This window comes from Ooceraea biroi, chromosome 14 (genome assembly GCF_003672135.1).
Source record: "Ooceraea biroi isolate clonal line C1 chromosome 14, Obir_v5.4, whole genome shotgun sequence".
Classification (NCBI taxonomy): domain Eukaryota; kingdom Metazoa; phylum Arthropoda; class Insecta; order Hymenoptera; family Formicidae; genus Ooceraea; species Ooceraea biroi.
This window is the reverse complement of record NC_039519.1, coordinates 1,797,354-1,869,442: the sequence shown is the minus strand read 5'-3', so window position 1 is coordinate 1,869,442 and position 72,089 is coordinate 1,797,354. Positions and strand designations below refer to the sequence as shown.

The 72,089-nt window shown below is 42.4% G+C and overlaps 7 protein-coding genes and 2 pseudogenes across 8 annotated transcripts; 2 read left to right on the top strand and 7 right to left on the bottom strand.

Annotated features, from left to right (window-relative positions):
• Positions 1-9,530: 9,530 nt before the first annotated feature.
• LOC113563333 lies at positions 9,531-12,905 on the bottom strand (annotated as a pseudogene).
• A 7,253-nt stretch (positions 12,906-20,158) lies between these two features.
• On the bottom strand, positions 20,159-21,082 carry LOC113563404. The gene is made up of 2 exons (XM_026975031.1): positions 20,671-21,082; positions 20,159-20,575 (listed from the first exon to the last, which is right to left on the bottom strand). Exons 1-2 carry the CDS (start codon positions 20,867-20,869, stop codon positions 20,439-20,441), a joined length of 336 nt encoding a protein of 111 aa, XP_026830832.1. The 5' UTR covers positions 20,870-21,082; the 3' UTR covers positions 20,159-20,438.
• Positions 21,083-23,328: 2,246 nt separating this feature from the next.
• On the bottom strand, positions 23,329-24,171 carry LOC113563446. Its single transcript, XM_026975111.1, has one exon. The coding sequence runs from the start codon at positions 24,169-24,171 to the stop codon at positions 23,329-23,331; it is 843 nt and encodes a 280-aa protein (XP_026830912.1).
• Positions 24,172-31,671: 7,500 nt separating this feature from the next.
• Positions 31,672-33,669, bottom strand: LOC113563445 (annotated as a pseudogene).
• A 13,435-nt stretch (positions 33,670-47,104) lies between these two features.
• Positions 47,105-48,948, top strand: LOC113563381. The gene is made up of 2 exons (XM_026974910.1): positions 47,105-48,677; positions 48,759-48,948. The coding sequence occupies exon 1, from the start codon at positions 47,837-47,839 to the stop codon at positions 48,401-48,403; it is 567 nt and encodes a 188-aa protein (XP_026830711.1). The 5' UTR covers positions 47,105-47,836; the 3' UTR covers positions 48,404-48,677; positions 48,759-48,948.
• Positions 48,949-52,595: 3,647 nt separating this feature from the next.
• Positions 52,596-53,393, bottom strand: LOC113563444. Its single transcript, XM_026975110.1, has one exon. The coding sequence runs from the start codon at positions 53,391-53,393 to the stop codon at positions 52,596-52,598; it is 798 nt and encodes a 265-aa protein (XP_026830911.1).
• A 3,812-nt stretch (positions 53,394-57,205) lies between these two features.
• LOC105283521 lies at positions 57,206-58,708 on the bottom strand. Its single transcript, XM_011346341.2, has one exon. It carries the CDS (start codon positions 58,706-58,708, stop codon positions 57,206-57,208), a length of 1,503 nt encoding a protein of 500 aa, XP_011344643.2.
• A 4,159-nt stretch (positions 58,709-62,867) lies between these two features.
• On the top strand, positions 62,868-63,443 carry LOC113563443. The gene has a single exon (XM_026975101.1). The coding sequence runs from the start codon at positions 62,868-62,870 to the stop codon at positions 63,441-63,443; it is 576 nt and encodes a 191-aa protein (XP_026830902.1).
• A 6,267-nt stretch (positions 63,444-69,710) lies between these two features.
• Positions 69,711-71,772, bottom strand: LOC113563378. Of its 2 annotated transcripts, none has more exons than XM_026974906.1 (2): positions 71,736-71,772; positions 69,711-71,355 (listed from the first exon to the last, which is right to left on the bottom strand). In XM_026974906.1, the coding sequence occupies exon 2, from the start codon at positions 71,023-71,025 to the stop codon at positions 70,393-70,395; it is 633 nt and encodes a 210-aa protein (XP_026830707.1). In that variant the 5' UTR covers positions 71,026-71,355; positions 71,736-71,772; the 3' UTR covers positions 69,711-70,392. The 2 variants fall into 2 exon arrangements, with proteins under 2 accessions (XP_026830707.1, XP_026830706.1); XM_026974905.1 differs by having other exon boundaries at positions 69,711-71,358; positions 71,736-71,768.
• Between the last annotated feature and the right edge of the window lie 317 nt (positions 71,773-72,089).

Genomic DNA, 72,089 nt, shown 5'->3' with positions numbered 1-72,089 from the left:
ACTCAAAACTAAATATGAAATCAATAATTAACTAGCCAAGTGTCTAGAAGCAGTTTGAGTATTTTACCCAGACGTTTTCCATACATACTCTCTTATTACATGACGACATTGAAGTACTTGGCGTGCCCGAATCACATTAAAACGTACTGTCCTACCTATAAGAGACACAAAATCATTTGCGAATCATTATTAAAAATCATCAAGATACAAGATACAGTACAAATCAAGATACTATACAAATTTACAAGTATACATGACCACTGCGATCCGAGCACGCCAAGTACTTCAATGTCGTCATGTAATAAGAGAGTATGCATGGAAAACGTTTGGGTAAAATACTGCTTCTAGATACTTGGCTAGTTAATTATTGATTTCATATTTAGTTTTGAGTTTTGACAAGTTGAGAGGTTTTATGTACTTGGCGTACATATTTTATCTTTTTTTAAAAAGGTTTTTGAGGGATATAGTATATATAGTATTTATTGCAAATATATAACAAACGTTCGTGTTGGTACAAACTGACGTGTCACTTCTTTTGGTGTTTGTGGATGTGCTAATCCGTGCCGCGATACTTCGCGTCCAGAACATACTTTGAGAATTTTTTTCAGAAAGGGAGTAAAATAAATTAAAAAATCAATAATTCCGTGTTGTTCCTCGATATTTATTTTATATAAATTAAATTATATAAATAAGTTTTTTTATTTATTTGTATTATATATAGGCCCCGTAATTTACAGCCGCGTAAACCCTTGCATGAAAATCCGGGCTCCATGGACAGCATCCTAACTTCCTGTAAAAACACAATATTGTAAAAATTCCACTACTGTCTTGTAAAGTGATGTAGCTAAGGTCCATCGGACCAAATTTTTAAATTTTTGAAAAATAAGAAAATGAGACCATGTTGAAAAAAATGTTCATTTTTCGTCTAAAATTTACACCTTTAAACGTATTGCAACAATATTAAAAATTAAAAGTAAAAAAAATGGCTCGATAGACGATAGACAATGTAATTCTGCATAGATGAACGCAAATTTTATCCAAAAATATTGAAAATTGTTCAAGTTATCATGCTGCCCGTGTTGCAAAATGTGGTTTCGAGAAAAACGCGTTTAAAGTTTCAAGAAGGAAGAAATACTAATTTTTCAACTTACACTTAATTTGCCATTCATGCAGCTGCTGCAGTGCAGCATACTGTGGATCTTCCTGCGCCTTAAGTTGCTCATTTGTAACAGTTTGATGTAATTTACGAGCAATGCGAACCTCTTTTGTTGTTTGTATCGCTGCAATCCTCGCATGGCGCAAACGATTGGCGTTTTTTCGACCGTGCGTGCGCTCACATTTTTGCTCATATCTTCGTTAATAATTGCAATCGTTAAAAAATCTTTTTGCTCCTAATTCTACACACTCTAAAGATTTAATTTCCGTCAAAAAATCGATTTTTTTAAAGTTGAGAACGTATGTAACCCCTTAAGATCTCACTCATACACAGCTGCCAAAGTAACTGTCATCATCAGCATTCAGTTCTCATTTAGGTTGAGTGAACAGATTAGAAAGCAAATATATTATTTAAAAACACTACTATATATTGTAATTACTTTCTCAGCACTAGTATGTGTTTTGTAGATACAAAACTGACTTATTACTTGTAAAGGATAAACGTAAGATATCATCACTAAAAATAAAAGATTGATGACTATATAAAATAATTAGGCCCTTGCCTATGTTATGTACATATACATTCTTGTATTATGAACAACAAATTATGAAAATACAACAAAAATGCATTCGAGTATAAAAAAGACGGGAAAGCGATAGCGTCCCCTCTTCGACGCGCTCTCTTGCTTTAATAAGCAAACATACATTAAATGTAAAATTCTAATGCGGCTATCACATTAGCACAGAGTATGCAGAATATTGTGCTTTTTGAATGGACTCGATACCTCTACTGGTTGCCGAGATTTAAGCAACCTGATTACTATCATTACTTTTTATCTTTTTCTTCCAATTATATCTTTATTTTATCTGTAAAACGGAATATTCATGGTTAAAAGGTTCTGTTTTTGCTGGGATCAGGAGCGTATACTTTATTATAAGCTATTAAAACTAAATGAAACTGTCATCGTTATAAACAACAATTATACAAAGAAAATAATCGGAAGCTGTCAAATCTGGCAAACGTGGTGGCCAATTAATTAATTTCCGATTCACATGAAAGTAATCTGCTATTGAATATTTGAAAAGTATTCTTTGAAGAAGCTCTATTGTGTTACTCTTGCAGGATGGACAGTTGCCTTATACTGCTTGAAACCATATGCCATGTTGCTAGGCGCGCGGGGAGTTGTTTATCACAAGTGGCAGTTTCTAGGAAGGAGCAGCGCGCCTACCAAACTCGATCGCTAGACGATCGCATCTCGCCGCGCGCTTGCATTCGGCGATCAGCAGGACTAAAACAGCGATTTTTAATAATTAATAACTCGTTAACTATTGCGAAAATTGCAAAATGATACAGGACTTTTCGACTCAGTTTAATCCGCTCTATCTGCACATGAGCATTGTCTCAAACATTCTGAGACACCCTGTATGTGTGTGTGTGTGTGTGTGTGTGTGTGTGTGTGTGTGTAAATATTATAATAAAGTTTGAGCAATATGCATTTTTTGTGTTATTATTATAAACATTAATACGTTTGCTGCTAATGTTCAGATTATACGAAGTACGTCTGTTCTTTCTCTAATGCCCGAAGCAGAGCCGAGTTCAGCCGAGCCGCCGCCGAGCGGAGCGCACACGGACACGAGTTCGCGCTTGTGTGCGTGAGCACCGTGGTGCCAGGGGTACAAAGTGTGCATCACTGACCAGGACTCTCCTCATTCTCTCGGGAATGTTAAGTGCGAGCAATTCGAAAGTTTTACATGTCGAAATTTTTTCTAGTTTTCTTAACTCCAGTTCAAATCATTTCGGCATCTATTTCGAATTTAATTTTTATTGTTTATTTCAACTTTAATTTTTATTGTTCTAATATCCAGTATCTTTTAATATCAATTAGTTGAATTAAGTTATTTTAAGCACTATTTATAATACTAATCATTGCAGTGATCGCGCTATTATATACTTTATAATCAAATCTCATTCGTAATTATTTGCAAAACTCTGCGATCCTCTCAGTAGTCTGTAGTGCGCGGATAAACTATCGTACAGTGAAATAAACGACTTTTTCTGAGTCAGCCGCACCAGCAGAACACACACAAAGCACGTACGGAGAAGCGAGGTTAAAGCGGTAATGGTAAGTGATTTGGCGTATTAACTCTGCTCATGTACTTTTTTCACCTTTGTAAGGTTTTTTTAGTGGGATTTGTTCATTTGAACAATTTGATGTCGCGCCACGTGATCACGAGTGAATGATTTTGTATAATATTGTATAATTCGACGTTATTTCATTGAAGGATATTTTCTTTATTTAAATAATTATTCTTTCTTTTAAAATAAATCTATAAATAATAAATTGTTTTGTACTCACCCCTATAGTACAAAATATTGCTGGAACATTTCAGGAATCTTATTTCGTAAATTGAAATATTTCATTATATATTGCTGCAAGGTTCCTATGTTCGCTTTTATACAATATTTTGCAGTATTTCTGTAATTATCTTAAAACATTTAAAAAATATTTCTGAAATCTTAATAGAATATTATAAAAACGGATTTTTTATATTTATATTATTTATTTATATTTAGCGTATTTTATCAACTAAGTGATAAGCTAACTTACAGTTGAAATATATATGTTTTTGTTTCTATTTTAAAATAAGTAAAAAACATTTTAACTATATAAACACCCGCCCATAGCAATAATAATTTTTTATAATTGTTAGATAGTCAACTTGTCTAAATAGCTATTACAATTTGTATATAGTAAGACTATATATTTTGCAAAATTCGCAATATTATTAAGTAATTATTAAGTAATAAGCAAAAATGTCTTAACGAGTGAGCGAAGGAGAACCGGTAGACCGGACGCATCGAGTGGCGAGCGGCACACGACATGACACCGGGCCGAAAAGAAATGAGATAGTTTATGTGATAGTGGCTAGCAGGGTTGGGTACTTCGAAACAACGCATTTAACGTAGCAGATACTTCGAAACAATGTATTTAAGTATAAGATGCAAGATACTTTTTTGGCATATATTTAAATATATTTAAATACTATTTAAATACTGTGGCTTTGATATTTATTTAAATATTAATTGTATTTAAATACATTTGTAAATACTTTTAAATACAATTATTCTTTAAATTTACGTTCATTTTTTAAATAGATAGTAGATGATCTTATTGTAATTACTTTAATATTAAGTGTATAGACTGAAAATAGAATCGTATGTATTGACAATAAGATCAAAAGTAAGGTGAAAGCAGCATTTTGAAAGATTAATTTATTTAGTTTAACTCATAAACTTAGCAAGATAAAAAGAATTATAAAATATAACAGGCAGCATATATTATATAGTGATTTAGTGATATAGTATACAGCGTATATTCTATTTATTTATTATTGCTTTGGTAATTGTTATTACCTTTTAAAGATACCAATGTTTCAAACATTTTATCAGATAGAAGGCCACGAGTAGGCGAATGCATAAATCCCGCAAATGAAAAGAGCCTCTCTATAGGAGCAGAAGAACACAGACTAGTATTAAATTTTATAAACGCCTATTTCACACGTGGGTATTTATTTAATATATCAAGCATTTTCTGTTTATCATTCAAAAAAGAAATCAGTTTCGTATCTGTATTCGATTGCTGCAGAAATTAGATCCATTGAAGATAATGAGTACTGGCCATATAGTGTGATGCTAATTTTATATCGTCGCTTAACGGTCTCAATGCGAAAGCTCACGCGTCCTTTTTTTATACACGCCTTTTTTAGAATAGGATTACGAAAATGTGTCTCGTCTACAAGAACCATTACATAAAGTCATAATGTTCATCTTGAGGATAAAGATTGATGTGCTGCTGAATTATTTTCTGAATACATCTGCTGTCGTTTAATTAAATTATTAAATGTCGTTGTCTCTTATCTTATGCGCATTCCTCTGCACATTGTTGCTTGAGCAAATCATACTGAGGCAGCTGTTATTATCTGCTTGTCAGTGCATCGTGTCTCATACCAAGGGTACGAGTTCTGAAATAAAATAGAGAAAAATTATTGATATTGCCTATTTTATAACTTTGCATTTTGCGCTTTTTGTGAAGGATCAATGAATATAAAAAATAATTTATTATAAGTATTGACCTATTACATAATTATTAAATTATTAAATGTTAAAAAATATTCGACGACAAGGACTTTAAAAAAGAGGACAAATAATGTACAATGTGTGCACATGCTGTAAAGTAGTTACACTGAAGATGTAACACAAGAAGCAAAAACCCATTTTACATTTTATTGCTCTTTATAAAGAGAAAATTATTATTATAAAATTAAATTTATTATTATAAATGAAATGTTTCAGTTTAAAGGAGATTTTTATAAGAGAGGACCAATGTTAAAATACTAAAAATGATAGAAATATATTATTAAACAAGAAAATTAACAAGTACTCATATACAGGGTGGGGCAATAACTATTACCACCTTAAATATCTTCTAATTTATAAGGTCCAGAGGAAAATTTATGTAATCAAAATTATACGGTACGAAGGGGGCTAACATATGGCGATAATAATTTTTGTCCTGGTGGAGGCGCTTCGAAGATATCAAGGTCACCTTCATTTTTTTAATGGGTTCGGTATGTTTTTTTTCCATAATTTTATAGAGGAGCTTAAAACAAGTACGGAACTCATGACACAAAATTATTGAACAAGATTAAATGTAAATGAAAACGATAAAAAATACATTTTTATATTAAATGAAATTTACGTTTAAAAGATGTACGAAATGACGCTTCATTTGTATGTTTTGTCGGAATGTTTTGATTTTGACATTCCTCATAAATGAGGATCAACTTGTTCTTCAAACGGATACATCGATGAAAATAAATAGTGACGTAAACTTATTTCAATGAAAACAAAGACCCTTTGAAGGCCATCTTAATAAGTTCACAGGATAAGATAAACATAAAAAGTAGTATCGATAGATAAGTCAATCGTGCAAGATGTATTCATTTGAAGAACAAGTCGACATGATGGAGAATGATCTCATTTATGGAGAATGTCAAAAAAATTCAGTGAGAGCGCAAAATTTATACGCTGAACGATATCCTAATCGCACTCAGCCTTCGCGTCGAACATTTAAAAATGTGTGTGATAAACTTAGACAAACCGGTAGCTTAAATACACGTAAAAGTGAGCGTGAAAAGCGAAAAACTAATGAAGGGAATGAAATTAGAGTTCTCACAATGGTGGCTCAAAATCCGCACATTAGTTCGCGACAAATTGAATGAGAATCTGGTATTAATCGGAGGAGTGTACTTCGCATCTTGCATCATTAACAAATTCCATCCATATCACCTCAGCCTTCACCAAGCATTACATGGAATGGACTTTGTAAATCGTGTTGAATTTTGCCAATGGGCTCAACAATAGATTCGAATCAATGACTCATTTTTTGATACAGTGTTATTTACTGATGAGGCAACATTTACTAATCACGGGAATGTTAATTTACATAATATGCATTTCTGGGCAGTGGAAAATCCTCATTGGCTGCGGCAGATTGAACACCAGAAACAATGGTCTTTGAATGTATGGTGTGGTATCATAGATAACAAAATTATTGGTCCTTATTTTATCGACGGACATCTAAATGGCAACAGCTACGCCAATTTTCTAGAGCATAACTTACGTCACGTAATAAAATAACATAGTTTCATTTAAAAAAATGTATTTTTTATCGTTTTCATTTACATTTAATCTTGTTCAATAATTTTGTGCCATGAGTTCCGTACTTGTTTTAAGCTCCTCTATAAAATTATGGAAAAAAAACATACCGAACCCATTAAAAAAAACGAAGGTGACCTTGATATCTTCGAAGCGCCTCCACCAGGACAAAAATTATTATCGCCATATGTTAGCCCCCTCGTACCGTATAATTTTGATTACATAAATTTTCCTCTGGACCTTATAAATTAGAAGATATTTAAGGTGGTAATAGTTATTGCCCCACCCTGTATTTTGTTATGCTATGCATTGTGATGCAGTTGACAAGTTGCTTCCCCATTGTCGAAGTGACAGGTAACTGTTAAGTATTCAATTAATTATTTTTATTAAGTGTCATTATTCTTATCATTTTTTTGAAGAATATCGGGTTTTGTAATTTTTTTCAAACTTTAATAATTCTTCTTCAATTTGAAGATGAATTGCAAAATCCTCTTCGTTATTTTCTTTGTTTCTTTCGTTTTCTTGATTTTTAAATTTATTTATTCGATCTCCTAGATTTTGTGTTCTTCTTAATAAGGTTATCATACTTTTGACAATAAATGTTTTAAAACTTTCTAATGACAGTTGATGTATCTAGTGCTTCCACCAATTTCTTCTGTGTTCGTTACGAAATATCTAAAGAAAGAAAAATTTGATTTGAGTTCTCTTATTGCTTATACAACTCATTACGATAAATAATCAATATACTTTATTGTGTGACTGAAAAGGTGTAAAAATTCTTTTTAAAAATATTATGCCATCATGAAAATTATATTTTCATAAAACATTTAAACTTATCTGCCGAGCGAAAGATTCTGTTGATTTTACAAACATGTAGCAGTCCCTGCAGAAACTATTGCGTTTGTAAGTAATTGGTCTAAGGTATATTGAGATATGGCTTGGCTAATTATTTTCATTATATTGCTCATTAATTCAACAAGACGGAACTATTTGTAATCCGTCAGAAAACTCAACAACACTAAACTTCTTTTGTATTTTATACATAATTTTATGTATTAAAATAAAATAAGAAAATAATCGCATACGATACCACACAAATACGTAGTCTTTATATCGCAATAATGCATGATAAATCGCATCGTATATAGAAGTATCGTCTTCATGCAGTATGGTAGCCATAATAAAGAAGTGATTGAAGATTAGATTTCGAATCAACGAACTTCGGTCTTGGCTTTAGTTCAACTGGTTCTAATCTTCAATCCGCAATAAGTAGTACGATTTCATTTAACGCTCGCAGCGATTGCATATTCTATTATCCAGTAAGAAACAAAGACATAATGACGCTGCGATTGTTGTAGGCGTAACGTTAAGTGGAATTCGGCCTTGGTGATCGCGTCATGTTCGGTACGAAACATAATCTATGTGCATGCACAAGCTCTGTGAAGTTGGCACCCCGAAATGAGAATTTTAAAACACTTGATATTGGCATTCGATTGTCCACCATTTGTCCACATTTGTCCGTACGTAATCGTGTTTTGTTTAGCTTGCAAAAAAGTAAGAATAAAAAAAGAATTGAAGAAATTTTATAACGCCTAAACATAGCTCTCATTTTTAATGTTGATTTTTTCAGGAATATCACTTAAAAATATTCTGTACGGATATTTAATTTTCTTTACCTCAAGAAAAATTTCGGTCAATCGAAAAACCGACATGGCACTGTTTTTCTCGTGATTTGTACTTTCGACCGGCAATTTTTACACGTCACTGTCTCTGCTAAAAAATTGTAAAATAAAATTAAGTAAACCTTGCTTGCAGTCTTCAGTCAGTCCTGTGTCATTTAAAACTAATACAAATCATTTTCTTAATTTTATCTCACATTACATTTTCTTACTTCTTCCACACTTATGTTAGTAAATCTGCCATCAGTTTAGTTATTAACCAATTAGGATTAGTTGTGCAATCAACAATGTTATTATAGGTTTCGAAAATTTTACATAAAATAGCAGCTCGTTCTTGATAAAGTAAACTGTTAATACCTTAATGATTTCCCTTTGGAGTTTTGGACTTTTTGCTTGCAAGTGCACGTGATAAAATTTCTTCAATTCTTTTTTTATTCTTACTTGTTTTTGCAAGGTGAAAATACGATTATGTATGGACAAATGTGGACAAATGATGGACAATGACATCGAATGCCGTATCAAGTGTTTTAAAATTCTCATTTCGGGGTGCCAACTGCACAGAGCTGCATACCCAGATAGCACAAGGATATCCGTAAGACATCCAAAGGACATCCAGGACATACATGTAGGATATCTTGAGGACATTCTATTATAATCCTTGGATATCCTTTGGATGTCCTCAGGAAGAGCAAATGATAGCCGAGTAGGATTCTCCAGTAGCCTCTGGAGAATCCAGGGAGATCCTGTGGAATATCCTTAGGACGTCTATAGGCTATGTTAGGGATCCTGTGAAACATCCTAAGGACTTTCATAGGATATATTTGGGATATTGTTCGTACATTTCAAGGAGGAAATTCTGAAATATAGATATGCTTTTTTCAGCTGAACTGGCTGCACTAATTCAGAATTTATCTTTTTTCTCCACATTGAAAGGAAAGAGATAGACTCTGAACTAGTGCAGCCATGCAGTTCAGCTGAAATTAAAATATTTTACTATGTATCACTTTTTAAAATATTTTATTCCAAAATAAAATAAAAAAAAAAACATTTCGTATTATGTTACATCTAGAGATGTATAGAAATAGATTGCGCGTTCCTATGTCAGCGTAGGCCAAGAAGGACAGAGATAATGTTGGGGTATACCTTTCTCTCTCACATGCTCCGTACTGTGGGGAGAACATCATCAAACGTCACATCACTCAACATGCGCGTTGCGCATGTGTGAGTCCGTTCAGTATGTTGAGTGATGTGACGTTTGATGATGTTCTCTCTACTCTGCGCAGCATGTGAGAAAGAAAGGTATACCTCAACACTATCTCTGTCCTTCAATCTTGGCCTATCATACGCTGTCACATAGGAACGCGCAGTCTATTTCTATCTTCCTACTCAATTATTTGTGAAACTATTTACTTGGCGTGCCCGGGTCACATTGGATATGTATTCTTGTAAATTTGTACTGTCTTAATGATTTTCAATAATGACTTGCAAATCTGTTTATTCGAAGTATTAAAACAAACACATTTACAGTTTTGTAGACTGATATACTGTAGACTGACACTATCGTGCCTCTTGATACATCTATAGTTACATCTGACCTTCTTTCGTTTTACATTTTTATAAATGTAATTATAAATTACATTATATAATAATTTTTTAATTAAGATAATCAACATTAATTGCAAATATTTGTAATGTACAAAACACAAAATTTTATCTTTTGCAAGAAACTTTTAGTAGTAGCAGACAACGTGTACTTATATCAAGTTATAAACTTTAAAGTAAAGTTATTTGCATGACAGAAAAAATTTTATTTTGTACAAATAAATTTATGCAAACAAAAAAATTAATTAAACTTTGAATTAAAATTAAAAGAAATAAAAACTTTTCTATTAAAGTACAGCATAACTGACATAAAATATATGAACATTTTCAACATTTGTACTTAATAATGAACGCTATCGCGACATAATATATAGTAAAATAAAATTATACTGAACTCTCGTCAGAGAATAAACAGACTAGTAATTGCAAACAAATTAAGATTGCTTTTTAGATAATGACATAAACCGACATAAAAGTATCATTTCTACTTTTGTATGATACACATACAATCAGCAACAAAGGTAAAATGACTTTTGTATCGATTTTTGTCGCTGGAAAGCAATCAAAATAAACTTGTAACTGTACATATAAAGACCTTTGTGCAAATTTGTTTGCATTTAAAATAAAAAATAAGTACTTTTTTGTTTTATAAAACTAAACTTATATAAATAAACGCACATTAAAACAAGTTTGTAGGAACATTTGTAGCTATCTTGCTACATAATGCAAATAATAGTTACATTTATTTGCATGCACTTGAGTCATCCTGTGAATATACATTTCTATCATCTCGTGAATTTCCATTTTCTGTCCTGAAATACAAATTATGACATATAAACATTCTAACATATATTTAATAATCATTTAATAACTACATATTCGATAAAGACTATGTATTATTTAAAAAATTTGTAAAAACTTACTTGTTTTTCTTTAAATACCGTTCATTCGCATGTCGCAACCAAGATTTTAATGGTTCAGAAATACAATGCTTGATTGCATCCGCAAATCGAATTCGAACAACACCTAAAAAATTAAAAAATTAAACAAATTACATTTATAAATAAATATTATTTATATGATATTTAAATATTTAAGTATTTACACACTACATATAATTTTTCGTAATTGTAAGTCTTAAACGTAAAATATTCGTTTTTTTTGCCTCCAACATAACTACATTTGGAAGCTAACTTATCCGACATTAATATTCGTAATAGATTAAAAGTTATTCCTTTGACACTATTTCCCCCAATATTTGATAGCTGTTTAATCTGTAAAAGTGAAAATATGTAAGAAAGACCTCAATAAATAAAATATTTACAGCCCGGCAGATTGACAAAAGTTCAGTCAGAACTATTGTTGGCAACATTTTCGGTGCCATCTGTATGCAGATTTGAGATTGGTGAGAGATCTTGCTTAGTTTCTGTCATCAATCTGCCATATGTTGTTAGATCTCGATAAAATTACCTTTTTAAAAAAAAAAGTAAAAAAAGGCGCCAAGTATGCGCGTGGTATGTGCTCGAAAAAACCAATGTGGTAGTTTCTTTAACTTTCAAAAAAGAACTCTACAAAACTAATGATATTAACAAATTGCGCCAACTACAATGGGTATTTATGCAAACCAGAAAATCTATTACTTTTTATTATTACTCTTTGGCCGATATTAATTGTTGATTCTTATTTAAAACCATGTTAACTGCAAAAAATTCTTTCAAAAAAGAACTCTACAAAACTAATGCTAATGCGGCTCTGTGATTGGTTTTAACATCTTATGATTGTTTTTAAGACGGTCTTAAAGATTTTATTTGAAAAAAATAAACGATATAATAATATTAAGCAGATATTTTTATACGAATAAATCTTTTAATACATATAAATATGTCAATACAAATAAGTGTTTTTGAAAATACTTGGCGCTGCTAAACCGAATAAAAAATTGTTTTAGACCGAATCAATATGTTAATTATCTTATTCTCTTTCTTTCTCTCTTGTGAATGTGTGTGTGTGTGTGTGTGTGTGTGTTCTGCACACGTGTGTGTATTGTGTGTATGTGTGTAACATTAGAATTAAGTATAGAATAAGTTTAATTAACTATATTTGTACATTTAAATATTAAGAGAATTTTTATTGGGCTGTGCCCCTTCCCCCCGCCCTCCCGCGAAGCGGGCTGAAAATAAGCACTCAACTGTCGCCTAATAACATTAACGAGCGTATGTGTCCGGGGCTTTATTCATTAAACTGTTTTGTTAATAACTTTTTAACAAACAACGAGCGACGGTTAAAACCTAGTGCAGGTTTTTCGGGGAGGTGATCTTTGTAATATATGTCAATATCATGGTCTTGCTTCGCGTGGACAGCTGACAATTTGTGCAAAATCATTAAACTTCTTTTGTTTACAACTTTTTAATAAACAACGAGCGACGGCTAAAACCTTTTAAAGGTCACTCAGGAGGGTACTCTTGACAACATATGTCAAGGTCAAGGTCATCGGAGCTGACACCCCTATAATGCATAATTACCCAACTTTTTAACATTAAATTATATAATACTTGTTTATGTAACTTACTTGCAGTACCTAATATCCTTTTTATGTTATATACAGGTCAATTATCTTCAGGTGAAAGTTTCTTTTGCACAGCTTTTATAAATCTCGCATGTGAAGTACATTGCGGCCAAAAAGCAACATTCTTATCTTTTATTATCCAAGAGGTAGGAATCATTTGCAGCCCATCCTCGAACTCGACAATAGAATATATATACAGGGTGTTTCCTAAGTAAGTAGACAAACTTAAGGAGGATATTCCTTGGCTTATTTTAAGAAGAAAAGGTCATATAAACATATGTCCTAAACTGCTTTGTTTTCCAAAAAAAGTACATCACTGTTTTCGTTCACTTTTCGGATAGCGTGCTTTTGCAGTACGAGTCAACAAATTTCAACAGATCTCAGAAATCGCATAATAGATGGATGTGAAAGAATACGTAACACTCCAGGTATTTTTGAGCGTGTACGTTAATCAATGGAAAGGAGAGTTGAGGCGTGTATCATGACTGCAGGTGGACATTTTCAGCAGTTACTGTGATGTTATTATTTTTCTTTTTAGTTACTATTTTCTTTTTCGTTATAATTTTTCTTTTTGGTTACTATTGTTTTTCATTTGTTTCATTTGCAATAACACAAACTGTTCTATAATAAACGAAAAGTGAACGAAAACAGTGATGTACTTTTTTTGGAAAACAAAGCAGTTTAGGACATATGTTTATATGACCTTTTCTTCTTAAAATAAGCCAAGGAATATCCTCCTTAAGTTTGTCTACTTACTTAGGAAACACCCTGTACATACTTCTTCCATGATGAAATTCGGAATTTACTGTATCTATATCTCAAACATATTTAAAATCACACTAGTTTATAGCCAGAAATTATTTTAAAGTAGAGAAGGTGTTTCTTATAGATTTTTTAATGCTGAAAACGATACCGCAAACCAAAATTTTTACCAGTATACCGAGTTTCCGAAATCGCATAATGCCTGATTTGAGAAGTAATTCCCAGCTTTAATTTTTCGCAACATGGCTAAAAAGAAAGATATTGAAATTAAAAAATGCATTTTATAGGGGATGAAAATACATTCATGACATCTGATTAGAATTTTTCAGATAACTAAGTTTTTTGCAAAAAAATCTCAAATATTGCAAAAAAACCATTTTCTGCATATTAAACTTCAATTATTTTGGAAACTCGGTGTGCTGGTAAAAATTGGTTTGTGGTATCGTTGTCAGCATTCAAAAGTCTATAAGAAACACCGTCTCTAGTTTAAAATAATGAAAAAAATATTTTTTTGTAAACTATTTTAGTATTATTGATGTATCAATGGGAAGACTGCAAACTTATTATCTTTAAATGGTAGTTTAACATATTTTGTTTTAACATCTTCTACTGGCCATATTTTTAATTCTGATAACTTCTCCACAATAAATATTCCTATAAGAGACAACGGACAAGGAATATCATACAAATCTTTTTTATTGTAGAATTCATTGCCTATAATAACATTTGTATTGAGTTCTTTGCAATAAGCAATATTTTTAACTTCAATAATGTTTCCATTCCTCAATTCACAACAATTATCTGCTAATGTATTGATACGTATTGTTGAATTGGAGCATTTCATAGTTCGATATTGAGGATTGTAGCAACTTTCTATTAAAGGACCTTTTGTGTGAATAGATTTGAGATTTACTAAAACATGAGAACATGTTATTTCAGATTTTTCTACGTTATTGATCTTATTTTGTTCATATTCAATACATCTGCGAACAATTTGTTCTAATGATTTATCATATTTTTAAAATAATTTTTTGAATGTTTGCAAGTAATTTTCATATTTAAAAGAACTGAAATTATCTAATGTACCGAACTTTTTTACATCTTGTACTATATGAATTAGTCCATGTATGTTATGTGAGACATTATGTACACCATACAATACTTTGAATGATTCTACGAAATGTAAAAGAAGATCATGAACATAATCAATAAAGTCTTGTAACTTTGAGGAACATAATATTCTAATTGCCACATGTAGCACTACAAAATTATCATATAAATCTTTTTTAAGAAAAAACTTTAAAGCTATAGGGTCAGTGTATAGTAAAAAATTTCTAAATTCTGTAGCCTTCCATAATTTCACGAAAGTAAGTGACCTTGGTTTACGTGCAAATTCACAAGGCATATATAATTTTAACACATTTTCTAGCTGCCATGAGATTGCTTCAACTTTTCTGTGTCGTAGGCGAACTTTAAATTCTCCAAATAACCATATGTATAATAATTTTCGCACAACTCCTAAACAAATAAGGTGCATATAATCTAAAGGTACATTTTGCACAAGATCCAAATTAGGAATTTCTGAGAGAATTGAATATCCAAAGTGATGATTTATGTGATTTTCATCTTTTCTTAAACGAAAATCTGCGTCTGTTCGTAATTGCGCATTCATTTCAGGAAAACACATTTTGTTATTAATATAATTACCTTCGGTAATGCATTTTGTGCAACTCGAATAACCGTTATGTCCTTTTATTTTTAGTATAATGGCTTTTGCTGGCGCATCACATATAATTGAATCTATCGAACATGGAATTCTTTTATTATTAATAATGATTCCTTCTTCACATAATATTTTTGCATCATCTACAAATCTCCTGAGAAATTCGTTTGAATCAGATGGCTTCTGTGTGCCATAATAAATACCAATAACAATAATTTCGTTGAAATCAGGTATAGATCCTAAAAATTGGCCAAAATTGTTGTAGTGATGATTTAAATAATGGTAATCCATCGATATTTATGGATATTTTAATAGTAGTAATACTTCTTGTAAGTGATGTGGCATTTAATATTGCTTTTGATAAACCAAAGTGGTAATTACCATCACCACAAACATCTGTATAAGTATTGCGAGGAGTATGTAAAAGACTTCTTGGATCAGATGGAATACCAAAACTACAATTTTGACATGTATATTGTTTGATACCATTTAATAACAAGCACAATGATGATTGCGAAATGTGTTGCGCAACTGCCCAATTAGCTAAAAATGTTTTAAAGTTAATATTTTGATCTGATCCACTCTTCGAATCTACACTACTACACGAATCACTACTTTCTATAATAATATTGTTTGTACAATCTTGCAAGATTCTGTTATGGTCAAACAACTCATTGTCAGATTTACTTAATATTGTATCATTATTAGATATACAGGGTGGCCCATTTTAATTTATACAGTCGATTTTTTAAAAAACTAAAAGAGATACGAAAAAATGTTTCAGACAGACATGTCACGATTTCGAGGGGGACATAAGATGATACCATTGATTTGACCTTGAATAGTCGTTTGAAGGTCACGCGAAGATCACCTTCAATTTCTTAAACTGAAACCCCAACTTTTTATTGCAGATTCTTATTCTCCATCGAAAAGTAAGTAACTTTTGTCTGAAACATTTTTCCGAAAAATGTCATCTTATGTCCTTAAAATGTCCTCAAAACTCATCTTGAAGATCATTTTAAGGACATAAGATGACATTTTTCGGAAAAATGTTTCAGACAAAAGTTACTTACTTTTCGATGAAGAATAAGAATCTGCAATAAAAAGTTGGGGTTTCAATTTAAGAAATTGAAGGTGATCTTCGCGTGACCTTCAAACGACTATTCAAGGTCAAACCAATGGTATCATCTTATGTCCCCCTCGAAATCGTGACATGTTTCTCTGAAACATTTTTTTGTATCTCTTTTAGTGTTTTAAAAAATCGACTGTATAAATTAAAATGGGCCACCCTGTACAATTTTCGTTTGGTAATTCATTTTCATTATGTAATTCATTTTCGTTTGGTAATTCATTTCCAGTTTGTAATTTATTTTCATTTTGTAACTTATTTTTATAAAACAATGTCGAATTGGATGTTGATGGTTTATCAAAAGATTCCATTATAAATTCTGTTTCTAATTTCATCATTTTACTTCTATGCGAAGAACTATTTGTACGTTTATATAAAGATTTTTCCCGTGACATGTTCAATATTTCTATAAATGATTTAATATTTTTGTAAATTTTAAAATAATAAATTTAAAAAAGTGTATAGTTAAAAGAAATTACCATAAATCACTTTTTTTAGAACTCTAAGTGTATACATCTTTAACATATATTTTTTCTCATTAATAGAATATATAATACAATCTTTATAAATAAAGATAATATTTAGAATATCTTACCACTGTCAATTATAATTCTGGTTGAGCCTGTATGATCTCCCTTCATTATAGCTACGCTGCCACTGTTGTACCAATCTGAATATTCCGTATTGCTTTCAACTGCCGTAGTATTTCTTTCAGCATCCTACAAGAAAACTTTCCTTATTTAAAGTTAGCCTTTCACAGATGTGATGATTTTTGTTTAATGAGGTGCTTTCTAGGAAGAAACAAGTTAATTTCGGCACATGTTAATTTCTAAGATAATTTTTTTTCATAACCTCATATTTTATAGTGATAATCAGTCTAATTTTACAATGCTACATAGATTTATAATTACAAAAATAAACAAATTTTGATTCTAATTCGTAATTATATAAATTTATTAAGACTGCATCACTATTAAAGACAATCTTGAATAAAATTGCGCTATTGCGATGCCTTACGTTTTTGTGCTGGAAAGCACTCATTCACTGTATCAATGCGTCATATCTGTAATCTGACTCACTCCTTATGCATAGAAATGAATTAGTTTACAGCTTGTTTTATTACTTACCAAACCTTTTTTTAATATATACGTATTTCGATGAAATTGTTTGACACGTGCACTGTACAGTTCACCATTCGCCTGCTAAAGCTTCGAGCCCGATGCTCGCCATATATATTATATATGACTTCCCGATATTTCCCGCGCAAATATATTTTTTCCGCATGCGCGTTTATTACATGCATATGCACGCGATATTTAAGAAGCTTGTTATTCCTTATTGTGACTCACTTCTTAAAGATTTCATGACAGAAGACACATTACATGATATAATAATTACATCTAATAGTAGTAAATATATGCGGGTTCTAACCCAGGGGCTCCGGGGGGGGGGGGAGGGGCGGGGGTATCTCCGGGGCGCGAGGGTATAGCGTCACGCGGGGGGGGGTCGCCGGAGTGCGAGGTATAGCGTTACGGGGGGGGGGGGGGCTTTCAAGTGTCCTCCGCGGTCGAGGGTGTTTATGTAAACATATATCTAGGAACGAACCATGGTATGCGGTATGTTTATATCTTATATTTTCGAGCGCCGATACCCGGCTGCTGTCAATGAGCAATTGAGAAGAGGCGATATACGGATCTAGGAATGGGACTGTTTAGAGAAGTTTATTTCTCAAGGGTGATACGGTCGGAAAGAGAGGCGTGACGTTTGGAAATAAGCGGTCACTTGTATTAGAGAAGTTTATTTCTCAAGGGCTGATACTAGGCTGCAGGGTGGAAAGAGACGGAGATATGGTACCGATATTATATAATCAAACGGAAAAAAAGTTTAGCATCACAGTTGGTTGCGAGTGCTCCAGAAAAGAGTTTCCCGAAAGTTTTCAGTGAGAAAAGTTCTGTGCGCGCAAAACAAATTTATGTGTGCAAAACATGGAAATCGATTCCGAATCTGATGATGATTTCAACTTTGACGATGACGTCGATATGGAGAACCGTGCCGCCCGCGAGCGCCTCTTAATGGATAGTGACGAAGAAAGTATATTATCAGACGAGAGTGCGTATCTTAGCAGTGCAGAAGCAGTCGAAGAAGAAACTCATAGAATAACATCCGATTCCGAACGAATGGCCCTTTCTCCACTCACCAGTGTCTGTGCCATATACTGTTATTATTCAACGGGTGGACCTACAGATTTGTGCATGTCATGTACAATCAGCACAGCGAATGTAGACCTTGGACCTGTAGTGTACATTATACGAAGACACGAAGTAGACACCTGGGATGGAATACGCGGTCGCTGGTGTACAAATTGCCGCTCCACATTATATGTGATATTCCCGTGCAACATGTGCCCGATATGTACGCAGTGAACAATTAAAAAACATTGAACAGTGAAAGTGACAATACGCGAGCATGGCGGAAGAAAGACCCGAGTTCGCGGGTATGCAACGCGTATCGATGGTACAGTTTCTGTGCGACCGAGAACGCGGTATACGCGGAGCGAATGAACGCTTCGTCGGACAAGGAGTTTTCAAACGTTATCCACGCAGTGAAGGGTTGCTGTACATTATGGGTCCTGCGGGTGTCAGGAGGTGGTTTGAACTGTTAGTGAAGCACGAACCTTATAGCATATGCGATAGCCGTTTCTGTCGTTACAGTCGCCGATATACGGACGTTGATTTTTCCGATGATTTGTGGGACTTTAAAAAATACAATATTCCCTGGATGCATTTGGATTTTCAGTATATGCATTATGACCTTCTATGTATACTACGTGAATGTAGAAAGTGCGGAGAAAAGATGTGCAAGTACTCCGAAATATAAAAAAACTTAAACAATCGGTGCGTTGCGGACAAGTATCACGTGATTTGAAATATAACGAACTATCAAACACTGGTGAGAAGAAGTGTTTCGCGGGACAACGCAAGTACTCGTCAGCCACGAATACAACCACATTGCGGACAAACGACGTGCAAGTGTCCGGAACGCAGGTAAAAAGGTATGTAATAGTTAATAAAGAAAATGTATATTACGGAAAAGCCGATCATGTAATTCTCAATTTTAAATATTTATGTTCCAGAAGGGGCCAGCCGCTTGCACGTAGACCGCGCTCACGAGGGTCCTCTGCGGTCGAGGTGGAGGGGGTCAGCGCAAGCTGCATGGAGCCGGAGGATGGGGAAGAGTAGGAGGCGGAAGAGAGGGAGGAAGAAGAAGGAGTTCGTTTGGAGCGGTGATCCCTCCTGCTATAACGCCACGTAAGTTTAAAAATTTTAAAAATAAAAGAAAAAAGATCTACTTCCAATATACTACACTAACTAATAAATATATATTTGTTTTTATGTTTAGTGACAATGGCGGGTGGAGTGAAGGAGTGGAAGGAGGAAGAAAATAAAAGAAGAGAAAGTTTATATAATAAGAATATTTAATATACGTAAAAGATAAGAATACATAATATAAAATAATTATATAATATAGTAATAAGAAATAGTAAAAAGAAATAGAAATAGAAATAATAATAGTAATAATAATAAAGAGATATAATAATAGTAGTAATAATAGTATTTGTAATAATAATAAAATAAAAGTTATATAAACTAATATTAATAACTAATATTAAATTCGTTCCCCTATTCCTCCTTTCCTGCCGCTACGAATACAATTTCTAAAAAATAATAAAAAAGTCATTAATAATAATCGATCGTAATGGAGCGAAGTTGAAAAAAGAAAAAAACAAAAAATACTCACGTATGTCATCCTCTTCCTCCTCTTCCTCGTCTTCCGTCTCTTCTTCTGTCTCCTCTTCCTCCTCGCTTTCCTCGTCTTCGTCCTCGTCCCGCTCTACTTCCTCCGCGAACCTTATTCGTTTGCAGAGGAATACTGAAACAATTTACAAAAATTTATTAGTTTAAAATAAAAAATTAAGTATATAAACGAAAAAGTAAATAAACAAATACGTACCGACATCATCGTTGTCCTCCTGCGCGCGATTTTTATCAAAAATAATTTCTGTAATGGCAAAAGACGATTAGTACACTTATTCGTAATAAAAATTAAAAAATAAAAAGTAAAAAAATTAAAAAAAACTCACCAATATCACTGCCCTCCTCGATCCGCATCCTTTTGTTGAGGCTCTCCGACATCTCTTTCTCCTCCTCACTCGCCTTCCTCTTGCTCGCAACTGTAGGTTCTGTAACAATATTATTAATCCCGATTATTATTTTACTATTCGAACGCAGTTATATAATACTATGTAAAAAAGGAAAAATAAAATAAATTACTCACCGATATCTTCCCATTCGTCCCAATTTTCGGGAGCCCACTCATCTTCTCCGTATAAATTCCTCAAATGGAAAATATCATCGTCCTCAATGTCCGGGCGCATCCACAATTCGTCGATACACTCGTTCTCCACCCTCCTCCCCTGTCGCTCCCAGCACGTCCACTTCATTTCGCTAATATTGATGAATCCTTTATACTCCATTCTGTCACTTTGCACGAGAACTTTTCAGAGAACTATTGAGATGCACAATCGAAGACTGAAAACTGACTGACTGAACGGGAAAAAATCTTTCGCGTGTAGCCCGTAGAAAAGAAGAAGAGTAGGGATTGCAATATGCAATGGTTAACATTAAGATAAGTGTTGAGGTAGTAAAACTCTAAAATTCAAGAGCTCCAGAGCTGGCGTAACGTGACGCTTTCGATTTAGCTAGATGTGCAATGGTTAACGTTAAGTGTTGAGGTAATAAAACTGCTAAAAAGTCTAGAGCTGGCGTAACGTGACGCTTTTCGGTTACACAGCACGCACATATACACGTATTTCATCCCCATACAACTAGACAGTATCTACGAAACTAGAAGATGCAGCCTTTTCGATAACGATCTAGAGAAAAAAATATTTACGTTTCGATGCGACAAGTTAAGGGTGAAGCGCCTCGTTGAGGATACTCGAGTGCGTGAGGGAAATGAGCGTGAGGAAAAGAATAGTACGCTTTATGTCTGGAACAGTATTTCTTTATTGTATCTGTTTTTTACAATGGTTTACTAAAAACCAGAGCCAACAGCTCACAATCTATAATGTTATTGGCGCTGAAGCAATCGCTTGCTGATATTACGTTTGTTACATCTTTAATCTCGGCGGACGCGATATTTGAAAACTGCGCAATCTTTGCGTCGACCTTTTCGACGAGACGATCCAACTGAGCGTACGTCAGCTCGATGCAGCGGTCCAGGTTAATCATGGCGAAGAACGTCGATTCGGTCATCATCAATCGTACGTTGGACGAATCCAGACACACGAGTTTGGTATCACACACTGGACTCTCACTGAATCGCACCGTTAACGGTCCAACGGTGAGAGGACGGTCGCGAACATCCTTGCAGAGATGGTTCTGGATGTTCCATTGTTGTTCGTAGAGTTCCTTCCACGTTTCGAGAGACACGATCAGCTCGTTCCCGCGATGATCGCCTATCGTAATCTCGACGTAACTCGGTGGACCGACGTTGATGCCGATGTCCAGGTACTTATATCCCGTAGCCGTCAGTGCGTATCGGCTGTTCAGTATACGAACTGCACGACGTGCGGGTAAAACGCTGTGAGAAAAAAAATCATGAATAAAAAAATACTTAAAAATCAAAAGACAAAGGAGAAGATTCTTAAACGTACCTGATACATTTCTTCGGTGGAGTTTCGGCGTCCTGATGCGGAACGTAATAGTTCATGCTGCTTTCCTCAATGAAGTTCATTGCTGCTGCTGCTGCTGGTTAGGTTTTGTACGCACTGAGGTTGACGCAATACTGAACGAGCATGAACATGTTCGATTCTTCAACCAATTATAAGGAGAGGGGATTATCTAAACATTTTTAAGCGCCGATGTCAGCGCTGCTTACGTATGGAATTTGAGTTGATGCAATACTGAACGTGCACGAACGTGTTCGATTCTTCAGCCAATTATAAGGAGGGGAGGGGAAATAAGAAGAATTGTGTTTCATAAAAACATATTTTATTTCGTATGGTAAGACCATCAATTAAACAGTTTAAATACATTTTGCAAAGCACACTTGGTTACATGTTTGTTACAACGCAAAGTATGCGTAACGTCCAGCTTATTCAAAGATGGTACGTCTTCGTAGTGAGCGTCGATAGTCTCGATGTAGATATCGTCGTCATCCAGGAGCAGATTCTGCAGCCATTCGCGTTTCTCGCGTCCCTTGACGTATACGATGGTATATAATGCTTCGTCCGTCACCGCTTTTGTAATCAGATCTTTAGCCCATCGATACGGAATCGTTCCATCGTCCCATTGTAATCCGTGATGATTCGCCATCAGCCAGAATACACGGCGTCTCTCCACCTTGTTGAGACTGTACCATGGCATGCAGGGTCCAAAGATATAGTGAGAGAGAATATTTCCATTTCTCAGCACGGCAACCTCCTTCACGACAAAGTTTCCGCCGATGATAAAGCCTTGCAGATCCACGAACGTCGGTACGGACATGACTGGTTGTGATATCAACGCGTCGACTACAATCGTTCTCGATGCGGCTGTTTTTTTATATAATAGAGATCGCGATGTTGCCACGTTTAGGTTACTCTGCGTACAACGTTAGTCAACGGGCTGTATTCGACCACGCGATCGTGTATGATGAGACAGTAGGCCGTTGTATTTGGCGGTACATTCTCCTTGCACTCAAATTCCAATCGCACATCCACGGTGGCACTCTTGACAGACTCGTTCTGTCGCGAACAATCGATAACCACGAAAGGTCCGCGAAGAAGAAAGTTGGGAGGAGTCAAGTATGCCTCGGCACAATTGCAGTTATAATAAGCCCTACGGAAACGTGAATACATGTCGTAAAGGATGGCGGTTTTGTTCTTCTCGAAATCCACATTCAAGTCATCGTATGGATAAAATTCTGAATTGAGATGCAGTTTCACGTTGGTTAGTTGCAGTCGTCGAATATGGTAACGTCCTCGGACATGACGTTCTTCCGACCTGTCTGCAAAGCAAAGATGACGTATCGCGGCTTCTCAAGCTGAGTCGCGGTCTTAATCGCCCACGAATGCTTGGTCGTGCTCTGTAACAGCGGATACTCGTACAGGTCCCACGATCGGAAACCCATGGTGAGGTATCGTCCACTCTCCAAGGTGCGCAGCATCGATAGCTTAGTGACTTCATCCAACAGCACGTGCGGCATTCGCCATTGTATCTTGAATATGTCGATCACAGGCGCCAGCGCAGGATTTCCCAGCAGAATATTGTTATCGTTGCACGATCGTAACAGAATCCGTTCATGAGGAGCGTTGATCACCACGCGTTTGTAATCTTCGCAAAATCCCAGTAACATGGAGAGCGGTACACAAAAATTAAAGTATCCATTTGCATTATCACTATAATACGTATCCCAACCGGAATTACCCAGGGTTATGCCTCTGTCAAGTGTTAACAGTGTATTGTTTTTGAGAGTGCTGGTTATGCCAACGTTTCTGTTGCGATCAATCTCCACGCCGTCAAGTCCGTAGCGAATCTCATCGAACATGAACGCCACGCAGTTATTTCCCATCACCATACGAGGTCCAATAAGATCTCCGTTGAGCGTTAGTTTTCCCTCGATGTACAGAAAACTTTCATGCGGCAGTGTGTACAGATCCTGTTGTATAGGTATTCTTATCTCGTCGCTGTGCCCGAACGTCGTGTTGGCGAACGGATTGTACGTGTGAGTCTCGATCTTGACGATGCGATCGTCAAAGATCGGTTCGTTCCCGATGTTGAGGATCTCTGTCATTTTTTTTCGCGATTAAATATTTCGTACCGCGAAACCCAAAGATCTCAAAAATTCAATGTTCGATGTGGTGAGCCTTTTCTTCTTGGTGGTATCAGATGACTGACTATTACCGAACGTTGGCCTCGTAAAGATTGCGTTATCTGTCGCTTGCTTCGATCCGCTCAATACGAGCATCTCACGTTATCGCCGTCGCACGTGCAATCTGATCGTGATCTCTTCTTCACGAAAGTCGAGCAATCGCCCGGTTTGGTCGGCAACGCGTATCGTTAGATCCGTAATGCACCGTACGATGATTGGCAAGTAAATGATCTGTCTCGGTCTTTCCGATATCTTATATCCCGATGGCACGCTCGGCGAAAATTCACGCGTTCGCCGTTGCTGTACGCACCCGCGGTCACGTTACACTCTACGCGGATAACGTTCACGTTGATGATGTTGATCGATGTGTCCGATTCGTACCGTTGTTGCGGTTGCAATATACGCTTCGACGAGAATCCCAGCAGCGATCTAATGTTGTTTGGTTTTCCAAAATTTATTCTGTAGGAGCATTTAATCTCACTCCTCATCGTATTGTGATTAACGCGGAGCACTATCGGGTATTCGTCACTGGGATCAATCATATGCCGTTTCTGCGAAATTGATATTGCACGTTTCAAAAACTCGTTTATATCTCGCAGTTCGTACGATCCCCCGGGAATTGTAATCTCCGCGTCGTCTTCGCCAAAATAAAATTTATTGTTCGAAGCGTTCGGTATCGTGTGATAAGTCTCAAAGTCCATTAGACCGAGCTCGTAATCACCGTCGCTCAAATCTATGGATGGAAAGTAGTTTACCGCGAGAATACGACTCCTCTCGGTCAGCGTGAGTGTCAGCTACATGATGGAGAAACCGCCCAACGAATACTGAATATTCATAGCACCTCGTTAGGCTTTAAATTCATACTGATCGTCGACCGTTTGGAGAAACCTTAGACACAATTGTCCGCAGATGCTCCGATCGTAAGTTTGATAGGACGTTCGATTGTACTGAATCTTCACCGTATGTCTGAAATATTGCACCAGTTCCCTTGGCGGTTGGAGATCACCAAAACTGTCAAAATATATCACGTGGCCTCCCCTCTTTGCGTATGCTATCCAATGAGTACCGGGACCCGTTGCATCGTCCAGATTCACGATACCGCTCTCGTTTCGACGTACACCGCTCATCGGTAACGAGTTACGCATGAAAACACCTCTAAAGTATGGTACGCGCATACGTCTTGCCAGTTGATCCAATTCTACATTGGTGGTTACACCCGTAGGCATCTTTATCGCCTTTTTGACGTTTTTTTTTCTTCGTTACTGCGCCCTGTCCTCGTTTGTACGGGGCGAGAAACGATTAGCCAGAGGTGATCCGGGTATAAATCCGTTGGACGCAGCGTGCCTCGAGCACGACATAGCGTATTCTCGGAGTAAGGATCTCACCGAGAGACACGCGGCGGACAGGATACTCGCCAAGAGAGCGCGAGAACGCATTTTCGCGAGGGATTCGACTCTGGGAGAGAGAGCCGCCTCCACGGCTGTCTGAACAGCGATGAAGGCCAAGACGAAGCTCGGTATGGGTCTGAAGACGAAGAAGAAGAAGACGACGAAGAAAAGAACAACGAAGAAACGGATCCTTTCGGTAGCGAAACGCGGTGGTATATTACCAATTCTACCGATGCTGGGTGCGCTCGGATCGTTGGCCGCCGGGGCAGCGGGAGTCGCGAAAGCGGTGAATGACAGCAAAGCCGTGCAGCGTCAACTGCAAGAAATGCAGCGTCACCATCGTGCAATGGAAGGTCGCGGACTATATTTCGCTCAGTACGTCGACTGTTTCTATGTCTGTCAGACGTACGGGAGAATACCGAAACATCTTATACGCGACAACGCGAACCTGCTGATCCTGTTCAAACAGGATGGTACCAACCTGAAACACGTGTACAACGATCACGTGAATACCGATATGACGTACGGTGATTTCTGTGCGTTGTGTCGCAGTTGTTGGCAACACAAGTACGGTTTCGTAGTGATAGACAAGGACAGCCCGCTCGCTAACGGTCGATACAGAAACGGATTTAACGTGTTTGCGATACCGCGGAGCGGTTAGTCGTTGATCGACAACATGGCTGGGAGCAATGATATTCGTGAGCTTGAAAAGATCGCGAGGACGATTGAGAAAACGAGCGAATCGATCCGCAAGAAACATCGTGCTCTGAAGACCGATATAATCGATGATGATATCGTGGTGAGGAGACATTTTGGGCCAATCATTGAACCGCTGCAAAAGATCGTTGACAACTCGAACACACGCGCGGTGAAAGACGAGTCGGACGTAGGAATTGAAGTACCCCCGAAGTGCGAGCCGTACGTAGAGCTCGCAGTACCACGCGCCCCGAAGTGCGAGAAGAAGAATGTGATAAGGAGTAGGGTATAGAGGAAACGAACGGACGGCTCGCCGGATCGCGAATCATACGAATCGAAACGACATCGAATCGGATCGAGCGATGACGCAGGGATTGAAGTACCACGCACCCTGAAGACAAAGAGGAAACGAACGGACGACTCGCCGGATCGCGAATCATACACATTAAAACGGCGTCGAATCGGAGCCGTACAACCGTCTCTTCCAACCGAGAACGTTTTCGAAACGATGGACGATTCATTGCGGACTCAATTGGGCCCGTTGGGTCAACGGTACGTCGGGGCTGTTATAAGCCGTGACGATGAGATAGATCGTGTGTTCGGCGTTTATATCGATCAGGATGGGCTGATGTTCGGTAATAAACGATTCGCGATAGACCATGAAGATAGCATACTTATCGATGATGTGCGACACAAAGGTACACCTAGTCTTTACGAGCTGATTTTCAAGAAACATCCCGACGAGGGTGTGTACACGGCAAATTATATGCAAACGTACAAGAGCATGCTGTTGGTGACGAACGCGTATAGACGCGATCACAGCGCGCGAGGTCGGGTAAAGAGTAACAGGGGATACAAGTACAAATACATAATCGCACCGTTACTACCGGTTGAACCTAAGAAGAAATCCGGAAGAGGATTACCTCGTGTCATGACACTGAACGACAATGCGATCGATTACGTGCACTGGGACGATCCCAACGAGCTGGTGGATCGCCTACGATTGCTCGACGCTTCGCGTCAAGCCGGACACAACTCTCACGACAACGAGATGCTGTCGATCATGGAGGAACTTCGAGAAGCTGGTCTCATTATAAATTGACTTGTGTATCGTCAAAACGAACTAGTCGATCAACGTCACTCGCATCGTACGAATGCCTCTCAACAAGTTTGGACTATTCGAACGGGGAAACGACGCAGTCGGCAACAATTCCCGTCATTGGGACGAATTAGTGAGAAGTTACGTGCGCCGTAACGCTCTGTGTCGCATCGGTACGGACTTTGACGCAAAGTCGTGCAAGATTCACCGCGTAGCGGAGCCCGAGGCTGATACTGACGCCGTCAATAACCTGTACGTGGAGCGGTACGTTGAAGTGCTGAGGAATCAACAGAAAGAATTTAACGAAAAGCTGATTGCGTTCGAGAGGGACATGAAGAGGTGCCAGGCCGCGTACGACGATCTTCGACGTTTAAAGTTGGAAAGCGAGGGTTACAAACAACTAACCAACAACTATGACGAAGACAACAAACGGCAAAAGAGCGGTTTTCGAATACCCACTGAACGGATAGCCGACGTCTCAGGAACGACTCAAGAACGGCTTTCGAACGTTGGTGAACGGCTCAGGAACGTTAGCGAACGCCTATTGAAAGGTAACAAATCGGATGATCGCGAACCGCTAATAATGGACTGATAAACGGCTCAGAAACAGCTAACGCACGTTTTAAAAACGTGGAACGAACGTGTTTGAACGTGGAACGAACGTAGAACGAACGTAGAACGAACGTGTTTGAACGTGGAACGAACGTGTTTGAACGTGGAACGAACGTGGAACGAACGTGGAAAGAACGTGTTTGAACGTGGAACGAATGTGGAACGAACGTGTTTGAACGTGGAACGAACGTGTTTGAATGTGGAACAAACGTGGAACGAACGTGGAACGAACGTGGAAAGAACGTGGAAAGAACGTGTTTGAACGTGGAACGAACGAGGCTGGTATCATTATAAATTGATACGCGTATCGTCAAAACGAACCAATCGTTTAACGTCATTCGCATCGAACGAATATCTCTCACCAAATTTGAACATGAAGGATTACCGAGGTGCGCTTAACGATCTTCGAAAGGGGCTCACAGATTTCCAAAGAGTGGTCAACGAATACAACAACCCTCCCTCACTCCCCCGCGGGGCACGCTAGACGGTTTTCAACAGGCACTCACGGATCTCCAAAGATTGGGCATCAACAACAACTCCAGCGCTCCCCCACTTCCCCCGCGGAGCTCCAGCTTCAGCGCTTCCCCACTTCCCCCGCGGGGCTCAAGCTTCAACGCTCCCCCACTTCCCCCGCGGAGCTCTAGCCTCAGATAATCATCCGGGAATAACTACAGAAGGGGTACGAACAAGTAACGGACGACCGCGAACAGGTACGAACGGCTCAGGAACAGTTTTGAGACATAATGTAACTATCTTCACACATATCGTGCCGACCAGTCGATGATTTGCACCCGTCAAAACATGAGCTCCGAAGGACGTAAGAAAGGTGCCGTCAGTTCCGAGAAGCGGCGACTCGTCGAGGAACTGCATGACCCGGCGAGACGAAATTTTCCACGAAGACGAGTCATAGTTCGGGGATACGATGACCTGTGGCAGGCAGACTTAGTCGAGATGCGCCCGTACTCACGTTTCAACAGAGGCTACCACTACATACTCACCGTCATCGATGTGTTGAGTAAGTACGCATGGGCCGTGCCGCTCAAGAACAAAGGCGGAAGCAAGACAGCTGCGGCTATCGCCCAGATAATTCGAGAGAGCAAGAGATGCCCGAAAAACTTGCAAACCTATATGGGGAAGGAATTTTACAACACCGACGTGCAACGACTTATGAGAAAACACAACATCAATCATTATTCCACGTATTCGGTATTGAAGGCATCGGTGGTCGAGCGATTCAATCGTACGCTGAAGAACGCCATGTGGCAGATGTTTACCCTCAATGGGACTTACAAGTGGGTCGACGCGCTATCCCAACTCGTCAAGGAGTATAACACCCGAAAGCATCGAATAATTGGCATGCGACCCGTTGACGTAACCCCCGCTGTTGCTAAGAGACTCCTGACTACTGTATACAGCGCGATAAAAATAGCGGCTCCAGCAAGGTTCAAAGTAGGCGATTCGGTACGCGTTAGCAAATACAAGACGATCTTCGAGAAGGGTTACATGCCAAACTGGACCACTGAGGTTTTTCGCATAGCTAAAGTGCAGCGTACCAACCCCGTGACCTATCTACTCGATGACTATCGCGACAAACCAGTCTCCGGAGCGTTCTACGAACACGAGTTGCATCGCGCGAGGTATCCGGACGTGTATCTCGTGGAGAAAGTACTGCGCAGGAGAGGTGACGAGGTCTACGTGAAGTGGCTGGGATTCGATGGATCGCACAATTCATGGATACACAAAGCAATGTCGTTTAATACTTTTATTTTTCACAAACATATATAAATGTATAACTATATGACAATATATGAAAATACAATGATATATATGAAATACAACTCTTTATTGATATCCTTATCCTAAATATTTTACAATGGTACGCGGTAATGTCCCCACGGTAGCGTGTTTGGAATCGGGTACGATGTAACGCCTATCGTCGTACGGACTCAGAGCGATTTTCGTCTCGCGAACAGTGTACACTTTGTGCAGCTGCGATGTTATACGGGACTGATCTCGAGTTATTTCAATCTTTTCCCTCAAACACTGCACGTAATCATCAAAAATTATTTTTCGTGCGACTACGTTACTCTTAACTCCTTTCGCCTTTTTGGTATCCTTTTTACCGTCTACTTTCAAAGCGTACATTTTCGCTCTGAGCCCCACGAATTCCGTCATTATCGCGCCGTTGTTCTCATCTTTCATTAAACCTGGTACCTTTTTATTCATAAGCGAAATACTATAAATGTTATCGGACGCGTAATCGCTTGTATCAAATCGCGCAATGTCGCGTTTCATTTGTTCGTACATGTTCTCGCACTCAATATGATAAATTAAACTATCGGTATCCGTGTATATGATCTTGCATTTGTCGTGATATAACGGTAACATGTACTCGTGGTGAAACTCGTACAAACAGACCTTGGATATGTCGAGGATGCACATACCTACGTAGATCGGTTTGTTGAATTTCACCTCGAGCTTACGCATCTCGATCGCGACCAGGTTTGATGAAAAGACGCTACGACTATGAAAATTGGGTTTCGCGATCATTGCCTCCGCGCCGAATCGTCCGTCCCATTTCGTTAAAAGTTTAACATCTACGTGATTGCGCACGTTCTCCATAGTTTTTCCAAATACTGCGTTGTTCATTAATTTGTATAAATTTTTCTCGAAATCGTTGGTAGCAGCCGTTCTAAATCGTGTATTTAGTTCAATATAATCGTGGAGCCATGGAGATTGCACGAATTCTAATACGCGATGGATTTTTGTGACGCGAAGACCGTGACGCGTACACTGTTGCAAGTTGCAGTAATGGATGACGTACCGCTTCTTGTCGTATAAAGTTGCGAGCAACTTATCCTGCCGTTTGCCTGGCGGTTTATCACGCGTCGGACAGAACGGCAGGTCAGCGTGCGCATCATGGAGATGCCGCGGATACTCGAGATCGACTTCGAGTACGTACCCTTTTGGCGAATCCGGAGCGATCACGTTTACGTTGAAATTGGAAATGTCGCTGACCCATCGAAAATCGGCATAGGGCAGTGGTTGATACATTGCCCAGCCGTACAAGTTATTAACATCAAAGTACATTAGGTAAGATGAAGGTTTCGATGGATCTTACGACTGCATGTACTTGTTATTGGCTTGCGCGTACCTGTGCGAACACTGATTTAGGCCGCCGCGTATACCGCGTTCTATGAACATGACTATGTCGATATCAGTTAACAATTCAAAATTTATACGCGTATGCTTGAGCATCGCGTCCCACGTAAAACCAGGCAAAGTGTAATAGTATGCGGGATCAAGATCGTAACTCTTTATGCAGCTATCGCGGAAATTTTCAAATACGTCAGCCAACAACAAGACATCCGTTTTTAGATATAGGTCGCTGTACTCGCCTAACGTTCGAATGGCGAACCGTTGCCACACGTTGACAGCGTGCGCGTAATCGCTCTCGGATACCGTGACACCCGTTAAGGAACTATAAAACGATTTGCGCGACGGTAGGCGAGTATCCTCCAATTTTTCGGCGCAGTCCACGTACTCGTAAGGAAAAACACCCTTTCGCGTTAATAAATCAAAGTCGTTGGTAGAGAGGTGCGCAAATTCGGATCGTAACGTTTTAAGTTTATCTTTACTGAGAAATGATGACAATTTATCCAGGCTACTGCTCAAGAATTTAAAGGAATCAATAAATCGTAATTTTATATTTCTATCTTTCCAGTTTGCTATTTTTTCACCGATTTCCCCAACATTTTTTTGTAAAGGAAATATATTTTTCTTTAGTTATGGACAATACATCGACATTGCCCGCGAACGCGGTGGCTATTTCCGTAATGATAAAATGCGCGTCGTAGCCGGATAAATTATGGAACACTATTGAAATGGTATGCGAATCTTTGTAATTTAAGTTACAATTAGAATGCGCGGGACCTCTGTACTGACCGGTGAGATAGCAATGATCGCGAACCCGCGTGTCATCTGACGTGAACGGTTTCTCGCAGATATGACACTGCGTTGCGTTGTTAAATTTTTCGCGCTCATCTCGCGTTAATTCTATCATGGGGACATTTCTCGACAAAATCGCTTTCACGCGATACGCTAACTCTTTTAGTTGTTCAACGAACCATGACACGCACTCCTTATTGCGACGGGATCGGTACCCGGATAACGCTTCGTCGTAGGAGCATCGCACGTAATACGCTATGCTGTGTACCTGATGATGCTGGTACAGTTTCGGATCGTCCTCCTCCGTCTTCTGCAATACACATTCAAGGTCTGCATATACTACAAACGGCATCCGCTCCTTCCTGTTGTAATTGCTGAAACTCAACCACTTGTCCTCTTCGTTTGGTAGAACGATTGCGCAGTCGTTCAGATGTTGGCAATCCACGGTGTGGGCCTCTAACTTCTCCTTAGTGTAGAAGTAGTGCAGGCATCTGCAAGAATAAAAGAAAGAACCTGTTATTTTCTAGTAATGCTAATTTCTAGCGATAAGTATTTATTATAACGCTACTTACCGATCACAAATGTATTTTTGCCCGTTCTGCTTATTTATCTGGGAGCTCACCAAGCGGGATAGATCTTGATCCATGTGAAATGTCCCACGTTGTTGTTCTGCGCATCTTGCACGTACAGCAGATTCGCGTGCTTAGCCTTCTTCTCATCGGTGAGTCGTAGCGGCAACACATTTATCTTCTTATTCTGTTCCTCAGTACCGAACACGTTTATGGAAATGTCGTTCAGACGTTCAAACTTCGCAATGTTTTTCATTGACATTGGAAACTCTATGCCCTGGAGATTCAGCACCGTCGTGTAGTGCGAGTACGAAGATTCGCGTTCCGTGTGTCTTTCCGCCGGATACAGAGCGGCGACCACCGACCACGCGAAACATGCATTGTCCATCGATTGCACGTTCACCACAGCCTTCTTCGTCTTGATCTCCTTCGGTAATGTGATGTAACATCCCGCGTGCAAGGGATTGTGCTTGTTGATGTTGATAACCAAGTTCAATATACGCGACAATGCCCACCCGCTATCACGCTCCTGGAACTCCTCGAGAGACGCCAGAGTGGGCTCGATCACGTATTGCTCGTACCATTCTTGCAGATCAGACGTAGAGAAGAGGCCACGATTTTTCATGTTTATACTCTTATTGGCGGTCTTCTCACCCGCCACGAACTCTCCGTTGAACATGGTGTTCACTTTTACGCTGTTGTATCTGTCAATAGCGTTCCGCACATGCTCCAGCACTACATCACGAGCAGCTTCCAAGAATTGTCGCGGGTCGACGTAGTCTTCATTAATCACCGCGTCGGTTAGTACACGGTTTTCAAACGCAGTCTCAGTCTCTCGCCAAGAGAGTTTCGCGCTGGAAGGCTGTTCGGCGTAATCACCACCGAAATGTATAAAGCGTCTTTCCAAACGCTTCTTCACTCCCTCGAGCCGCGCGATTCGAGCCACTAACGATTGTCTATTTCCGATAGATAGCCGCGGACGCTTAGCACGACTTTGTCCTTCCGATTGTTCAATATACTCGTCACACCGTTGCACCCACGCGAAATATTCGCCCAAGGTGGTGACATTGTTGGCTTCCTCCAACAGGTCGCGTTCATTTTGCTCCATGTTGTTGCACAGAACTTTTCACACTGAAGATTTTCAGGAAACTCTTTTCTGGAGCACTCGCAACCAACTGTGATGCTAAACCTTTTTTCCGTTTGATTATATGATATTGGTACCATATCTTCGTCTCTTTCCACCCTGCAGCCGAATATCAGCCCTTTAGAAATAAACTTCTCTAAGCAGTCCAATTCCTAGATCTGTATATCACCTCTTCTCAATTGCTCATTGACAGCAGCCGGGTATCGGCGCTCGAAAATAAATTTTTATCTATAAAACAATTCCACGGTTCCTAGATATATATTTACATAAACATCTCATTGATAGCAGCCGGGTATCGACACTCGAAAATAAATTTTTATCTATAAAACAATCCCACGGTTCCTATAGAAATATGTTTAAATAAACATCTCATTGATAGCAGCCGGGTATCGGCGCTAGAAAATATAAGATATAAACATACCGCATACCATGGTTCGTTCCTAGATATATGTTTACATAAACACCCTCGACCGCGGAGGACACTGAAAGCCCCCCCCCCCCCCGTAACGCTATACCTCGCACTCCGGCGACCCCCCCCCCCCGCGTGACGCTATACCCTCGCGCCCCGGAGATACTCTAGCCCCTCACCTCCCCCCCCCCCCTCGGAGCCCCTGGGTTAGAACCCGCATATATTTACTACTTATATTATAGACTTTCAAATCGGATATCCCATTTTAATTATTGATACAGATCTAAAATATCTCGAAAAATACTACTGTTACGGGATGTAACGTTAATATTTTAGTTTTTGGAGTCAATTCATTTAAGCAATTTACCCCAGGGACTCAAGTCGTGTGCGTTTTGCGATTTAAGGATAATTTAAATGGTCGGAAAAGGAATGTGAGAGTCGGAGATTCAATTACTAATTGGATAGTTAATTACTAAGATATTGGATTTTTTCGAGTTGATTAATCGACAATGTTGAATGAATTTAGAGTGAGGGAGAAGTAAATGAACCTTGAGTTGTGATCGCGTTAACGCCGTTTTGGAGATCTCGTTGCTGTACTTCTTTCTAACCGCGATATAAGTGAAGAGGGCCGGTCGAGAACCAGGAAGAGAAGAGAAGAGAAGAGAAGAGAGCCAGGAACCTTGGTTGGTTCCTTTTATACCAAAATCGTGAGCAACAGAATTTTCCTTTAGCCAATAGGAGATCTCGAAAACTGCTGCAACAGGCATAGACAGAGAGGGAGGATCCCGCGCAAATCCCCGCTCTTGGCCTACAGAATCTTCGCGAAAGTTCTAACGATTCTTATACGTATATATACTTATGGTATTTTATATATGATTTTATCTTGTTTTTAAACAACGGGAATACAAATATTGGTATCGTTAATCTGTGCGTTAACATTATGCAATAGACATATTGTTTTAAACCGAGCCTTGGAGAGTGACTATATCGATATATGAGAAAACAATTCAAGAGATATGGTCACGCTTCGCCTCCAGGACGCGCGACCTGCTTAATATTTACTTATAATTAAAATGCTATAAAAATATATCTCGTGTGTAAGTCTAAGTAAGTGTAAGTTAGGCGTTATGTCGGGGAAGATGACTAAGCGTGCAACCTTGGTCCTTTGAGAGGTTGTTAGGAAAGGAATTTTGGGATGGATCATAAAAGAGAAAGTTTGTCTGAAGGCAGTGACATCGGCATATGACGGTTAAATGAAAAAAAAGGAATCCGGAAGAAAAAGGAGACTTGTCGGGACGTAACACCTCCCCCTTTAAGTCATACGTGATGCACTGAAGGTGCGCCACGTATGATTCCATAAGAATACAATAATACAAGTAATACATTGAGATTATAAACGTGGATACATAGGAATGGCGAAACTTATTTCTTGAGGTGGGCTGGATGGTTCTGATGAGCTGGATTTTCCTTGTGGTGCTGACACAGGTTGCTCTGCTTCTTGTTCGGGTGCTTCGGTTTGCGTGTGGGGTTTGTTGGCGATGTGGATCATCAAATTCGTGACTGAGTCCCATAGAGCTCCGAGCAAGTGTACTGACCATCCATATATGGTATGCAAGGCGTATCCGTGTATGACTGTGTCCATAATTAATTTCAGTGTTCTAATGCAGAAATAGATTCCTATTAATCCTGCACTTGTGTTACCAAAGAATATGAATTTTCCCCAGATTTTGTTCCAGGTGTTTTCGGTGATCTTCTGGATTGAATTGTCATCCAAAAGATGTGCAAGGGATATTCCTTGGGAGACTATCGATTCTCCCGTTGCGCCTCGTGCCATGGTGTTGAGTATGCTCGTTTTTTCAGCTGGAAACATTATATGGTCTCATAAGTGTTCAAGATCTTCGTTACTACATATACCACTATCTGCTAAAGATCCTGGGTTAGTATAATGCCACGTCGGTTTTGTCAGTGGTTTGATGATTGTAGGAGGTAGTGTGCGTTCCGGTGTCGGTAGCATACGATACCAACCATCATGGAGAAAGTACACCGGTGGTATAAACCGACTGCATGTGATTTGAGTGCCCGTTTTGATTAAGATATGCGTTCTGGGCGACAGAAAATATGTGTTGTTATTCCATTGCACCGGCAGTTGGGAATAACATTCCTCGACGTGTTGGATTTTGACGTCTACTGGAGTGCATTTGATAATATGCACTACCTCTCCAGATATGAGTCATATAGCCAGGTCCCTTCATAATTTGGTAGGCGAATTCGTCTGGTGAATTTATGGCGAGACTGAGGGTTCCCTTCAACAGCTGTTGCTCCAGGTCGCAGCGCTGTTTAAGGATATCCCGATACAGGAAATTCATTTGGGTACGGATGTGTTTTTCGACGTATACAAATTTGGAATTGACGTAAGTAAGTCTATATTTTCAGCAGATATCCGGCGGCGAGTTGTGAAGGATTCCCCTTTTTTAGTCTCAAGGATCAGCAATTTGGGGTGCTCTGTTTTGATGAGTGTGTAGCCGCACAAGTGTTCTTCATCCATCATGGTGAGGGCGAAGGTTATCTCCTGGGTGGATAAGGAGTAGATGACTTGCGGTTGCTCGAGAAAGGTGTCAAGCATCCTGCTGGCGTAGCCCTCGTAAAGAACATCATACTGGTTAAATTTACAATGGTCCTGTTATATCGATTCCCAGAAGGTATGCCCTCCGTCGATGTCCATGCAGGAAGAATCAGTATAGGTGCAAGTCGTGCCTGACCTGAGGTGAACGTGATTTGTTTCCAAGTTGATGGCGGTATAATAAGAGGTAATTGTTTTTGTTCCTTGGACAATGACATTGTTCCACTTGCCATAGGGATCCGAGTATTGAGCGCCTGAGCATTGGCCATCCGAAGTGACGGAACCTGCCCATGTGACGGGTCGAGTTGTAGTTTGATTCACTTTTAGGCCGTAAAGAAAATTGCTCGCGCTGATAGAATAGATGCCGGTCTGATGCATCTACCTGCACTGGCTCGAGGTTGTGTCCAGGATATAATCCGCCTGAGCGTTTTGTACCGTCGAGATGTGAGAGTGCATCCCGCAGTAGTACATGAATCGGTTGATGGATACCTTGCATTGTTTAATTTCGATGGATTCGAATTTTGAGAGTTGGAGCAATTGAATGTAGGTTTTCGGTACTTGAGGTTCAGTCATAGGAATGTTGCAGTCTTCGACGTTTAAGAGAGATAGGGTCGTATTTAGATTTGCTGATCCACAGTCGTATCCCACGATTCCGTTGGTTCCATGAATGTAAAAATTCCAAAGAGTGAAGAGTAATAAGATCCGCATCTAAAATACAAGTTTAAAAAAAACAGACATAATACTACGTTACGTTATTACATGATAAGGGTTATATAATATAATGTTGTTTGTTGTTGGCGTTCATACATTATCGCACGCGCTTAACTATATATATATATCTATATATATATATATATATATATATATATGTCTACATTATCTATTTCATATCACTTACAACGTTCTTGTATTGTTCTATTACAATTCAATTTTTCCACCTATTTCATCTTTTCCGTAGATTTTAAATTAAAGTTATAGAAATAGCTGCGATCTATGATGTCTTAAGATATTAATATCATTTCTACCTAAAACAATAAGTAATAAATAAGTGCAACATGTAATGTATACATCTATCCGTCTATTGTTATTAATGAAGGAAGCATCTAAAATTAGTCTGTCTCGCCGCATAGTAATCTGTTACACGACGTATTCAACTTGACTTTTGACATATTAAAGTTTTCTTTTGTTCGTTACAAAATATGTTTTACCAGTTATGATGTAGTCATCTGTTATTAAGAGAAGATGCAGACAAAATGTGTTGCGTAAAGAAATCGGTCACATGGACGGGCACAAATAGCGTATATACGAAAGCGTTTGTAATTAATTCTCGAAAATGATTTCTCAGAACGCAACTTATTATACATGGTTGAATTCGTAAAAAAATAAGCTTTCTATTGGTGATAAAAAAATTTCAAAATTCTGAAAAAAAGTGATGAGTGGTGGGGGTATTTTGAAAAATAAAACACTAAAAAATTTTTTTCCTTATTCTCTTTTAAAGTACTCTCAAAGCCATTCATTTTTTATTCGAAAACAATTTTTCTATCTTTAATAGTTTCCAAGATATTCGCCTCGAAAGATAAACACCGACTTTTTCAAAGGGGTGTTTAACCCCCTAAAAGTGAGTTAGGGCACGTATAAAAAAATACGTGTCCCTTATTTTGAGCTGGAAAACAACATATTTAAAGCTCATCAAAATCGGAGGGGGACACTTCCGTACCTTTCCTTGTTAGAGTATCATAATCTGTACTAACCAAAAAATCAGTTAAAACGTTGTGACAAATGTCACATGGATCTGCTAAAAGGGCTAAAAACTTTGAGCAGACAGAACACTTGGCAAAAAGGGTAGAAGGACTCCAATTTGTAACAAGGCTATGTCGCGTTCTGAAATTAAAATTTACAAACGTTACTGCGGGATCTACATAAATGCAAGTTGGACATTGTGGTGTTTTTAGTGTTTTATGTTCATAAAAATATTCCTTGACACATAGGGCATCACGCGTGTAAAACTTAATTACCCATGTTCGTGTGCCACGTGAACGAAAGGCATGTGAACCCATTACAATATTCTTAAAGTGTTCTGGCAAGAAACAATTCAAATTTTCATTCACATTGAATTACGACGCGAGCGGTCGGTATTCCTCACAACCTTTACCTCCGCAGATCTGTTTGAAAAACCTAATGGTATAAATGGCCTTACTCTCTGATTTTGCCTATAAGTAATGCAAAGGAGGGATACAGTAACCTGCACTGGGAGTGCCGGTACGTCTGGATCAAAACTTTCCTCTAACCTCTCTAGATTACGGAGAGAACCCAAAGAATAGTAATCATCAAATGCCACTGTGCATTGTCACATCCGGGGAGGTGAGAACGTTGCTAACCTGGTTTCTGTGCTAACCTAGCCCTCGGTAATTAACATCAGATACTCTCTTTTAATTTAGGGTCAATCTGCATACACCGACTTTACCCGGGAATGGAGAGAGTTTGGATCAACTTACAATGATGACGAGGTTATCTTTCAGAATCGAACTATGAATGTATAATTGTTGATTAATAAAATATAGTCTATGACTCTATGATGCTAGTATTATTTATTACTATGTATTAAATCTAGGTAATAACGACAAAGGAAAATAATAAACATAACTGGTACTAACCAAATAATTAAATAGTATAACTCAAGTAGAATGACTCAAGTAGTATGACTCAAGTAAGTAACTAACCTTACGTTCGCTCTTCTAGTCCACGCTTAAAGCGAGTGAACGCTTTTAATTGCTTGAGTCAGTTCGTAAGTTTAACTAAAATTAGGGAGGTGTAAATAAAATATTAACTATTAAATGATTATAACTTTATTCCTCAGTAGATGGTTCCAATTCTTCTGGAATTTCGTGTGTTACAGTTGTGTTATTGGCATTGTCGATTAAGGTTACCCGAACAAATCTCTCTAATTGCATGAAGTATGAGTTTATTATTGGATCAGGTCGGGGATTCTGAATCAACTCTATTTCCTCAATAAATTCTATGTCAGATTCATCGCAAGTTAAATTGATAATTTCAGATTCCTCAGTACTAGGTTGAGGTAAAGATCCTGTTCCTGGATCCTCAGATTCAGCAGATGTATCGTCGCTTCCCGAAGGAGTATGTTGAGGAAAGTTACTGTTGGTAAGTGACGAAATTCAGGGCACCTCTTTGCCCTCAGTTGATGTTGAAGGAACTTGATTAATGTTCTGCTCTGAATGTATTATGGGCACCTTTTTGCCCTCAGTTGAGGTCGAAGGGACCTGATTAATGTTTCGCTCCGAATATTGTTCAGTTTTATTAAGATTTTCCAAAAACCTTGCAAACCTTGTTCTCGGCGTAATCTTTGGAGGTATTCAATTCTTTCCTTTTTTCGGCGTCCAGCCCTATGGCGCGTTTTCTTTACCATTTACATAAAAACAAAATTTCTAATGTACTTAGAGCACTTTTTGCTCCTTAAAGCGAGTAAACGCTTAAGTACCTATCCTTATTCCAAAATTGTTTTCCATAACCACGATAAGTCTTCTAGATATTTTCCTTCTTTGATTCTAAATATAATAATAAAACGATTACAAATAAATACTGACAATAACTGGTTCAAAAGTTATTAATAGCGTATATTTTAATATGTTCCTTGAATATTAATAATAATAATAATCTAAGGTTATTAATCAAGAGTAGTAATATAAAAAAATAATCCTGGAACAATCTGTAGCTCAGAAATGGATTAATGAAATGGATTACAGCGAATATTGCTGTGATTGGCTTGGTGAAAACAAAATATAGGTAGTATAAGTATATAGGCGTACTAAAATATTTATTTCACACTTCAAAGTTCCAAATTTGGAACCTTATATTCTTCATTGTTGGATTAACGGTAAAATAAGTGGTATAAACTAATAAAATCGTATCGTAGACGGACCACTTCAAGTAGTATAAGTAAATTAATAAAAAGTTGTAATGCAAGCGGATTAAACGGTCAACAATATAAGGGTAAGTAGTACAAGTAAATAAGTAGTATGAATTAAATTAAAGTCATGCTACAAGCGAATTAAACGCTTGATATAATAACTTATAAGTAAAATAATAGTGATATGAGTCAATGACAAAGGTATATCGCAGGCGGATAAACGCCGATTGGTATAGTAGAAAAAAAAATGAATAAGTAGTACAACTCAATGACAGATTTATATCATAAGCGAAGTAAACGCTTAGTAGTATAATAAAGAATGAATAAGTAGTACAACTCAATGAAAGATTTATATCATAAGCGAGGTAAACGCTTAGTAGTATAATTATAGGTAATACTAATATTCTAAGGATAATTAAAAATTGTATCAAAAGCGGAATGGACGCTTAATAATATAACTAACGGTGTATAGCCAATCGTATAGCTATAAGTAGTATAAGTATTAAAGGGTTGTGTCAAAAGCGGAATGGACGCTTAATAATATAACTGTAAGTAGTAATGGATCAACACATAAAGTAATAAGGAGGGAAATAATAAGGAATTATGCTGATAATACGAGCAAATTGATGCTAGTAGTATAGTCATAAATGGTATCGCCTAGTAGTAATATAGCTGAAAATAGTATAAATAAAATGAAACTAAAAGAAGTCGGACTATCAGCGGATAAACGCCAAGTAAAATAAGGAAAGGTAGTATAAATCTTTTAAAGAATATTTTAAGGATCATATAAATGAATAATTAATTAAGGTAAAGAGGGTACAAAAGTTACAAAATAATAAATCAAAATGATGAATTAATTAATAAACTGTCACTGAATGTAGATATAATAAAATTGTGTTACAGAGAGATTGAATACAAATGTCGTATGAATATAAAATAAAGTCGTATGAGTTGGCAAACAACAATTAAGAATAGTGGGTATACAATAAGAATTCAAACTTGGTACAAATCTACTCACAAGTGTTCGCAGGAATCTGGACCCACAGGCCAGGAAGCACTTAACAAGCAGCAGCGAGAAATAATTGTTAAACAAACTCCACTGATTCTAAATTAGGTTGATGCCTTATGTCACGTCCCGGTAAAAATCGAACTTTCTCTTTCTGCTTCAACGGTCCGAACGACGCGCATAAGACACACCTCGGAACCGCCATTTTGTCGGTACTCCTACTTCCACGAGGGACGTTCCACTCTCCAACCCACTCTCACGAGAGAGGGGACCCCCACTACCGAACCGCCGCAGCATCGAGCCGTCGAAAACAAAGGACCTCATTGCAGGACCGGAAAAGTTCAGTTCGACTCGCGACTCGGAACCAAGAGGTTCACTCGACACTCAAGGGCCACGGTTAGCCTTTTTCTACTTCAATCTCCAATTCGAACTTAGAATTTTTTCGTTCCTTCGTATTTCGACTTAGAATATTTTCCAATCTTCGTATTTCGACTTAGAATATTTTCCAATCTTCGTATTTCGACTTAGAATATTTTTCAATCCTCGTATTTCAGAGTTATTTGAGATTTAAACGTTAGCATTAATAACCGTAGTAGTTAACTTAAATTTTGTAAGAACAATTGTATTTTCACCAATTCATTTTATTAGAATATATGTATTTTGTGTGCTTGAATTTACGTTTTATTTTTATTTTTTGACCACCAAGCCGATTTGATCATAATTCAGCGACTATAAATTTTACGCAGGCTTACCTCAGTTTCGGTCATTGTGTGTGTGTGTGTGTGTGTGTGTGTGTGTGTGTGCGCGCGCGCGCAACTAATTAACGAGCCTACAGTGCGGACAACGCACGTTGGTCTCCTTTCCGCTAAACCGACAGTTTTACAGTGCGGACAACGCACGGGGCGGTCACTCGGTAACGCACCCCTTTCCGCAACACTCTCACCACAAGGTACGCTCTAACTGAGGCGCGCACGTTTAACAGTAACTTTTGCATAAATGACGAAGTCCTAATGCCGAAAACGAAACGAGGAGGAAAGAAACACCGTGCAAGACGTTTAGCTCACATATTTTCTAACTTAGAATCAGTGAACACCGTCGTCTCGCAGTATTACGGCATCGAGCCTCACTCCATTGATCCAGAATACGAGGCACTTTTCCGATCACGCGACCGTGACACTAACAGTAATAACAATAATTCGATCATAACGCGACTCACGAAACCGAGAGTGACCAGCAACTCTGCTGTCGTATCACACCGAGTGATTCTAATCACGAACGGAAGCAACGAAGCCACGTGGGCAACGAGACTGGTCCCCATTTCATGCAACCTGCGGTACCCTCTGTGCCAGGATATTCCCGAGGGGGACCCTCGCCGAACTCATTACGATAGGCTGGCACAAGAGACCAAGGTACAGAGCTGGATCAAGAGTAACCAAGAACTCCTCGGTAAGTGAAATTATCATCATACTATTATTGATCAACTTACATCGGCCTGCCTAATGATAAATTGACTCACTCAAAGTAAAAGTCAGAATATTACTGTAGCTTTTAATGATAAGTTAATAGGGCTGTTGACTCACTCAAAGTAAAATTCAGAATATTACTACAGCTCTCAAATGATAAATTAATGAAGTTATTGACTCACTCAAAGTAAAATTCAGAATATTACTACAGCTTTCAAATGATAAATTAATGAAGTTATTGACTCACTCAAAGTAAAATTCAGAATATTACTACAGCTCTCTAATGATAAGTTAATGAAGGTGATTAACTCATTCAAATTTGATCTTAATTTTTCGCGGCTGCTCAAATTGAAGTGTGCGCGATGCGCGGGACCCCTTTGACACACCGTCACTGAACGCGGGAAAATTCTACACAAGGATAGGATAACTACAACCCTTCGTAGCGCCGAAACTACGCCATCCTCGACATTTTGCAAGAGGAACATTCGTCTCAGAATCACCTCAGGAATCTACCATTAACCGGTGATACGGTAGGTCTGGGACACCCTGTATATTGGTAATGTATCAGCATTCAATTGGTGATTGCCTTCTACCAGAGCCTTAATCCACTGAGCACGGAAATTTGGATCACTTGGAAATCTGCATTAACGAATACAAAGTAATAGAATTAAATGGCTTTGAAATGCTTCAATAGGTATTATGATTTCATTAAAAAATCTTAGTTTTCATTGATAGGAATTACACTTTTCTACCAGAGTAGAAACTGGTAATTCTTATCAATTAAAACTAATAGATTTGTAAACATTCCGTTCCACAAACGATGGAAATGAATTATAATACTAAAATTTAAATACACGCGCAAAACGTTCTCATTCTCAATAAATAAATAAATTAAAATATCACAACGAGAAATCGTTTGTAAATGAAGCGTAGGTTAGGTTTTAACTTACCTATGAAATGACACTGGTTCCTGATTCTCCCGAGACTTTTTATACAGGGTTGAAGTACATCCCTCGACGTAACAATACACCACCATGTTATTGAGAATTAGTTGACAGACTGCGATTTACAATAAAAATCGGGAATTAAAATTACCGTCAACACCGTCAGTCACCGACAAGGTTCATGCATACGAAACAAGCATGGCGTTGCATTTTAGTTCGCCGCTCTCCCGTTTGGTACCTTGTAGCGCGACAGATGTTGGATACACGAAAAAGTAGGAAAAATGGGACTGCTAGCAGTCCATACTTATATAGTGTTACGTCCCGGCTAATCGCGGCTGCAAATTTTGGAATGCAGGACTCGGACGTGTAGCACGGGACTAGATCACCGTTTCGAGTTACCGAATCCGAGGAGTCTACTCGGGGATACTCGTGATCAGAGTGATTTCGCCAGGAGTGCAGTTCCCGCGGAAGGGTGGCAGGGTCGCTCTTTGTGAAAAATTTCGGTTCAATAAAGGGGGGCCGATGGCGAATTTATTTGAATTTACTTCCGCCTAATTAAACCGATGATTTCGTTATAGCAACACGTGCATCTATGGGCCGGTCGGTAGGTCGTTAATGATGCGGAACAATAGATACAAATTACATCAATTACACGGGGCCCGATGTTCAATTTATGAGTCTCCGTTTTCGCGTACGCGTTATGGTAGATGGACCGATTCGTGAGGATTTGTATTGTTCGCATAACGCGGCTTGTGTTTCGACGTCTTTGTATCCGCGCGTGATCACGCAAAGTGCCATCGGGTTGTATTATACTGAATTAACTTCATTAGCTCATTAAAGGACGGCTGCAATACTGTTCTGACCTTTACTTTGAATGAGTTAATCACCTTCATTAACTTATCATTAGAGAGCTGTAGTAATATTCTGAATTTTACTTTGAGTGAGTCAATAACTTCATTAATTTATCATTTGAAAGCTGTAGTAATATTCTGAATTTTACTTTGAGTGAGTCAATAACTTCATTAATTTATCATTTGAGAGCTGTAGTAATATTCTGAATTTTACTTTGAGTGAGTCAACAGCCCTATTAACTTATCATTAAAAGCTACAGTAATATTCTGACTTTTACTTTGAGTGAGTCAATTTATCATTAGGCAGGCCGATGTAAGTTGATCAATAATAGTATGATGATAATTTCACTTACCGAGGAGTTCTTGGTTACTCTTGATCCAGCTCTGTACCTTGGTCTCTTGTGCCAGCCTATCGTAATGAGTTCGGCGAGGGTCCCCCTCGGGAATATCCTGGCACAGAGGGTACCGCAGGTTGCATGAAATGGGGACCAGTCTCGTTGCCCACGTGGCTTCGTTGCTTCCGTTCGTGATTAGAATCACTCGGTGTGATACGACAGCAGAGTTGCTGGTCACTCTCGGTTTCGTGAGTCGCGTTATGATCGAATTATTGTTATTACTGTTAGTGTCACGGTCGCGTGATCGGAAAAGTGCCTCGTATTCTGGATCAATGGAGTGAGGCTCGATGCCGTAATACTGCGAGACGACGGTGTTCACTGATTCTAAGTTAGAAAATATGTGAGCTAAACGTCTTGCACGGTGTTTCTTTCCTCCTCGTTTCGTTTTCGGCATTAGAACTTCGTCATTTATGCAAAAGTTACTGTTAAACGTGCGCGCCTCAGTTAGAGCGTACCTTGTGGTGAGAGTGTTGCGGAAAGGGGTGCGTTACCGAGTGACCGCCCCGTGCGTTGTCCGCACTGTAAAACTGTCGGTTCAGCGGAAAGGAGACCAACGTGCGTTGTCCGCACTGTAGGCTCGTTAATTAGTTGCGCGCGCGCGCACACACACACACACACACACACACACACACACAATGACCGAAACTGAGGTAAGCCTGCGTAAAATTTATAGTCGCTGAATTATGATCAAATCGGCTTGGTGGTCAAAAAATAAAAATAAAACGTAAATTCAAGCACACAAAATACATATATTCTAATAAAATGAATTGGTGAAAATACAATTGTTCTTACAAAATTTAAGTTAACTACTACGGTTATTAATGCTAACGTTTAAATCTCAAATAACTCTGAAATACGAGGATTGAAAAATATTCTAAGTCGAAATACGAAGATTGGAAAATATTCTAAGTCGAAATACGAAGATTGGAAAATATTCTAAGTCGAAATACGAAGGAACGAAAAAATTCTAAGTTCGAATTGGAGATTGAAGTAGAAAAAGGCTAACCGTGGCCCTTGAGTGTCGAGTGAACCTGTTGGTTCCAAGTCGCGAGTCGAACTGAACTTTTCCGGTCCTGCAATGAGGTCCTTTGTTTTCGGCGGCTCGATGCTGCGGCGGTTCGGTAGTGGGGGTCCCCTCTCTCGTGAGAGTGGGTTGGAGAGTGGAACGTCCCTCGTGGAAGTAGGAGTACCGACAAAATGGCGGTTCCGAGGTGCGTCTTATGCGCGTCGTTCGGACCGTTGAAGCAGAAAGAGAAAGTTCGATTTTTACCGGGACGTGACAATAGTCAAAGGTTAGAATGAGTAGGAATATAATGGGATTTCTGGCCCACTTCGTGGCGCGGGGGTATGACGTCACGCGGGGTCGGGGGAATCTCCGCGGCGCGGGGTATGACGTCACGCGGGGGGTCTTCGAGCGCCGGCTGCAATCAAAGGGATGTTTATGTAAGCTTACTACTAGGAACGAACCGTGGTATTGTTTTACAGTAGCAATAATAAAATTTCAAGCGCCGATACCCGGCTGCTATCAATTGCGACAAAGACGCGGGAATGTTTCACAGATAAAAAAATCTAGTTACGCGAATCTTCGAGCGCCGGTTGCAGACACGTGTACGGAATCGCAGTTCTACGAACGAACCAAGGTATTGTGTTACAGAAGCGATAATAAAATTGCAAGCGCCGATACCCGGCTGCTATCAATTGCGATAAAGACGCGGGAATGTTTCACAGATAAAAAAAATCAAGTTATGCGAATCTGCGAGCGCCGGTACCCGGCTGCAGACACGTGTACGGAACCATAGTTCTACGAACGAACCATGAGATTGATAAAAGCGATACCTTCATGTCGCAAGGGGTGAGCGCCGATATTCGGCTACAGGGTAGAAAGAGACGGAGATGTCATATTAGCAGGCGGAAAACGTTTAGGACTACAGTCGATTGCGAGTGCTCCATAGAAAAAAGTTGTCAGTGAGAAGTTCTGTGCGTGCAAAACGAATATATATGTGTGCAAAACATGGAAGTCGATTTCGACTTTGACGATGACGTCGATTTCAACTTTGACGATGACGTCGATATGGAGAACCGTGCCGCCCGCGAGCGCCTCTTAATGGATAGTGACGAAGAAGATAGTGACGATGAAAGTGTATTATCAGACGAGAGTGCGTATCATAGCAGTACAGAAGCGGCCGAAGAAGAAACCCATATAATAATACCCGATTCCCAACGAATGGCCCTTTCTCCACTCACCACCGTCTGCGCCATATACTGTTATTATTCAACGGGTGGGCCTACAGATTTGTGCATGTCATGTGCAATCAGCACAGCGACTGTAAACCTTGGACCTGTAGTGTACATTATGCGAAGACACGAAGTAGACACCTTTGATGGAATACGAGGTCGCTGGTGTACAAATTGCCGCTCCGCATTATATGTGATTTTCCCGCGTAACATGTGCCCGATATGCACAGTGAACAATTAAAAACATTGAAAAACAGTGCAAGTGGTAATCGCAAGTGACAGTATGACGACCTGGGTGATAAAAGAACATCCCGAGTTCTGGAGGTGGCAACGCATATCAGTGGTGCAGTTTCTGTGCGATCGAGAACGCGGTATACGCGGTACGATTGAACGCCGCGTCAGACAAGGATTTATTCAGGGTGAACGGCATTCAAAAGAACCAGGCCTGTACACAGGTTCATACAATAGCCATGTAATAATGAATGTTCTGGGTCCTGCAGGTTCCGGGAGGTGTTTCGAACTGTTAATGATGAGAAACTGGTACAGTTTATGTGATATGTTGATAACCTATCCGTATTACAACTTCCCGGATTTGAAAATTGATTGGACTGATGATTCGTGGATCTATGACGAATACAACGATCCCTGGGTGCTATGGAAGTATCAATTAATACACCATAGCATTCTACGTATAGTACGTAAATGTATAAAGTGTGGAGAAAAGATGTGCAATTGCCCCGAAAATCGAACACTGGTGATGAGAAGTGTTTTGCGGACCAACGCGACGCAAGCACTCGTCAGCCACGGATACGCTCACATTGCGGATGGAAGAGCAGCGAGAAACAGGTAAGTAATAGTAAGTAAAATGGTGCATTACGTGAAAGCCGATCCTGTAGTCCTCAATTTATAATATTTATGTTACAGAAGGGGCCAGCCGCTTGCACGTAGACCGCGCTCACGCGGGTCCTCTGCCGGCGAGATGGAGGGGGGGATCAGCCGGTTGCGCAAAGACCGCGCTGTGTGGAGCAGGAGAAGAGGAGCGGGAGGAGACAGAAGAGTGTGGAAGAGAGGGAGGAAAGGAGAGAAGAAGGGTTCAGAGCAGTGAGCTACTGTAATAATGCCACGTAAGTTGCAAACTAAGATAAAAGAAAAAAGATCTACTTCCAATATACTACACTAACTAATATATTTGTGTTTATGTTTAGTGACAATGGCGGGTGGAGTGAAGGAGTGGGTGGTGGAAGACAAGGAAAAGGAAATAAAAAGAAGAGAACGTTTATGTAATAAGAATATTTAATAAAGTAAAAATATAAGAATACATAGTGTAATACACTATATTAAGAAATAGTTATAATAGAATATATGTGTAGTAAAAGTTATATAAGTACAAAATAAAATATATAACAATATTTATATAAAAAGAAATAGATATAATATGTAAACTGTAGTAAAAGTTATATAAGTATAAAAATAAAATATATATAACAATATTTATATCATTCTACATCCTCCTCCCCGACCTCGGCGTCGTCCTCGTTCTCCGCACCCTCGTCCACTTCCCCTATGCGCACCCTCTTGCTCTCAAATACAATTACTGAAATTACAAAAGTCTCCTATTAGTTAAAATAAAAATGAAAAATAAAAAAATAAGAAAACTTACCGACATCATCCTCCTCCGCGAATCGTACGCGCTTTGCGCCGCTATCAAATATAATTTCTGAAACAAAAAGTCGATTATTACTTACTGAAACTATCGTAACCGAACGCAGTTGTATAATATGTAAAAACAATACTCACGTATTTCATCATCCTTCTCGTCCTGTTCTGTCTCATCATCATCATCATTCGCCTCTTCGTCCTCATCATCATCATTCGCCTTTTCCTGCTCGTCCGCTTCTTCGTCCTCTTCCGGCTCGTCCGCCTCTTCGTCCTCTTCCTCGTCGTCTGCCTCTTCGTCCTCTTCCTCCTCGTCAGCCTCTTCGTCTTCTTCCTCCATCCTTACTTGCTTTGCAAAGAGGAATACTGCAACAATTTACAAAAGTGTATTAGATCATAAAAATATCATGTATAAAAAAAGTAAAAAATCAAAAAATAAATTACTCACCTACATCCTCCTCCACCTCCTCCCCAATCCTCGCTCTCTTACGCTCACGTGGCAGTTCTGAAAAAGACATTGAATATTTTATTATTCGAACGCAGTCGTATAGTACCATGTAACGCAGTCGTATAGTACCATGTAAAAGTAAAAATATGTAAAAATAAAAACTTTACAAAGTAAATAAAAATAAACAATACTCACCGATGTCATCCCACCTTTCCTCCTTCCATTCTTCCATGCCAAATAATTGTCGCAGGTTGAAGATATCTTCTCCAATCTCATCCGTTCTCGTCCATAAAGTTTCGAAATAATCATTATCCGCCCTCTTCCCCTTTCGCTCCCACCTCATCCATTGTCTTTGTTTAATATTCATAAAACTCTTAATATCTTCAACTGGGTCTATAAACTATAAAAAAAAATTATAGTAAAAACGGAATGCACGGAAGTATGTATGGTTGAATAATGTAATAAATTTATTACTTACCCCGGTAGGCGGGATCTCGAGCAGATTTGCAATATCAAATTGGTAAGCCATTGTGATGCACTCTTACACTTCACTGCTCTTACACAACTAACCGACTGACTGAAGACTGAATGACCGAACGGGAAAAAAATCTTTCGCGCATAGCCCGTAGAAGAAAGAAGAGTAGAGCTAGCGATAGTTAACATTAAGATAACCGAAGAGGGTGTCAATAGATCTAGAGTTCCATGGTGTAACGCGACGCTTCTGATTTCGGCTACACACACAGCGAAGCGCCTCGTAGAGGATACTCGAGTGCGTGAGGGAAATGGGTGTGAGGAAAAGAACAGTACGCTCTATACATGTAAAAGTATTTTTTTATTCTATATATTATATCGGTTTACTAAAAACCAGAGCCAACAGCTCACAATCTATAATGTTATGGACATTGAAACATTCGCTGGCGCGTATGGCGTTCGACGCATCCTTCGTCTCGGCTGACGAGATATACGAAAATTGTGCAATCTTTGCGTCGACCTTTTTGACGAGACGATCCAACTGAGCGTACGTCAGCTCGATGCAGCAGTCCAGGTTACATATGGTGAAGAACGTGGATTCGGTCATCATCAACCGTACGTCGGACGACTCCAGACACACGAGTTTGGTATCGTTTATCGCACTGAATCGCACCGTCAACGGTCCAACGGTGATAGGACGGTCGGGAACATCCTTGTGGAGACGGTTCTGGATGTCCCATCGCTGCTCGTAGAGTCCCTTCCACGTTTCGAGAGACAATAGCAACTCGTTTCCACGATTATCCCCTATAGCGATCGCGACGTAGCTCGGTGGACCGACGTTGATGCCGATTTCCACATACTTGTACCTCGTAGCCGTCAGCGCGTATCGGCTGCTCAGTATACGAACTGCGCGACGCGCGGGTGAAACGCTATGGGAAAAAATCATGAATAAAATTACTTTCTCTAAAAAAATTAAAAAAATTAAAAGTAGAAGACAAAGGAGAATTCTTAAACGTACCTGGTACATTTCTGCTTCTTCTTGGGTGGACTTGCAGCGTCCTGAAGCGGAACGTAATAGTTCATGCTGCTGCTGCTTCCCTAAATGAAGTTCATTGCTGCTGCTGAGAGAAGCGACGTTTTGCACGCACAGTGGCTGATTCAATACTGAACTTGCACGAACGAACGTGTTCAATTCTTCAACCAACTATAAGGAGAGGGGGAAATAAACGTTTTTAAGCGCCGCTTCCGTAGCAATTATGGAATTCGGGCTGACGCAATACCGAACCTGCACGAACGTGTTCGATTCGTCAACTAATTATAAGGAAGGGGAGGAGGAATAAATTTTTTCAAGCGCCGATGTCAACGCTGCTCACGTAAAAATTATGAAAGAAATCCGTCCAACGCCACCGATAAACGGGAGAAATATGGATAGGGGAAATAAGAATTGTTAACGTGTTTCATAAAAAAACATATTTTATTTCGTATGGTAAGACCACCAATTAAATAATTTGAATACATTTTGCAAAGCACAATTGGTTACATGTTTGTTACAACGCAAAGTATGCATAACGTCCAGCTTATTCAAAGATGGCACGTTTTCGTAGTGCGTATCGATAGTTTCGATGTAGATATCGTCGTCATCCAGGAGCAGATTCTGCAGCCATTCGCGTTTCTCGCGTCCCTTGACGTACACGACGGTACATGACACCTCGTCCGCCACCGCCTTTGTAATCAGATCCTTAGCCCTGTTGTACGGAACCGTTCCATCGTCCCATTGTAATCCGTGATGATTCGTCATCAGCCAGGAGGCATGGCGTCTCTTGCCTTGGTGAGACCGTACCATGGTACGCAGGGTCCAAAGATACAGTGAGAGAGAATATATCCATTTCGCAGCACGGCAAACTCCTTCGCGGCAAAGTTTCCGCCGATGATAAAACCTTGCGGATCCGCGAACGTCGGTACGGACATCGTTGTATCAACGCGTCGACTATAATCGTTCTCGCTGTATCGCGGGTGTTTCTCTTTTTTTTATATAACGAGGTTCTCGATGTTGCCACGCTTAAGTGATTCTGCGCACAACGTTGGTCAACGGGCTGTATTCGACCACGCGATCGTATATGATGAGACAGTAGGCCGTCGTATTATCCGGTACGTTCTCCTTGCAATCAAATTCCAATCGCACGTCCACGGTTGCGCTCTTGATCGACTCTTTCAGTCGCGAACAATCGATAACCACGAAAGGTCCGCGAATAAGGAAATTGATAGTGGTCAGGAACGTCTCGTCGCAATCACATCCATAATACGCCTTACGGAAACGCGAGTACATCTCGTAAAGGATGGCGTATCTGCCTTTGTCGAAATCCAAATTCATGTCGTCGTACGGATAACATTCCGAGTTCAGATAGTTTCACGTTGATGAGAGTTTGCAGTCGTTGAATACGGTAATGTCTTCGTTCGGTACATTTTTTCATCCAGTCTGCAACGCGAAGATCACGTATCGCGGCTTCTCAAGTTGCGGCGCGGTCTTAATGGCCCACGAGTGCTTGGTCGTGCTCTGAAGCAGTGGATACTCGTACAGGTCCCACGATCGGAACCCCATGCTGAGGTATCGTCCACTCTCCAAGGTGCGCAGCATCGATAGCTTAGTGACTTCATCCAACAGCACGTGCGGCATTCGCCATTGTATCTTGAATATGTCGATCCGTGGCTGCGCTGCCCCATCCACCTGGACACAATTGTTGTCGTTGCGCGATCGTATCAGAATCAACTCGTGACGAGCGTTGATCACCACGCGTTTATAATCTTCACAAAAGCTTAGCAGCATGTTGAGAGGCATGCAAAAGATGAAATCTCCCTCCACTACACGTTGATACGCAATATCCCACCCGGCATTGGTCAGGATTAGAGCTCTATCGAGTGATAATGTCGTATAGTTTTTGAGCGTGCTAGTTATGCCAACGTTTCTGTTGCGATCAATCTCCACGCCGTCAAGTTCGTAGCAAATCTCGTCGAACATGAACGCCACGCAGTTATTTCCCAGCCTTGAAATCGTGCCGTCAGGTCTGTTCTGCACCGTGAATTTGCCCTCGATGTACAGAAAACTTTCATGTGGTAGCGTGTACAGATCCTGTTGCTGTATGGGTATTCTTATCTCGTCGCTGTGTCCGAACATCGTATTGGCAAACGGATTGTACGTGTGAGTCTCGATCTTGAAGATGCGATCGTCGAAGATCGGCTCGCCCCCGATGTTGAGGATCTCGGTCATTTTTAGATATTTCGTACCGCGAATCCCAAAGACCGCAAAAATTCAACGTTCGCTGCTGTGAGCCTCTTCTGCTTCTTGATGCAACGGGATGACCGGATGTTATCGAATGTTGACGCCGTTGGTCCCGTAAAGATCGTGTTATCTCTCGCTTGCTTCGCTCCGCTCAATACGAGCATCTCACGTTATCGGCGTCGCACGTGCAATCTGACCGTGATCTCTTCTCCATGAAAGTCGAGCAATCGGTCGGCCTAGTCGGCAACGCCTATCGTCAGATCCGTAATGCACCGTACGATGATTGGCAGGTAAATGATCTGTCGCAGCCTTTCCAATATCTTATATCCCGATGCCACGCTCGGTGAAAATTCGTGTATCGTGTGCACGCGCTCGCCGTTGCTGTACGCACCCGCGGTCACATTACATTCTACGCGGATAATGTTCGCGTTGATGATGTCGATCGGCTTGTCCGATTCGTGCCATTCTCCCGGTTGCAATATCCGCTGCGACGAGAATCCCAGCAATGAGCCAACGTTGTTTGGTTTTTCGAAATTTATTCTCTAGGCGCATTTGATCTCGCTTCTCATCGTATTACGATTAGCGCGGAGCACTATCGGGTACTCGTCGCTGCTATCAACCGCGTGTCGTTTCTGTGAAATTGCTATCGCACATTTCAAAAACACATCTATGTCTCGCAGTTCGTACGATCCCTTGAGAATCGTAATCTCCGCGTCGTTTTCGCCAAAGTAAAATTTATTGTTCGAAGCGTTCATGTTCGGTATCGTGTGATACGTCTCAAAGTCCATTAGACTGAGCTCGTAATCACCGTCGCTCAAATCTATGGCGGGAAAGTAGTTTACCGCGAGGACACTGCTCCTCCCGGTTAGCGTGAGTGTCAGCGACATGATGGAGAATCCGCCCACCGAATACTGAATATTCATTCACGGCACCCCGTTATGCTTTAAATTCATACTGATCGTCGACCGTTCGGAGAAACCGTAGACACAATTGTCCGCAGATGCTCTGATCGTACATTTGATAGGACGTTCGATTGTACCAAATCTTCACCGCGTTACGTCCGAAATATTGCACCAGTTTCCTCGGCGGCCGGAGATCACCAAAACTGTCAAATTACATCACGTGGTCTCCCCTCTTTGCGTAAGCTACCCAGTGAGTACCCGTTGCATCGTCCAGATTCACGATATCGCTCTCGTTTCGGCGCACACCGCTCATCGGTAACGCGTTACGCATGAAAACACCCCTAAAGTACGGTACGCGCATACGTCTTGCCAGTTGATCCAATTGTACGTTGGTGGTTACGCCCGTAGGCATCCTTATCGCTTTTTTGGCGTTTTTTTTTCTTCGGTGCACCCTGTCCTCGTTTGTACGGGGCGAGATACAATCCCTGGCCGTTCTTGTACGGAACGAAATACAGTCCGCGACCTTCCATCGCGCGATGGCGGCGCTGCATTTCTTGCAGTTGACGCTGCACAGCTTTGCTGTCGTTCACCGCTTTCGCGACTCCCGCTGCCCCCGCGGCCAACTATCCGAGCGCGCCCAGCATTGATAGAATCGGCAATATACCGCCGCGTTTCGCTACCGGAAGTATCCGTTTCTTCGTCGTTCTTTTCTTCGTCGTCGTCTTCTTCTTCGTCTTCAGACCCATACCGAGCTTCGTCTTGGCCTTCATCGCTGCCCAGACAGCCGTGGCGGCGGCTCTCTCTCCCAGAGTCGAATCCCTCGCGAAAACGTGTTCTCGCGCTTTCTTGGCGACTATCCTATCCGCCGCGTGTCTCTCTGTGAGCTCCTTACTCCGAGAATACGCTATGTCGTGCTCGCGGCACGCCGCGTCCAACGGATTTATACCCTGATCACCTCTGGCTAACCGTTTCGCGAGTCGCGTACCCGGACCGCAAAACTGATTGCCAGGGATGTGCAGCTCGAAAGGAAGCGCGTTTATCGCGCGATTCAGCAAACTTCCACCTCTCACTGATTCGTTCGTCGCGAGCGCTGACATTCACAGCAATTTCTGATCAACGGTGCCGGACCGTCGATGTGCGTTCGTTGTCCCGGTCGATTGTAATGTTCGTAACAACGGCGGTGTTTTTGCGAATAAAGCGTATGAAAGATAAGATAGCAATGATGTGAACTTGGTAATACAACTGAGTCTTAATGTAATGTAACTATGATCGTTTAATGTAATGACGAATGAACAATGCATAGAACAAAGAAAAAACCTTTCGGTGAATAAAGCGGCGAATAATTATGCGATGTGTCGGAATCGAGAGCTAACAGTTGACTGCTTTCGCTATTGTGCCGATCACCTGACGATAGCTCGAGGTTGGCGACGCGGTACGCGCGCGGTGCGGTGAATACGTGTTTGCCGACGATTCGGCTGTCGATTGCTTATACTGAAAAACCTCAACCTTTCCGATAAATCAAACGACCGAATTCTGAACCGGAATGTATCGGACGCAGGATGCCATGCAAGACCTAGCGTTCTGGCCTCCGAATCGAACTCTCGTAATAAATGATCAGCGTCCGCGACATCCGAAAGATCAGCGATGATACTAAGTTCGTTGGCTGACCACTTCTGCAACTTGAAGCCGCCCGCCATGAGGAGCTGCGTTAATTGTATGGCCTTTTCACGTGCACGTTGTGGAGTGTCCGTGCCGGATAGAATATCGTCTACGTAGGCGGATATGCGGAGAATGATAGCGGCTAGCGGAAATCGATCTTCTTCGTCTTCTGCTAATTGTAGCAGGACCCTTAGCGCGAGAAAAGAAGCGCACGTTAGTCCGTACGTTACTGTGCCAAGCTGGTATTCGTCAGGCGGACCCGATTCGCTCCACAAAATTCGCTGGAAGTTGCGGTCGTCTTCGTAAACCAGTATTTGCCGGTACATTTTCTCCATGTCGGCGATAAACACGTACGCGTGAACCCGCCAGCGCATCAGAATTAGATCAATTTCCTGCTGCAACTTAGGACCGACGTGCAAGCAGTCATTAAGCGAAACCTGACTCGAAGTGGGAGATGAACCGTTAAAGACGACTCTGAGCTTTGTCGTAACACTACTTTCCCGCAAAACGCCATAATGCGGAAGGAACACTGAACGAGGCGACGGAGAAGCACGGATCATGTGCCCTAAATCCGCATATTCCTTCATGAATGCGGTGTACAAATGGCGCAGTGAGTCGTTGTTCCGGAATTGAGCATGAACTCGGTTAAGTGATCGCGCTGCGGTCAATCTCGATGCGCCTATAATATTGTATGGTTTGCGGAACGGCAGTCAGACTACAAATCGTCCGGTGCGATCTCGCGAGTGCGTCATTTTGAAATGATTTTCGCACTCCTGTTCTTCAGCCATGAGATGACGAGGGTTCGCGGGAATGACTTCTTCCTGAGTCCAAAATCTGGAAAGTTCGTCATGAAGGTTGAAATCGCTAGCGTTTGAACACGCGACGATCGCTCGGTTGATCGGAAGCGCCGAGTTATGAGCCGTTGGGCCCGAGATTATCCAACCAAGTGCCGTAAGTTGTGCAACGGGAGAGCCGACGGTCCCTTTTCGGACGTCATCGAGAATGAGATCGCCGTAGAAAGCGGCTCCGAGGATAAGGTCAACGGATCCCGGGACAGAGAAATTTGGATCGGCGTATGCAAGATTATTGAGATATGGCCACGATGCAGCTGTGACCGGATTAGACGGAATATTTCCCGTTAGCCGTGGGAGGATAAACGCGTTGATGTAGAATTCCGACTTTGGATCGAAAATCGACTGGAATCGCACGGAAGTTTGTCCGCGCGACGAGCCGAGCGAATTAGATCCGACACCGACCAGCGACAGCGACGCTCGGTGACAAGGAAGATGCATCAACTGCACCAAGGACTCGCGAATGAGAGACCTTAGATCCCTGATCCAGAAGAACGCGAACTTCGATGCTGTGATTATTGTCTGTGATTAAACGTACGCGAGCGGTAGCGAGAAGGACCGCCGGACCGTTAGGTTGTAGGTTCGAAGCAGCGTGAAGAGATTGCGCGACTACTTTATTACTGATATCCGATTTATTAGAGCTCATCGAGACTGGCGGCGGAGTCGTCGGATTACCGGACGCGGGAACGGACACTGAATCGCGATGCAGAAAAGAATGATAGTTCCCCTTGCAGCGTCGGCATCGCTTGACACAACGACAGTCTGTTAGACGATGAGCGCCGAGACAATTGTAACAAAGATTTTTGCGCGAGACGAAATCATGTCGCTCGTCCAGCGACTTAGCAGCGAAGTCTGGACAGGAGGCGATATAATGAGCCGCGGTACAGCACGAGCAACCTGAGTGAGAGACTACAGCGGCGTGAGATCGAGCGGAAGATTTTGACTTTGAGATAGATTTCGAAGCCGAAGTAGTTTTAGAGGAATTGTTGCGCGAACCGACTACCTCGAGAGCGTGAATGCGACTTTCGAGAAATGTTTCGAGTTTATCGAAGGTTACTAAATCAGTTGACTCACCAAGATGAATCTCCCATGCTTCCAGGAATTTGGGATCGAGTTTTCTGGTCACGAAGTACACAATGAAGATGTCCCACTGGTCTACTGGAACGCCGAGAGCCTGGAGAGCACCGAGTGATTCCTTCACGGTCGCCAAAAGATGCTTGAGATCACTACCGAAAGCTTGAGTCAAAAGTTTTAACTCGAATAGCCGATCGAGATTAGCAGAGACTAGCAGTCGTTTATTCTCGTAGCGCGATGTTAATGAGTCCCAAGCCCGTGAGAAATTATCTGCGGTTATCGTCAGGTTTGCGAGAAACCGAGCTGCTTCACCGGACACTTGGCTTTTTAAATAATGAAGCTTCTCTACGCGGGAGATATCTGGATTGGAGACCACCATTGATGAGAACAAGTCACGAAATGTAGGCCATTCGTGGTAATTCCCCGTAAATTTGGGTAGTTGGATCTTTGGCAGAGAACGTGAAGGACCAGTGCGAGGAGTTGCATTGGCTGAGTCAGCTGCAGTCTGATCTTGCTCCAACATCGCTTCTCGAAGTTGCATGATTGATGACACGGAATTAAAATATGCTTCCTCACATTTCGCATACAGATCATCTGTGAAATACTCCAATTTCCGAATTTCGTCCATCAATGAACCGATCAGTTTGTCATGATTGCTTTGAAATCGTTCCCAATCTGCATTCAAGGTCTTGATTCGTGCATCCAAATTGAAACGGTTAAGCTTATCAGTTCCAAGTTTTTTCGTGTTGATAAAGACTCGAGCGATACGACCGAACAGGTCATTTTGTTTGTTGATCGTGGAGCCGACTGTTGCCATGACGGAAGCTTCGAGGACGTTCGAGAAGGTTCGAGAGACGACCTTGTTTGTCCCAAGAGAACGGCGAAAACAACGGCTTCAACCGACCGAACGGCCACAGAGATCACCAAGAAATGGATATGCACTGCACTTCACCGAAATTAATGATCGGCGGGTCGACGCGCGATTGATGAGAGTTCGGCACGACCGATCACGTTGGACGAGTCGAGAAGTCGAAAATTCGACGTAATCGTTATTCCGGGAATCCGGCTCGAAGGACCACTTAATGTTTTTGCGAATAAAGCGAATGAAAGATAGGATGGCAATGATGTGAACTTGGTAATAAAACTGAGTCTTAATGTAATGTAACTGTGATCGTTTAATGTAATGACGAATGAACAATGCGTAGAAAAAAGAAAAGACCTTTCGGTGAATAAAGCGGCGAATAATTATGCGATGTGTCGGAATCACGAGCTAACAGCTGACTGCTTTCGCTATTGTGCCGATCACCTGACGATAACTCGAGGTTGGCGACGCGATACGCGCGCGGTGCGGTGAATACGTGTTTGCCAACGATTCGGCTGTCGATTGCTTATACTGAAAAACCTCGACCTTTCCGAGAAATCGAACAACAGCGGATTCGATGAGTATGATTTGAAAATAGACGAATTTAATGATAAATCTAAACCGGAGCCGTGATATGCATTGATCCCAGGCCTCAACCCTTCCTCCGCATCGAGCTCCAGCTACTCGATCCACCGTAGCCCGACTTAGAAAAAAGTGAAGCGACCGAGAATCAATTAGCGCGAACAGGTCATTCGAAATCCGTTATAGTTTTAACAGGTGGTAAGTCTGCACCTCTGCATTCGCCTTTATATGTTCCAGGAGCTTGTTCCACACGTATTCGATATAGTCCTCGCACTCTAGCAACAGAATTACCTTTGGCACAAATTGCAACTGCTCAGCGGTTAAACCGAGTATATCGGAAGGACTCGTCAGCGTGACAAACATTGTGATACTGAGCGATTCACGATTTCACGCGCCTATAAATAGGCGACTCCACTCCTCCACCTAGAAGTGAGAAAAATGCAATTCGTGCGACAACCATTGACGATACGGGTTACGAACTGCGACGACAGATTACGACAGATGGGGGACAATGAGGCGATACGTAAACATGGTCCGATGCTGCCGACCACTGTACGCGCGATAATCTGCGGCCCCTCGAACTGCGATAAAACCAACGTTCTGATAAGCCTGCTGGAGAGTCCGCACGGTGTACGTTTCGAGAACGTGTACGTGTACTCGACATCGTTGCAACAGCCGAAATATCAGTACTTGGAAACTCTGTTGTCGTCGATAGATGAAATCGGCTACTTTACGTTCTCCAATAACAGTGACGTCATTCCCCCGAGCGAGACGCGTCCAAACTCGATCTTCGTCTTTGATGACGTGGCGTGAGATAAGCAAGATACGGTGAGAGAATACTTTGCGATGGGACGTCACTCGAACGTCGACTGTTTCTATCTCTGTCAGACGTACGCAAGAATACCGAAACATCTTATACGCGACAACGCGAACCTGCTGATCCTGTTCAAACAGGATGGTACCAACTTGAAACACGTGTACAACGATCACGTGAATACTGACATGTCGTACGATGATTTCTGTACATTGTGTCGCAGTTGTTGGCAACGCGAGTACGATTTCGTAGTGATAGACAAGGACAGCCCGCTCACTAACGGGCGATACAGAAACGGATTTAACGTGTTTGCGATACCGCGGAGCGATTAGTCGTTGATAAACAACATGGCTGGGAGCAACGATACTCGCGAGCGCGAAAAGATTGCGAGGGCGATTGAGAAAACAAGCGAATCGATCCGCAAGAAACATCGTGCTCTGAAGACCGGTATGATCGATTACGATATCGCGGCAAGGAGACACCTCGGACCTATTATCGAACCGCTGCAAAAGATCGTTGACAACTCGAGCACGCGCGCGATAAAGGACGTGGCGGTTGAAGTATCTCCGAAGCGCGAGCCGGACGTAGAGCTCGCAGTACCACGCGCCCCGAAGCGTGAAAAGAAGAACATGATAAGGAGGATGATAAAGAGGAGGCTAGTGAACGACTCTAATTCGAAACAGTCTCGAATCGAATCGAGCGATGCCCCGGATTCGCCAATGATAACCTCTACGCCGTGTACGACGATCGGAGCTGTACAACCGCCGATGGATCTTCCAACCGAGGACGAGAACGTTTTCGAAACCACGAACGATTCGTTCGCGACGTCCGTTCAACGAGAGGTGCAAACGCCAGAGGGTCAAGAAGCGCTGCGGGCTCAATTGGGTCCGCTGAGTCAAAAATACGTTGAGGCTGTCATACGCGGTGACAAAGACATAGATAACGTTTACGGAGTTTATATCGGTCAGGATGGAATGCAGTTCGGTAGTCTTCGGTTTGACGTAGACCACGAAGATAACATACTTCTCGGCGATGTGCGATACCAAGGTACACCTGGTCTTTACGAGCTGATTTTCGCGAAACATCCCGATAAAGACATGTACACGGCAAATGATATGCAACCGTACAGGAGTATGCTGCTGACGACGAACGTGCATAGACGCGATGACAGCGCGCGGGGTCAGGTAAAGAGTAACAGGGGGTACAAGTACTTACACGTAATCGCGCCGTTACTGTCAACTGAACCTAAGACGAATTCCGGAAGAGGATTACCTCGCGCCATGACACTGAACGACAACGCAATCGACTACGTGCATTGGGACGATCCCAACGAGCTGGTGGTGGATCACCTACGATTGCTCGACGCTTCGCGTCAAGCTGGAAACAACTCTCACGACAGCGAGATGCTGTCGATCATCGAGGAACTTCGAGAAGTTGGTATCGTTATAAATTGACTCATGCATCGTTGAGACGAACCAGTCCGTCGACGTCACTCGCATCGAATGTCTCTCACCAAATTTGTGCGTGGAACGGTACGTTGAAGTTGATACGAAGCGGTTTGCGTTCGAGAGGAATATAGATAGGTTATGAGACCCGTTTCACCGTATGCGGTTGGAAAGACAGGGCTACAAATTGGTTCCAACCAAGGGCAGCGGCACCGACGACGAGAAGGAAAAGGCGTTGGAAAAACGGATGGACAAAACAAGATCGCGAATGGCAAATGACCGGAAAACATTGGCTCAAGAACAGCTAACGAACGAGAAAGAACGTGGAACAAACGAGAACGCACGTTGCAAGAACGTGGAACAAACGAGTCAAGAACGTGTTTGAACGTGTACCGAACGTGGAACGAACGAGTCAAGAACTTTGCGCGGTTGATATCATTATAAAGTGACACGCATATCAGCAAGACGAACCAGTCGATCAACGGCACTCGCATCGAAGGAATATCTCTCACCACATCTGAACATAAAGGATTATCGGGGCGCGCTAGACGATCTTCGAAGTATGTCTGATAGTAAAAGACAGGGCCCTCCAGTCCCCCCGAAGAGCATTCCTCCCCCACTCCCCCCCGCCAATGCTTCAGCGCCCCTCCACGCCGCCCTCCCCCCATACTGCTCCCGCGGAACTCCAGCCTCGACAAATCGTCCTGGAATAACTCTGGAAGGTGTACGAACCCCTTCCTGTAGTAATGGACGACCGCGAACGGCTCAACAACAGGTAGCGAACGTGTACAAACATGTATCAAACAGCTAACAAACGGCTAAGCAACTTCGAGAAGCTGGTATTATTATAAATTGACACGCGTATCATCAAGACGAGTCAATCTTGCAAGTCGATCAACGTCATTCACAGCGAAGGAGTATCTCTCTCACCGCATTTGGACATGGATAAGGACCGGGCCATGCTAGACGGTCTTCGACAGGCGCTCGAGGATCTCAAACGAATAGACAACAACTTCCCTCCCCCACTCCCCCGCACCAGCCTCAGCGAATCGTCCTGGACTGCCCCGCGGAGCTACGGCGTATCGTCCTAGAATAACTCTAGAGGGGGGTACGAGCAAGTAACGGACGACCCCGAACAGGTACCGAACAGCCCAAAAAAACAAAAATCAAACAGCTCAACGGGAACGAAAGCGTATCGAACGGCTTTGCGAGATAATGTAATTATCTTCGCACATATCGTGCCGACCAGTCGATGATTCGCACCCGTCAAAACATGAGCTCCGAAGGATGTAAGAAGGGTGCCGTTAGTTCCGAGAAGCGGCGACTCGTCGAGGAACTGCATGCCCCGGTGAGACGAAATTTTCCACGAAGACGGTTCATAGTTCGGGGATACGATGACCTGTGGCAGGCAGACTTAGTCGAGATGCGCCCGTACTCACGTTTCAACAGAGGCTACCACTACATACTCACCGTCATCGATGTGTTGAGCAAGTACGCATGGGCCGTGCCGCTCAAGAGCAAAGGCGGAAGCGAGACGGCTGCGACTATCGCCCAGATAATTCGAGAGAGCAAGAGATGCCCGAAAAACTTGCAAACCTATATGGGGAAGGAATTTTACAACACCGACGTGCAACGACTCACGAGGAAACAGGACATTAATTATTATTCAACGTATTCGGTATTGAAGGCATCGGTCACCGAGCGATTCTATCGTACGCTGAAGAAAACGCTATGTGGCAGATGTTTACCCTCAATGGGACTTACAAGTGGGTCGACGCGCTATCCCAACTCGTCAAGGAGTATAACACCCGAAAGCATCGAACAATTGGCATGCGACCCGTTGACGTAACCCCCACTGTTGCTAAGAGACTCCTGACTACTGTATACAGCGCGATAAAGATAGCGGCTCCAGCAAGGTTTAAAGTAGGCGATTCGGTACGCGTTAACAAATACAAGACGATCTTCGAGAAGGGTTACATGCCAAACTGGACCACTGAGGTTTTTCGCATAGCTAAAGTGCAGCGTACCAACCCCGTGACCTATCTACTCGATGACTATCGCGACAAACCAGTCTCCGGAGCGTTCTACGAACACGAGTTGCATCGCGCGAGGTATCCGGACGTGTATCTCGTGGAGAAAGTACTGCGCAGGAGAGGTGACGAGGTCTACGTGAAGTGGCTGGGATTCGATGGATCGCACAATTCATGGATACACAAAGACAATGCCGTTTACTACTTTTATTTTTCACAAACATATATAAAATATACAAATGTATAACTATATATGAAAATGTATACCTATGTGACGAAGTCACGCGCATCCTGCGCCACTGCAACCCACGAAGCGAGCGCGGGTCGCGGAAGAACCGCTGAATCCCGCTTCCCCACCGCAACGTCCCCCGCACCACAAAGCGAGCCGCCGATTCCGCTTCCCCACCGCGACGATCTCCCGTACCACGCCGCCAGGCCCCGCGTCACCAAGATGGCAGTATATAAGCGCGACGAGCAAGGAGACCGACACCATTCCCCGGCCAGAGCGCTCCGACTCTGGCCTTCCGAGTCCGCGTATTGAGCGGCAACCGATCCTGCAATTCCTTCCCGCAAGCCCGCGTATTAAGCGGCACTCCACCGCAAGCCCGCGTACTGAGCGGCCCCTTAGTTCTAAGTCCGCGTATTCCGTCGGTAGTTATAAGTTCGCGTATTCCGTCGTTAGTTATAAGTTCGCGCATTCCGTCGTTAGTTGTAAGTCTGACGTTCAATCTGTATTATCATGAATAGAACCTGAATAAATCCGCGTTCTCTTATCAATCGAGGCTACTCACTCAACTACCCGCCCTATCGCATACGATCTCACCGACCTGGGTTACTCGCGAGCTATCCGTTGCACAGCGGTACGTTACAATGGCTCCCGAACAGGGACGTGTGCGATAGAGGTAGAAGAGTGATATGCCAAATAAGCGTACCGCCACCGGTTGGATACACCGACTTTCGAAAACCGAGATCCAGGCCGAATTGAACCGACGTGGATTACCGACCGAGGGGACACGAGACGAACTACGGGCCCAATTAGTGACCCACGAACAACAGCTACCACCCGACGACCACCAGGACAAGATGGAGGACAACGCCCAGCCAGGTCCCGCCACTGCCCGACCCACCCGCACCGAAGCCACCGGCCACTCGGCCTTCACGGAAACGGCCGCCCTCCTCGACACGGTCCGAAAATGGGGCTGCCAGTTCGACAGCAAAAGCGGAGTGGCTTTCCTTGAACGCTTGGACGACCTAAGAACGGGGTACGACCTAACGCAAACCCAACTGTTAGCCTGTCTTCCGTTGTTCTTTAAGGAGCAGGCGCTGTTGTGGTACCGGAATAACCGGGACAATTGGAGGACCTGGGCCGATTTTGAGCACTGTTTTCGTCTTTACTACGCTCCGACCGAAAGCACCTTCGAGCTAAAAGAGGAAATCGCCCGCTGCAAGCAGGGAACAAACGAAACGGCTCGGGAATACGTGACCGCCATCCAGACGCTCATGCGTCGGCACCGAGGCATGTCACTCCAGACCCAGCTAGAACGCATCTACCACAACTTACGCCCGGAGTATCGATACTACGTCCGGCGCGGGGACTTCCTCACATTACCTGAACTCCTGCTCCGGACGGATGAGTACGAACAAGTACGGAAAGACGAACGCCGCCAACCCCCGACCGCCACCAGTGCCGGCCATCTCAAGAAGAGCTCCGACCACCCACTATCTGCCGTCTCCGTCAAGTACGACCCCCGAGAGTGTTGTTGAACGTGCGGACAACGTGGCCACACTCGAAGATTCTGCAAACGTCCAACCAAGCTGTTCTATTCCCAGTGCGAGAAGCAGGGCGTCCTAACCCGTGATTGCCACGGGACAGGAAATGCTCGACGGGCCGAGACCAATATGGCCGGCACTCGGCCCGAAGCCGCGACCGACTAGACCAGCCAGCCGCCCACCGAGCCGACACCCGATCATACATTCGCCTCCGCCTAGCTAACGAGTGGCGAACGGCCCTCCTGGACACCGGAGCGGTCCTCTCATACGTTTTCGAGAACGTGTCCCAACAGCTCTATTATGGGGGCCGAGCAAGCAGCCCAGACCAGCGCCCGCTTGGCCGATGGACAGCGTCGCCCAATCCGGACCCAGTTACGCGTTCACACTCAACTAAACGCGTATCAGGGGCAACATAACTTTTTGATGCTGCCAGGTCTACAGCCGGAAATCCTGGTCGGCATGGATCTCCTCCGAAGGGCGGGATTCACGTGGAGTCTGGGGAAACCAGCCGCACCGCTCTCCACGCTCGATCCAGAGGATCACGGGGGCATAAATCCATGCGAACCCCCCGAAGCTGCGCAACTGGAGGCACTACTCCAGGAATACTTGCCCCGCTTCGAACAAATCAGAGGCCCCACCGACCGAGCCATGCACCGCATCCATATCCACGATCGGCAGGAGCCCATACGCCAACGGTACCGTACGTACAACCCCGCAATGCAGGAGGTAATAGATCAGGAGAGTGACAACATGCTGGCCGAAGGATGTATCGAACCGGCCCGCAGTCCCTGGAACTCCGGAATCGTGTTGGCCCGCAAGAAAGACGGGAGGTACCGCTTCTGCATCGACTTCCGGAAACTAAACTCCGCCAGTCGGCGGGATGCCTATCCGCTTTCCCCCGTACAACACATCCTGGACCAGTTACGAGAAACACGATACCTCTCCACCATCGATCTCCGCAACGGGTACTGGCAAGTGCCCCTCCACGGGGGAAGCCGACCCATGACCGCCATCGCCATACCGGGACGCGGGCAGTTCCAATTTAAGGTGATGCCGTTCGGACTACACTCGGCCCCGGCAACGTTCCAGCGGCTCCTCGATGGGATTATCGGACCGGACCTAGAGCCCTGGGCGTTCGCCTACCTCGACGATATCATCATTCTCGGCCGGACATTCGCACAACACCTGCGGAATTTGCGAAAAGTATTGGACCGCCTACTGGAGGCCAATCTCCGGATCAACGTCGATAAATGCCACTTCGGACGAACCAGTATCCGCTACTTAGGGCACCTGTTGGACTAGGAAGGACTGCGAACCGATCCAGAGAAGGTGAGGTCGATCACCGAATTCCCCACACCGACGAATATGAGGGAGCTACGACGCTTCCTTGGCATTACCTCCTGGTATCGACGCTTCGTACCAAATATCGCCACCACCGCCACCCCGCTGCACGCCCTCCTGCAGAAACGTGTTCGTTGGACGTGGGGAGGGGAGCAAGAACAAGCCTTCCGGGCGCTGAAACACCAGCTGGCCACCGCCCTCGTACTACGGTGCTCCGACTTCTTCCAACCATTCACGCTGCAGACGGACGCCAGCGACACAGGGATAGGGGCCGTCCTGACACAGGAAGTAGACGGTCAGGAGCGAGTGACAGCCTACGCCAGCCGAGCCCTACGCACCACCGAGAAACATTATTCAGCCACGGAAAAGGAGTGCCTAGCGGTGGTCTGGGACATTGAGAAAATGAGGCCATATTTAGAGGGGTACCGCTTCCGGGTCATCACCGACCATTTCTCCCTGCGCTGGCTCCGATCGCTCGAGCATCCGACCGGCCGCCTGGCCCGATGGGCTGTTACACTGCAGCAACATGAGTTTGAAGTACAATACCGGAAAGGGACAAGCAACACCGTACCAGACGCACTCTCCAGGCAACCAGTGGCAGAAGAGGAACCGATCAACGAGACCGACGAGCTGGCAGCGGTAGCAACCGAACCGGATTGCCGGTGGTACCGGCGCATGAAGCATGGGGTTGAGGACCACCCGGAACAGTACCCCAATTACGCTATACGGGAGGGACGACTGTATCGTCACTTCCACGAGCGACACTCGCTAGAAGAGGATAAGGACGAGCAGGCCTGGAAGTGGTGCGTATCCCGACCCCTCCGCGCTCAAGTGCTACAGGAGTGTCACGACGCCGCTCCCGCCGGCCATCTTGGTATTACCAAGACCGCCGAGCGACTCGCCCAACAATATTATTGGCCAAGAATGTTCCGGGAAGCCGCCCTCCACGTAAGGCACTGCGATAACTGCCGGACGCATAAAGTTCCCCAGCAGCGCCCGGCCGGACAAATGCATTATCGGCGAATCACCGAACCAGGGGACACCTGGGCGACCGACTTGATCGGCCCGTTACCTCGCTCCACCAACGGACATACATGGCTACTAGTCACGTAGGATGTATTTACAAAGTAGCTGGAGGCCCGACCCCTCCGAACAGCTACGGCCACCGCCATCAGCACCGCCACCCGGGATCTCATCTACCGACATGGATGCCCACGGACCATTATATCGGATAATGGCCGGCAATACGTCAGCCGAGAATTCGGGGAAATGTTAAAACGCATGGGAATACACCACCGCCGCACTCCGCCGTACTCGCCACAATGTAACCCCGTGGAAAGAGCCAACCGGACGCTAAAAACCATGCTCGCACAATTCGTGGAAGGAAATCACAGGACGTGGGACCGCCACCTTCCGGAGCTGATCTTCGCCGCAAACACAGCAATCCAGGAAAGCACCGGATATACCCCCGCATTCCTCACGTATGGCCGAGAACTAACCGCCCCAGGGACGGTACGGAGGGAGCAAGAGGTCGATCAAGAAGCAACCACCACCGACGTGGATCACCAGCCCCGACGGGAAGGTCTCGGGAAAATGCGCGAGGCCTTCCACATGGCCTCTCTCCGCCAAAACCTCGCTACAGAACGCCAGCGACATCATTATGACCTCCGCTGACGAGAATGGAGATCGCAGATCGGAGAGCGCGTCATGCGGCGCGAGCACCCGCTATCCAACGCCGCCGAAAGCTTTGCCGGAAAATTAGCTCCGAAGTATTCCGGCCCGTACATTGTCAAGAGCCTCGAGTCACCGGTGGTTGTACGACTCATAAACAATAACTGCGACGCCGGCACCGCTCACGTGAAGGACCTCAAAGCGTACGCACCAGAGTAAACAAACATCGACGAAGGAGCAAAAACTACCCCACTCGGCGCGCGATAGACCGCGAAACCGGCAGTCTATCGTCATGAGCCGACAAGAACACCGGCAAGCCCGCGCAGCGGCCGATCAGGCCCGGCCCGTACGACCAACATATTCGCCGCCAAAGGAAGCAACCGCCCTGCCGACCAGCGGGCACCCGACCAACCGCCCACGGTACCTCCGGTTAAGGCAGGAGCAGCTGTGCGCCGAGCTGGAGACCCCAATACCGCCGGCAAAACCAAAAATCCGAAGCATCGAGATTATTAACCCGCCCAGCGTAAGGCCGGCCCCGGTCCATCCAGCACCTCTAACCTCGGCCCAATTCCGGGCCGAGATAGAAGCGTTATTCGGGCGCCTCAGCGACTCTGACCCAGATGATGCCCTCGGACTCGCAGCTGTAGAGGGACAGCCGCCAGGCGCTCCACAGACGACCGCGGACACGGAACCGCCCCAGCAACAGCCGATCCGAGAGTCGCCACCACAGCCACCGCCGAGTACCATCACAGGCCCGCCAAGGACGCCACTCCTCGCCACGAGTGACCCAGAGCGACCACCGGCCCCGGCTCCGCTAAACACGGCACATGCCGGCACGAGCACTTCCGAACGGCCGACGAAACCAGCCCCGTCAACCGCACCACTCCCGGCCAGGCCACGGGCAGTACAGCCGACCCCCGGCATGCAAAACATCCTGGTGCACCCCGGCCCGGCCAGCGCTTCAGGTACACAGACCTGGAGACCGGGCAACGATATCTGCTCCACCGCCGCACCCAGGGAGCCCCCCTGATCAGACCACTAAGGGGCAAGAAACAATAAGGGCAATGTAGCCACCCCTATTGCTTCATAGTTCTTTTTTTCCCATTTTTCGTTTTCTTATTTACGCCAGCTCGGCCGACAAACCCTCAAGTTCTTTTATGTTATAAATAGTTATGTTTAATTTCTGAGATATCATGTAATAAACGGACAGTTACTCTCCCCAAGTGTCCTTTGTTTTTCAGCCCTTGCACATCGCATAATCTAACAGGGGGGGGGGGAGATGTGACGAAGTCACGCGCATCCTGCGCCACTGCAACCCGCGAAGCGAGCGCGGGTCGCGGAAGAACCGCCGAATCCCGCTTCCCCACCGCAACGTCCCCCGCACCACAAAGCGAGCCGCCGATTCCGCTTCCCCACCGCGACGACCTCCTGCACCACGCCGCCAGGCTCCGCGTCACCAAGACAGCAGTATATACGCGCGACGAGCAAGGAGACCGACACCATTCCCCGGCCAGAGCACTCCGACTCTGGCCTTCCGAGTTCGCGTATTGAGCGGCAACCGATCCTGCAATTCCTTCCCGCAAGCCCGCGTATTGAGCGGCACTCCACCGCAAGCCCGCGTACTGAGCGGCTCCTTAGTTCTAAGTCCGCGTATTCCGTCGGTAGTTATAAGTTCGCGTATTCCGTCGTTAGTTATAAGTTCGCGCATTCCGTCGTTAGTTGTAAGTCCGACGTTCAATCTGTATTATCATGAATAGAACCTGAATAAATCCGCGTTCTCTTATCAACAGAGGCTACTCACTCAACTACCCGTCCTATCGCATACGATCTCACCGACCTGGATTACTCGCGAGCTATCCGTTGCACAGCGATACATTACACCTATATGATATAAAATATATATTATATGGAAATAAAATGATATATGTAATACAATTCTTTATTGATATCCTTATCCTACGATATATAGTTTATAAGGTACATATTTTACAATGGTATTTGAAAATGTCCCCACGGTAGCGTATCGGTCGTATCGGGTATGACGTAGCGTTTATCATCGTACGGATTAAGAGCGATTTTCGTCTCACGAACGGTATACACGTTATGCAGCTGCGATGTTATACGGGATTGATCTCGAGTCATTTCGATCTTTTCCCTCAAACACTGCATGTAATCGTCAAACGTTATTGTTCTTGCGACTACATTACTCTTAACACCTTTCGCTTGCTTCGTATCTTTTTTGCTATCTACTTTCAACGCGTACATATTCGCTCTGAGCCCCACGAATTCCGTCATGATCGCGCCGTTGTTCTCATCTTTCATTAAACCTGGTACCTTTTTATTCATGAGCGGAATACTATAAATGTTATCGGACGCGTAATCGCTTGTATCAAATCGCGCAATGTCGCGTTTCATTTGTTCGTACACGTCCTCGCACTCAATATGATAAATTAAACTATCGGTATCCGTGTACATGATCTTACATTTGTCGTGATATAACGGTAACATGTACTCGTGGTGAAACTCGTACAAACAGACCTTGGATATGTCGAGGATGCACATACCTACGTAGATCGGTTTGTTGGCATTGACAAAACAGTACACGTTGTCGCATGTCATTTAGAGTTAGAGCCTGTGTTAATGTGATATGGTATGGATGATGCTTCTTTTTCCTCAAAATTCTCACAATCGTTCTCTGAGGTATACCTGTTTGTCTAGCTATTTGGCGCGTACTAATATGAGGGTCAATGCGAACAGTCGCTAAGACAGCCAGAACACGTACATCATCAACATCATAATCACGTTTAGCGTGACGACGAGTCAACTGACCCTGTTCGGCTCTTATCTTAAGCCTCCGAATGACGGTATTATTTGGATGTCGTCTGTTTGGATACCGATTTCGGTAAAGTCTCGCAGCTTCACGGTAATTGCCAAAACATTCTCCGAAAACTACTAACATATCGACGGTTTCTTTAGGAGTATAATCACCCATGTCTACTATCGTAAAAAATATGTTACTGATAATATTATAGTTAAGAAATGAAAATATGAACAGAGAAGAAACTTTAACGTATATCTAACTTATCACGCCATAGAGTAGCAGAGCTTCCTCTTAGTATGCCGCAATACGACAGAATTAATTCGCGGTTTGGCTTAGCGACTTATGTACAATCTTTGTGGAATTTTACTTTCGAGAAATGCTTTTAGTTCGCATAACTCAAATAATATTTAACGACAAAATACTTTATTATAACGTTTTGAAAAGCTCTCGAGGTAAGCTACAAGACTTTATAATGAGAAATAAAGAGATCCATTAAAAAAAAGTTAACCTTCACATAACCTTGACAGGTGCACCCAAGGTCAAATTAGTGGCAGCATCTTATGTCCCCCTTGAAGTCATAAAACTTTTGTAAGAAACATTTTTCGATACAAGATTTGGTTTATGTGTATACTTAAATTATAAAACAGTATACTTTGGAACGCTGTAACTCACTGAAAAATGGTCCAATTGCAAAAAACAAAAAACCGTTGTATTCGTCTCATTATCAGCTACAAATTTCACTTAGAGAGAAAAATCAACTTCCATTTAAAAAAATGGCTGCCATGATGAAATCTCTAAAGTGGCGCCATCTACAATTAAATTGATAATGCTATCATCTTGCCCCCTTCGAACCAAACGACTT

Excerpts from the sequence above, each read along its gene's own strand:
- LOC113563404 (XM_026975031.1), bottom strand. The coding sequence starts at position 20,869 with ATGGAGTATAAAGGATTCATCAATATTAGCGAAATGAAGTGGACGTGC. Across the intron at positions 20,576-20,670 it reads GGACGAATGGGAAGATATCG|AACCTACAGTTGCGAGCAAG; the intron begins GTGAGTAATTTA and ends ATATTGTTACAG.
- LOC113563446 (XM_026975111.1), bottom strand. The coding sequence starts at position 24,171 with ATGACAGAGATCCTCAACATCGGGAACGAACCGATCTTTGACGATCGC.
- LOC113563381 (XM_026974910.1), top strand. The coding sequence starts at position 47,837 with ATGACGACCTGGGTGATAAAAGAACATCCCGAGTTCTGGAGGTGGCAA.
- LOC113563444 (XM_026975110.1), bottom strand. The coding sequence starts at position 53,393 with ATGACCGAGATCCTCAACATCGGGGGCGAGCCGATCTTCGACGATCGC.
- LOC105283521 (XM_011346341.2), bottom strand. The coding sequence starts at position 58,708 with ATGGCAACAGTCGGCTCCACGATCAACAAACAAAATGACCTGTTCGGT.
- LOC113563443 (XM_026975101.1), top strand. The coding sequence starts at position 62,868 with ATGAGCTCCGAAGGATGTAAGAAGGGTGCCGTTAGTTCCGAGAAGCGG.
- LOC113563378 (XM_026974906.1), bottom strand. The coding sequence starts at position 71,025 with ATGACATGCGACAACGTGTACTGTTTTGTCAATGCCAACAAACCGATC.